A 72,089-nucleotide genomic window follows, 5' to 3' on the forward strand; every position below is an offset into this window, starting at 1 on the left:
GGGTCTGTGACTTGTGGTGCATTTATCCAAAGGGTGTCTGCAGCAGGGGACTAGTGAGGCCTTTCTGGAACTGGGCGGTGCAAGCAGCCCATCACCTTGAAGGAGGTTCCATGCCACCAACACCAACAAACCTCAAAAACCTTTCCAGTCCCTGTGCATCAGGGGGGCTCAGGGATGGGCAACCTCATGTCTGCTGCAGTGATCCTTCCCATCCACAGTCACAGCCCTGGTCATCCCTCCCAGTCTGAGTGGGGCAACCTGGGTAATGATACAGGTGACTTTGGAGGCACCAGGACTTACTTGTGGCTCTCTTGGACCACTTGCTGCGGGGCCCTAACTGCCATGTTTTAAGGACACTCGAGTTGTCCCATGGTGGGGTGGAGAGACCCCCATGATGAACTGTCACCTCTGGCCACAACAGCATTAACTAGCCAAGCAGTGAGTGGGCCCACCAGCCCCAGCCAACCCCCTTGAGCAGATCTTACGCAGCCTTAGGAAGGGCTAAGCTGCAGCCATTCAGCAAAGCTGCCCCTTAACCCTCAGAAACATGGTGAGATCATAAATATTTACTGTTTTTACTGCTGCTGCTGCTAAGTCACTTCAGTCGTGTCCAACTCTGTGCGACCCCATAGAAGGCAGCCCACTAGGCTCCCCCCTCCCTGGGATTCTCCAGGCAAGAATACTGGAGTAGGTTGCCATTTCCTTCTCCAATGCATGAAAGTGAAAAGTGAAAGTGAAGTCGCTCAGTCATGCCGGACTCTTAGCCACCCCATGGACTGCAGCCTACCAGGCTGCTCCGTCCATGGGATTTTCCAGGCAAGAGTACTGGAGTGGGTTGCCATTGCCTTCTCCGTTTACTGTTTTTAGTATCTGGATTTTGGAGTAATTTGTTATGTAAACTATAGGTAATTGAGGAACCTTTTCAAGTGCAGATTCTCTAACAATCCTCTCCTGAAGGCCTGGGATTCACGGCACTTTAACAAGATCCAGGTGATGTTAGCGTCCTGCTAGTGGTCCACGTGGTCCATGATGAGGAGGTGGATTTGGCCCCGCCCCCCGCTACAGTGAGCCAATGAGCTCAGTCACACAAAACAGTGCTGAGGTCAGCAGTCTCCGTGACAAAGGCGGGATCCGAGCAGGCAGGCTGTTGGTCCACCACAGTGCGGTGAGCAACCACCAGCGCCAAGCTTGACGTCAGAAGGATGCATGGTGGACTCCAGAAGGTTCTGTGAGCTCAGAGCCTCCCGGTGAGTTCTGGTTCCATTTAATTATGAATTTGCTCTGTGGACTCTTGAAGGTTCTGTTTGTTCTGGTTCTGTTTAATTTGGAGTTTGTTCCATGAACTCTGGAAGGTGCTGTTTGTTCTGGTTCAGTTTAATTCTAAGTTTGCCCTGTGGACTCCAGAAGGTTCTGTTTTGTTCTGGTTCTGTTTAATTCAGAGTTTGTTCCACAGGCTCTGGAAAGTTCTGTGTGTTCTGGTTCCACTTAATTCTGAGCTTGCTCAGTGGGCTCTGGAATGTTCTGTGAGTTCTGGTTCCACTTAACCCAGCATTTGCATTTTAATAACTGAAACAGCCCAACACAGGTGTCCATAGTTGGATGGGTGTCCCAGGTAGTTTTCTTCTACACTGAGGCTCAGGAACCCTCGCTGCCTCTAATATAAAGGCTTCACCATCCTCAAGGACCTGGAGTTTACCATGCCTCTCTATTGGGCCACTACACCTTTCATTGACCCATGTTCCCTTGGCTAGAATTCAGTTAAATTGCTCCACCTAACTGTTTATTATTTACTTTTATTCAAGCTTTTAAAAATTCAATTTTATTTTTAAAAATATATCTATTGAAAAATTTAAAAAGATGTATATATATATATCTGAGTTTGTATCTGAATAGATATCTCATATATATATATATTCTAAAGAATCACAGGAAGTTGTATACTTATTGTTGACAATGAACTGAATATAATTTTGACTCTTAGTCAGCCTTTAAATTGTTAGTGTGAGCTGAGGGGAAGGAAGAACTCGAAAAACTCCAAACTGGTTCCAAGAATGGCTTTCCTTTTTAGCCAGTGTTACATTTTTCACAGGATGGGGGAAGAAGCTTTAGTGGTTGCATGCTGTTTTCAAGTAATACTTTTTAGTAATGCAAGAGCTTAGTTGGCTGGGTAACTTGATTACTCTGAAGGGCACGCTATTAGCAGAATGGGAAGGAATCAAAAGAAAAAAATAATTTACATTAAGGCCACAGACATACTATACAATACAGTTACTTCAGGTTTTATATCCAAAAAGCTATTATACTTTTCCCCCATTCTTTTAGCACTGTGGTATTCTGGTAAGGGGCTTTATAAGAGGCAATAAATGGATGCTAGCCCAGAAAAAGCCCAAGAGATTGTTTTGTGAATGAAAAAGTCCTGATGCTGGGAATAAGTCCACATGGATTTTCCTTTTTAGCTCTTTCCAATGAATTGTGGTTATCCATGGCTAATCAATTCATTTCTTTTTATCATAGTTTTCATGTGGAAATGATCTTTGCAGTTTTTATCACAGGAGTGTTATATACATAAAGGAGATAATCCATATGAAGTGCTTTATACGTGAGACAAAAGTGCAGTGTCCTTCCAAATCATTACCTGGAATCTCACTCAGTGTCATTCACTTGTTATTAATAGTAGAAATTGTTATGAGGAAAGAGCATCTTGGAGTAGATTTTAGTCAGAATAAGTTAGGCTATGCTATCATAATGAATTAGTCCCTATTTATTAATGGTTTATTAGTTAAGTGATACTAAGTTATTTAAATATTTAAATTAAATAAATTTAAAAATGGATTTAATTTTCAGTTGTTCAGTATATTCTACCAACATGGATGTCCCGCTGCATCTACAGTGGGAGGTTTTCCTCCAAAAACTCTCACTCAGATGTGGGTTGAAGGAGCCTCACCATTTTGTGTTTCTGCCTTTTCAAAAAAATGTGATTTTCAGGATCTTCCTGAGAGAGGAGAAGAGAAGGCACGAAGCACTCACACCTGCTCTTGAGAGCCTTGACCAGAAGTGGCATAAGTCATTCTCAGGCACTAGCCTGTCATGTGACCCCATTAACCTGCAGGAGGCCTGCAAGTGCAGTCCCAGGTGCCTGGAAGAAGCAGACAACCACAGATGGGTAAACAATACACTCTTAACCATAATTCAGTGGAACTCAGTAATTGAAAGATGCAAAAGAGCTCATCAAAAGGAAGCCATTTATAAATCAGGTAAACCTTTATTACTTATCTCAGGTACTTCATCAGAGTAGAGTTTTAGTATTATTTCATTCTTGTTTTGGTGGAGGGCCAACCAGAAATTCCCAGGTTTTAAGATGAAGCATCTGCATAGATACAAGGTCTTGCCTCATATATCCACTCTGAGCTTCTCTCCGAGAATATATCAAACTGTGATCCTCTGCTTCCATCAGGAGATTCTTAAATAGTCCATTTCTCCTTCTAGAAAACTACTATTGTGTTCTGGCTACAGAGATTAGGACCAAGCCCAAGTAAGATCTTGATTTTCAAAATAAAGACTGTGGTCTGAGTTTACTGAATTGAATTGAATCCTCCATTAAATTAGGCACACATGATGCAGAAACTTGATTTTTTTTTTTTTAGGCAAATTAAAGATCTACTTTCTTGTAAAAACACCTGGCACAGTTCTTGGCATGTCTATAGTCGATGCTCAATAAATGAACCTGTACTTCCTTAGCAAAGGAAGCAAAAGTCATACAGTTTTAATCTTTATGTGTGAATATATTTAGTGAGATTATCAGGTAACGATACCCTTCCTATTCTCATACATCTGAACAGCTTTACGGTTATGAAGCTACTAGAACTTCTCTTCAAAGGTAGGACTTTATTATAAGCCATGAGATGGAGATACAGTAGTGAAAGAAACAGCCAAACTTCCCTTTTGTGCTCTTGCATTTGTTGAAGGGGTGGGGCAGCCATGGAGACAGAGAGCAAGCAAATCAACCAACTACGAAAATGTCAAGGAGATGTGCTAAGGAGAGAATTAGGTGATGACACAGAGAATAACTGGGGACTATTTCAGATAAGTGGCATGCTACTTGGTTTCCTAGCAGAAAGACAAGTACTGCAGAAATAAGGAATTAAGTGAATGTGGGGGCAGCTGGAGAGTTAGGGTCTGGAAGTCTTCAGATTATGAATCAGAAAAGCAGCTGCTAAAGCTAGAAAGAGCTTCTTGTGTTTTGTAGAAACAGCAAGGAGGCCAGTGAGTGAGGAGAAGAGTGGAAGAAGGGGTTAGGGAGGAAAGTATGGATGAAATCATGGGGTGGGGTGGGGTGTAGTCCTCTGGGCTACAGCAGCCTCTTAGGTGCCTGTCTGGCTTGTGCCTGCATCCTGTGGATACAGTGTCTGTGAGTGGAAACTGAAGGAGCTGCTTAGAAAGTGTAATTTGATGTAACCTGGGGACCCAGGCTTTTCTGTTTTGGAGTCAGGCAGTGGAGGGAGATGCTGGGCAGAGAGAGGGCCATCCACCATAAAGTGGCCTGAGCACAGCAGGGTTCTGTGACACAGAGGTGGGGGATGCAGAACTGCACTGGAGCCTGAAGAAGAGGTCATGTGGAGACACCCAGAGAGAGGCTTGGGAGAGGCATCGACATTTTTACAGTGGAAAAGGGCCAGGGGGTCAAAGGAGAGGTGCTCTGCATCAGTTTTGAGTTGACAGCTAACTTGGTCAGAAAAAAATGTGAGAGCTCCCATCCAGAAATAATGGGGTGAAAAATAGAACAAAACTTTAAAAAGAGAGACAAAGGTCCAGTGAAATATAGGTCATTAAACATGAGGGTGATCTCATGGTCCTCACAGCCTAGGTAAAAGCCATGGGGAACTTCAAGTTACACTGATGAGGCCTTGCTAGAATGTGTTTAGAAAATTCAGGAATATTAATTTCCCTTTGGGGACTCATTCAGTGATTTCTTTCCCATTGGAAGAACGTGTTTTGTTCAAACAATTGGGTTGCTTGGAATTTTTATTAGTCACACTTTCAAACACAAAAGCTATAATTTTCAATATTTCAGTTCTTTAAAAGAACGCAAAAACTGGACAGAGTTAATCAAAGACAGGTCGGACTACACCCTGTAGTGACATTTCTGGGATAACAAGATGACTCCAGTGTCCAGTAAATATCTTCTCTTTCCCGTCATCTGAAATGCCATATGCAGAGGCATTGAGCTGATGTCACCATCGAACCACGGTTGCCCGCAGTGACAACTGCTCAGGAATGCGCCCTCTATCAGCTTTCTTCCTTTTTCCGTCCCACGTTTGCAGTTCTCGACTAGTACTTCTTGAGATCATCTCCCAAATACACCACTAGCATGCAACTCCTGGTCTCACTGTCACTTTTGGGGAAACCTCAAGTAAAGATAGCAGTCACAGCTAACTGTCCTGAGGGTAGTAAGGGTGCACTTCAGTCGCTCAGTTGTGTCCGACTCTTTGCGACCCCATGAATCGCAGCACGCCAGGCCTCCCTGTCCATTACCATCTCCCGGAATTCACTCAAACTCACGTCGATTGAGTCAGTGATGTCATCCAGCCATCTCATCCTCTGTCGTCCCCTCTTCCTCCTGCCCCCAGTCCCTCCCAGCATCAGAGTCTTTTCCAATGAGTCAACTCTTCACATGAGGTGGCCAAAGTATTGGAGTTTCAGCTTTAGCATCATTCCTTCCAAAGAACACCCAGGACTGATCTCCTTTAGAATGGACTGGAGATTAGAATGGACTGGACTTTAGATCTCCTTGCAGTCCAAGGGACTCTCAAGAGTGCACTAGGCACCAGCTACTATACAAACTTTATCTGACTGCTGAAACAACCCTATGAGGTAAGTCATGTATTATTATCCCTGTTTTAATGCATGAGGAAAACAAGGCAGAGCAGTAACATAACTGGCTTATGGTCACTGAGCTAGTAAATGGCAGAGCCTGGAACCATCACTTCACTGCCATTCGTCTTTCATCAACTGCTTGTCAATTTTACTCCTTTTGGCATCCCATAAGGAAAATATTTAATCTCTGTCATCCTGATTTCTAAAATTTGCCTCCCCCACACACTTCCTTCCTCATTATAATATATAATAATATGATGCTCTTTTTACAAAATACCCCTAATTTGAGGACTTCTATAGAAGCATACATTACTACTGATGATAATAACAGGCCACAGGCTTCACTAACATCTTAATTTTCCTCACATTTACCAAGGAATGGCTTGATTGATGTATTTCCCCCCTCCAAAGCCATGGAGATTAGTCTGCCTCTGCGTGAGAAGCTGAGGCTTTAAGCCCAAGGCTTTCTCTTTGGAGAGCGATGACCGTGAGGAGGGGAATGTGTGTGATGCATTTAGATTGCAACACCCGTGGGTCTTTATTGCGGTTCTGATTTTTGCATTTTGGGTGCAATCCCAAAATAGCTTACTTTCCTTCACCAGCCAATTTGATTTCTTTTCTCACAGCCCCTAGGACAATATTGATATGTCTGTCTGTCATGGCAAAGTGATATCAGGCTGTCCAGCATGAAAATGTCTGTCTTAGACCATATGATTGCAATAGAAACACTGTTGAGACTTCCCTGGTGGTCCAGTGGTAAGACCCCACACTTCAAATACAGGGGCTGTGGATTCAATCCCTGCTTGGGGAACAAAGATCCTGCATGCTGCTCAGTGTGGTCAAAAATTAAAAAAAAAAAAAAAGAGCACTCTTAAAGAAGTTTAAAATGTATTTATTGTATTGATTCAGGTCATAGAGGTGGCCTCTGTGATTTCTCTCTCCTCTCCTGACATATACTGTTCACTTCTGCTTGTGTTTTGATCACCTCTCTTTCTGTCTGCTGCCTTTTCTGGTCCTTCCTCTGTTTGTCCATGATAGTGATCTCAGTGCCCATATCAGCTTCCAGTAACAAAATGGATTGGTTCTCTTTCCTGGGGAGAGAATATGATATGCCCAGCTGGAGCCAGAAGTACATCCCTGCTACAAGCAATTGGTGGGTATGGTACTGTTTACTCAGCCAGAGGTGCCAATCTCATAAGGTTCTCTCAGAAGCAGCAAAACAGAATTTCCATTTTGGCTGAAATGTTTTAATTTTACATACATGTATAATGATTATATATATGTAAACACACATACATATATATATGGGCTTCCCTGGTGGCTCAATGATAAAGAATCCACCTGCCAGTGCAGGAGATAAACAGGAGACCCAGGTTCAATCCCTGGGTTGGAAAGACCCCCTTGAGGAGGAAATGGCAACCCACACCAGTATTCTTGCCTGGAGCATCCCATGGACAGAGGAACCTGGTGGACTACAGTCCATGGGGTCACAAAATAAACACAACTTAGTGACTAAACAACAATGACATTGTGTTGTCACAAAAGATTGACTCAAAAGATTGACTCTTTTCTTATTTAATCCTTACAGTGACCCTGAGATGTAGTTGTAATTATCTCCATTTTATAGGTGGGTGGCCTGAGAGTCTACAGCTTTCCAAAGGTAAGAGGGCTTTATAAAGGAGCTCAACTCTGTCTCCAAACCTAGGCCCTTTTTCTCTGAGCAAAGGGGAGTAGAAGTACTAGTTAGGAAACCATTTTAAATGCAAGAAGCATATTTGGCAGATGTCGCCACTCTCCCGTGAAGGAAGGAGTGGAGTGCAGGGAGCACATTTTAATTTTGTCACTAGGATCGTCAGTTCAGCCCAGGGAAAGGGAAGCCTGCCTGCTGATACATAGCGGTGTTTCAAGATGATGAGCAAGAAAGCCCTGTCCATTCTGGGGCACAGTTCCCTGGGGACAAGGCTCAAAGAGCAATGAAAGGAGAGTAAGTGAATCACGAAGGCTTTGGAGAGAAGATGAGCAGTAGAGCTAGGCGGAACAGTGAAGGGCAGCAGAGTGGGCCGGAAAGAACTCAGGGAGCGTTAGAAATATGATTACACGGGCCTTCAGTGAGGCTCTGAGGGGCAGGAGCAGCCCTCCCACAAGGATTTGTGGGCATTCTCCCCATTTGAGGGACCCAGCCTGTAGAGTGTGTTCATTCACTCATAGATACGGGTTGCCTCTGTGACTGGGGACTGTTCCCGAGGTCCTAGACAAACTGCTTAAATGTGTGATGTTTCTTTTTTTCTCTCAGTTGCATTGAGCATTGAATGTGTACCGTTTCCTTTTGCACTTTTACTTTTGTATGCATTGTCCCCTCCCTGCTGACCTTCCCTCCTCCATCCTGCCTGTACTCAAATGCCACCCTAGAGTTAGGTTTTGTTATTCCTTTCTGCAATAGAATTAGGGTGCTTTGCATTCTCACAGCATACTTTGTCCCATTTCCAGCACAGTAGGGTAGAGGCGTTAGGGGAAGTGTTAGTGTAGGGAAAATACATTTAATTCATATACAGTGTTCATGGCTGACAATGGCTTTATTTGTTGACTAGCCAGGGGTTTTGGAAATTCTTCAGTTTCCTCATGACCCAGTGTCTTAACCCAAATGAATGATGTTAATACTTTTGTGGAGGATAGTCATGGTTGTCGTTGCCAGAACCTATGCACTCCCAGTTTCCACAGGAGTTAGGTTGAATTGTGGCTTCAGTGACTTCAGGCTTAATAACCAAATGATCAGAGAGAAAAGTCTCTGAAAAGCATACCAAGCACCTTGCAGGAAAATGTAAATGGAGCCAGAATGGGAGCAAGAGGCTAATTTATTGAGTATCCACCATGAGCCAAGCACCCTAGAGATCACTTCTCTGTACACAATTCCCCTCCTTTTTATTTTGTATTTTGGTCATTTCTTTATTAAAGATATGTGCACAGGGAAGACTATGACTCTCAGGAATCTTGCAACACGTCTGGGTTTTCTGGGAGGTAGAAGACTTAAACATTTCTCTCTTGGGATGAAAAGTAAAGGCTGAGGGAGATAGGTAACACAGCTACCTTATAATATTTGCAACTGTATATTTTCTGTCAGACAGAACCCTTGCATTAAGATTAATAACAATGACAACACATAGCTAATATACATATGACTGGTACTATTCTGAGCCACAGTCAGCTCCTGGTCTTGTTTTTGTTGACTGTATAGAGCTTCTCCATCTTTGGCTGCAAATGATATAATCAATCTGATTTCAGTGTTGACCGTCTGGTGATGTCCATGTGTGGAGTCTTCTGTTGTGTTGTTGGAAGAGGGTGTTTGCTATGACTAGTGCATTTTCTTGGCAAAACTCTATTGGTCTTTGCCCTGCTTCATTCCATATTCCAAGGCCAAATTTGCCTGTTACTACAGGTGTTTCTTGACTTCCTACTTTTGCATTCCAGTCCCCTATAATGAAAAGGACATCAAGAAAGCTGAGCGCTGAAGAATTGATGCTTTTGAACTGTGGTGTTTGAGAAGACTCTTGAGAGTCCCTTGGACTGCAAGGAGATCCAACCAGTCCATTCTGAAGGAGATCAGCCCTGGGATTTCTTTGGAAGGAATGATGCTAAAGCTGAAACTCCAGTACTTTGGCCACCTCATGCGAAGAGTTGACTCATTGGAAAAGACTCTGATGCTGGGAGGGATTGGGGGCAGGAGGAGAAGGGGATGACAGAGGATGAGATGGCTGGATGGCATCACTGACTCGATGGACGTGAGTCTCAGTGAACTCCGGGCGTTGGAGATGGACAGGGAGGCCTGGTGTGCTGCGATTCATGGGGTCGCAAAGAGTCGGACACGACTGAGTGACTGAACTGAACTGAACTGAGCACTATTCTAGGCCCTTGACTTGTAAGTTCATTTATTTCACAGCACTCCTGTGAAATACGTATTATCATTTTACAAATGAGGGCATTAAAATAGGTTAAGTGACCATCCTGGTGCGCAGCTAGTCAGTGGTGAAACTAGGATTTATACATAGTTAAGCCCCCAGAATCCATATTCTTAACCACTCTACTCTTATAACTCATCTGAAGTGAGTTATATAGAGAGAGTGGAAACATACGAGGAGGCTATCACATCATTAGATTTCAGGTATAGTCCAAGCTTTGTGAATCGGTGGCTATATGACCTGGGACAATTTCTCCTCTAAGCCTCAACCTCCTCGTTTGCCAAATGAATTAAAAAGTGTTAGTAATTTCCCATATGCATGGTATTTTATATTCATTATTTCTAGTCTCAATTCTTCTTACACCTTGGAAGTATGTTGGGGATTCTGAATAGTATACCCTATAGTATAGGATAAAATTTGGACAAAATTGAAAGTGTGGTTTATTATCAAATAGAATAAAATATGTTTTATAGGCATCATATTAACATGCCTTTATTACTGGATTAATTAGAGAATAATTGTGCACACACACAGATTAAAACAAAAGACAATGAGAAGTTGGGAGCTGCATCAGAAAGCCATATGCAGTAAGGACATATTTTGGCTCATGTAATTGTGAGTCAAAGGAAAGAGGGGCTTTACTTCCCACTTTAGATGGTACAGTGGCTCAACCATATCATCAAGGGTGTAGCCTCTTTCTGCTCTAATGGCCAAACCATCGGCTTCATCCTAAGGATATTTTTCCTTTGTGATCGTAGGATGATTATCAGAAGCAATTAGGTCATAACACTGCTAATTCTTATCTACAGGTAGACAAAGAGACACTCTCTCCTGGAAGAAAGAGGAGGAATTCTATCACCTCTCCGGCCTGCAGTTGTGGACTATCCCATTCCCCATCTGTCACCAGCAAGGGGTATGGGAGGTCTCTGTTGGGCTACGTTGTTGGTTCTCAGCCCCCATGGCTCATTAATATCAGAGGGGTGCTCTTTCAAAGTTACTGTACTAATTTTTTTTCTTTAAATTTTATTGAAGTATAGTTGATTTACAAGGTTGTATTAATTTCTGCTGTACAACAAAGTGTCTCAGTTACACATACATTCTTTTTCATATTCTTCTTCATTATGGTTTATGGTAGGATATCTATGCTAATTATTGGGCCTCTCCCAGGCTGAGAAAGAATCTCTGGGCATGGGATCTGGATATCCAAATGTTTGAAGTGCTCTTGGTGATTTTAATGCAAAGTTAATTTGAGAAGCATGGGCCTACATTTATTAGAATTTATCCACAGGGCTTCCCTGGTGGCTCAGACAGTAAGGAAATCTATCTGCCTGTAATGCAGGAGACCTGGGTTCAATCCCTGGTTTGGGAAGATCCCCTGGAGAAGGGAATGGCAACCCACTCCAATTTTCTTGCCTGGAGAATTCCATGGACAGAGCAGCCTGGTGGGCTACTGTCCATGGGGTTGCAAAGAGTTGGACATGACTAAGCAATTAATGCTTTCAGTTTCTTTCATCCATTAAGCTGAAGACTGGGGGAAGTTTCTGCTGAGTCAAAAGTCTTGAGTGTAAAATGATCATAGATTCAAAATAAAATTAGGGCTTTGTTAGGAAGATAAAGATAGATACTTGGTGGGCATTAAATATTATTCACTCCAAAATAAATTTGGTAGTTTTTAAACTTTGTAGGTGCATGCTTAGTTAGTCCTCATAACAACCTGATGAGCAAGCTGTGATAGTCACCAGTGTGTAATTGTTGTTGTAGTATCTTATTTGCTGCCAGTATCTTTTCAGTTTGGTTATTGCTTAAACTGTACCAGTTGATAAATATTTTTAATGTTACTTCTGCTGTTGAGTAGAATAGGCTCATAGTTAGTTGTCCAAAGTGAAACATTTTAGAGAAGGAACAGGAGTGTTCTGTTTTTAAGAATATGACTCCAGGACATTAAGAGTAAACTGGGACCATTCTGGGCCAAGCAGCATATATCATCATGCTACCTATGAAGTGTTATGTATAGTACAGGATTTGGCTTTGTTTAAAGAGAGGTCTGGCCTGTGTCTTGCCTGTTAAGCATGTCTTTGCTTAGGCCAGGTTCTGACCACACTGAATCTTAAGATGTAGATGCCCACACTTGAGAGTTTTAGGGTGGGGCTGCCCGCACCAGAAAGACCAACTATATATTTCAGGTGGAGACTTTGGTTAACTGGGCATCAATAGACCTAGAGACTGAGTTCAGCCATGTGGGCAGTCAGTCAGTCATGCCTGTGTAATGAAGTAACAATAAAAACTGAACAGTGATGCTCAGACATATTTTCTTGATTGGTAGAACTCCTTGCATATTGCTAGGCATCAGTACTGAGGGGGTACAGTGTTCTGAGGACAACAGCAGCTTCATGTTCAGAACCCTCTCAGAATGTTCTATGCATCTCATCCTTTGGGTGATGTGGATCTGTATCCTTTCTCTGTAATAAACAACCAAGAGTGCAATAGCTTTAATTACACTCCTTGAATTCTGGGAGTCCTTCTAGTGAATTGGAAAGCAGAGGGCAGATTTGGAAACCCCCTAAACTTTCAGTTGGTGTCAGAAGGGAAGGCTAGAAACTTTGCCCTCAAACCTCACAGTTTGGATACTCTGGGTATATTATCAGACCATTTTAGGAGGCTAAGTAACATGCCCAGTGTCTCAAAACTAATGATGGATGGAGCTGGTTTACACTCCCCAGATATTATTTCTATGATATTCCAGTGCTGCTTTTACACTTTTTTCCCCCTGCTTTTAATTTCTCATGTTAAATTCTTTCTGTTAAAATAACTGGTGTTTTGTTGTTGTTTGTTTTCTGTTTTGCTGACTGAAACTACATCGATACAACAGTATTGATATTCAAATACTTTTTTTTTTTTATTAAAAAATACCTCAAATTTAGAGGAGACTCCCAACTATAAATACAGGAAAAAAAAAAAGTCAACAGTAAAAAAAAGTCTAGACTCTTAGAGTGATGAAGTGGTGAAAGTTGCAACAAAATAACTCTTAGAGCTTATGGATCAGTGTTTGACTTAGTTGAGTGCATGGTCTTTCCTGAGGCTGTCAGAGGCTTAAAGGAATCAATTGCTCCAAGTCCTAGTTTTGCAGAGCATCTTTCCATTCCTGGGCATTGTGTAACACTCAGGCTGAAGCCATTGAGACTCAAGGCACAAAGAGTGTGAAAAGAAAGCACATGCACAGCTTTCTCATCTGGTTTCTGAGATTACTGATTTGATTCAGTAAAGGGTCACACTTATGGTTTTGGGTTTTGGTCCTATAAATTTTTCCTTTAATTTACTATTCCCTGGATAAGGGATAGTCACAGAATGATTCACTGATGAAATGGTTTCCCAGTCATTTTGAAGAATTGATGATGATTTAGTGCCTTTTAACTCTAGTGCCTCTGATAGTTACAGTTACCGAGGTAAAATTAGGAAAATGAAGCCATATACAGTATTTGGTTCATTGATATTCCATAGATCTAACTGTGAATGTGAACTGCAAAGAGAAAACACTTCACTTCCAAATAAATGCCCTAAACATGATAGAGCTAGCAGGTGGGGATCATATACTATTTCTAGTTTATAAAAATGTAACTGTGAGAGCTTAATGTAGGCAAATGGTTGCTCCTTCTGCCTCACCTCCTATTTTAAAATATGTTGCATTAGTAGAAAATTTGAGGTATAGTAAAGTAATCAGAAAATGGCACTGAAAAATTAGTTTATTACTCAGAGTTCCCAAGAGGAGATAGCTTGCCCCACCACAGGGAATCATATCAGTCAGGGTTTTCCAGATAAGCAGAGCAACAACAAGTAATATATCTGTATATACACCTACGTCTACATCTATACCTGTACCTTCATCTGTATATAAAAGAGATTTATTGTATGGAATTGCTCAGATGATTATGGAGGCTGAGAAATCCCAAGATATGTGTAGTTGGCAAGCTGGAGACCCAGGCAAGGTGATGTACTTCCTGTCCAAATGCCAGCTGACTTGAGATCCAAGAAGAATTATGTTTCTTAAGTTTATGTTTCTTAAGTTCAAGTCCAAAGACAGGAAAATATACCAGCTCAGTAGATCGGGCAAGAGGAACTCCCCCTACCTGGTCTTCAGCCAGTGCTCCATATTACAGAGGGATATTGACTTTATTCAGTTGACTGATTCAAATGCTAATCTTATCCAGAAACCTCCATCACAGACTCACCTATCACTTTTGACCAAATATCTGAGCTCCCTGTGGCTGAGTCAGATTGACACATAAAAGTCATCATCATTGGTGGCCACATGGGAAATTACTGGGGTTGGTCACAAGGAAGAAAGGAAAAGACTGTGGATAGGATCCTTTATTGTGGTTTCCTGAGGAACCAAATGAGGCAGGGGAAGCAGCCTTGCTTGGAGTTGGGTAGTTTGAATAATTTCAGCAGGCTCTGGGCCATGGGGCTGTCCCTGATTGTCTGGAACTTGTCCCTAGAGTGATTTGGGCAGGTAGATAGTGGCCCAGAATGTGAGAGTCAGATAAGGAAGGGGGGGGGTGGCAGTGTAGACTTTGGATTGATTGGTTTGTATTTGAAGAGCATATCCCAAGGAGAGGACTCCTCCTAAGGAGGGAAAATGGGGAGCAAGGCAGGAGGCTAGGGCAAGGTGGTTTAGGCATATTTGGGTTGTCCAGAACAAGGCTTATCTAGCATGTAGACCTACTGCTACTGCTAAGTTGCTTCAGTCGTGTCCGACTCTGTGCAACCCCAGAGACGGCAGCCCACCAGGCTCCCCCATCCCTGGGATTCTCCAGGCAAGAACACCGGAGTGGGTTGCCATTTCCTTCTCCAAAGCATGAAAGTGAAAAGTGAAAGTGAAGTTGCTCAGTCATGTCCGACTCTTAGTGACCCCATGGACCGCAGCCTACCAGGCTCCTCTGTCCATGGGATTTTCCAGGCAAGAGTACTGGAGTGGGGTGCCATTGTTAAAGCATCAAGTTTACAGAAGCTGGAAATATGGCTGATTCAGCCCCATGGTAACAGCCTGTCTAATTCTTACTTTAGGAGTTGGCACCTAGTGAATGGATTCTCTTTCTAACCAAAGCTGGATCACAAGCATCCCCATTAGCAGAATAGATTTGTGGGTGCAAGAGCAGGTAGAAGAGGAGAGTAGAAAATACTTGGGCTTTGCAAACAAGTGCTTTTGTGTGAATACTGGCCCTATTGCTTATTAGCAGAGCACACTTAGACAGTTATTTTATCTCCCTAGCATTGTTTTTTTTCCTAAAGTCTCTGCAAAGTAGACAACAGAATGTACATCGGGGTTTTGGTGAAGGTTTGAGATAATGAATACAATGTATCTAGCAAATAGTAAGCGCTTATTTTGATTGGTGTAGGTTTGTCATTTTTATTATTCTAGGATACAGAGAGTTGAGGGTCCTGAAATGAGGTCAGGTTCATGCTCTGTGTTGTGCTAAGTCACTTCAGTTGTGTCCGACTCTGTGTGACCCCATGGACTGCAGCCTGCCAAGCTCCTCTGTCCATGGGATTCTCCAGGCAAAACTACTGGAGTGGACTGCCATGCCCACCTCCAGGAGATCTTCCCGACTCAGGGATCAAATCTGCAGCTTCTGCGCCTCCCGCACTGCAGGTGGATTCTTTACCACTGAGCCACCAAGGAAGCCCCAGGGTTCATGAGACCTTAGTATTTAGAAAAACTAAAAATATCTGAAACTATTACTAGATTTATTCTGGTGAAATTCTGAGTCAAATAGGCTTATTTTAATTCATCTTTACTATACCTCAAATTTTCTACTAATGCAACATATTTTAAAATAGGAGGTGAGGCAGAAGGAGCATCCAGCTAGAATATGTCTTTGAGTAATGCTTTCATTAACCATACACAGTGGTATATTGTCAGATCTCTTGCATATTTTTGTCCTTCCCTTTTGTTTTCTTTAGAAAGGAGTTGAAGTCACTGTCTCTCAAATTTTAGCAGTCTTTGCTTTTCTGTCTTTTTAATTTTTTTTAAATTTTATTTTATTTTTAAACTTTACATAATTGTATTAGTTTTGCCAAATATCAAAATGAATCCACCACAGGTATACATGTGTTCCCCATCCTGAACCCTCCTCCCTCCCCATTCCATCCCTCTGGGTCGTCCCAGTGCAGAAAGCAAATGCCTATCTGATTTTCGCTCCCTTGTATGTGTACATCTGTTTGTGCATGGTAGCTATTCCTATGTATCAGTGTTCACATAGGCTGAATGTTTGATGGCTGGTTTAAGTGGGAAAAAATTTGCTGTGTGTCTAGGTGTTGGTATATCTCTAGGTATTGGTATCTTTTCATTAAATTCTTTTTTTTTTTTTGGCAAAATATTTCAATCTTAAAAATCATTTTTTTTCAGGCAAAATAGTTTTCCTCTATTATTCCTGTAATTGTTAACTCCATTAAACTTCAGTTCTATCTCAATATTTTACTCTTCTTTGATGCCCTTTGCAGCTTAATTGACTCCCTGTATTTGACTTCCATGTGTCTTAGATTTCTTTAACCACTTAAATCTTTTTTTATACTTTCCCTGAGTTTGTGAAGAATCTAGAGTTTGCTTATTTCTTTACAAATTTGAAATCTGGGGGAAAAAAGCTAACAGCCTCCATTAATTTTATTGTGTATTATTTTTGCTTTTTATCTTCATATCTGATATAATTTAATAGAAACAGGTCCTTTTGACTCCTATTGTAAACATACATAGAAGTTCTAAAGCATTTTCTTGTTCCTTGCAATACATTTATTATTTTATAGGAAGATATTTGCTTTGAATTCTCATGGTGATCTTTTTCTTTTGAACAGCTATATCTTTTTTTATATGCTTTGTACTTTTTTGGGTTAGTTGTTCCCTTTTGCAAAGGAATACTTTAGTTTGTCAGGGATTGAGAATTGAGGAGGGTTCTATCAAACATAGGCATGAAGCACTTTTGGAATTTTTATGCCCTGATGAAGGGTAAAGGACAGTATTTGGTTTCATTTTGCCATTTCAAAGATCCTTCAGCCTGTGGGGAATTGCGAGAGAGCAGAAGCCAGAGCCAGAGTTAGGGAAGAAAGTCAGAGCCCGTTATGCGTGGGAAGTTCGCCCAGAGTTTCTGTTTTGTGTTTGGCATGCAGTCAGGATTTTGCTAGGGCAGGGCCCCTGCTACCATCTGGCAGAGCTGATGGTCTCATCACCTCTACTCTTCGCTGATGTGGTTGTCAGGACCAGTGTTAAGTGGCAGTGCCACTGCAGGGTCCTGGCAAAGCCTGGCCTCCCGTATGAGAAGACTTTTTGGTGACATGAGTGGGATGTAGATTTCTGCTTCCTGATCCGCAACCGCAACCCCCCGCCACTACCTTCCCCAACTCCACTACTCCTTATTATCCCACCTCCTCCTTTGTTTCCGGCCCCCACATCCTCCAAGTTAGGCTACAAGTCAGTATCATGTTATCGAAAACCAGAAAGGATAAGACTGCTGACAGGAGCAGCTGGGCCCAGAGTTCAGGTCCGTGAGAAGCTCACTTGGGTGTTTGTTGGTTTCACTTTTAGGACATTTTCCTGAACCTCCCCTTGGGCATTCAATATTAGAATTTCTGGGCGAGGAGGTAAGAATCTGTATTTTAAGAAAGGTTTCTCAAGTAATTGGAATGCAGCTAGCCCTTGGATCTCTGACAGTTACCTACAAATCATGAGACTGAGAAAAAGGCCTGAAAAAAAAATGGGCCGGTATGTCTTTCTAAAATTTCCTGAGCACCTACTTTATGTAAATTTCTCCTCTCTCACTGTGTCACTGCATAGGACAGAACAAAGCACAAGGGGACGGATGTACAATCTAATTAGGCAGAAATAGTTCACATTTACCTAGTGCTTACCACACACCAGATGCTTCATTTAGCACTTTACACACATTAGTTGGAATGATCCTCACAGTCACCCTAGGATTTGGAGAATATTATTTTCCCTGTTCTACCAGTAGGGAAACAGAGGCTTCCAAAATGTTAAGGAGCTTGTCAGCATCACATAGGTAGCAAGTGGCAGGGCAGAATCTGAACATGTGAAGTTCATCTCCAGGCTGCATTTTACATAAACTCTGTTGCCTCTTGCAGAAGGAGATATCAGGCAACATGGTTAGTCTGTGTCTAGACTAAGTGGGAGTTCAGACTCTAAATGTTGTGTGTTCTGAACACACCCCAACTCTGGGCCTGGAAGTTGAGGTCTGCAGCCAGGAGGGAGGTGCAGGATATTCTCCACAGAGGAGCTCCCAGGTAGATGCCCTGTGCCCTGCCGCGCATGCGCCTTGAGCCTCCCCTGCCCTCCTCCTCCTCCCCAGTTTCCCATCTGCAGCCATCCTTGATGGAGGCTCGACTCACCTGTGTGTGCAAGAAGGCTGAATGCTCCCTTGCCTGTTTTTAAGCCGTTTGCCTATGACAGAATATGAATAGCAAGATTGGAAACATCTCTGTTATAACTTTAGAGGTCCCATGTGCCAGTTCAGCATCACCTTGTTGCTTTCCTTTTCAGAACAGTAAAAATTGGCTACTGGCTCTGATTTTTTTCAAAGAACCATGGAAGTTATTTACTAGCTTTTGGGGTAATTTATCCAAGTGGATTTTCAAATATTTTGTACAAACCCAGTGTAAACATCTTGTTAAAAAAAAATTGTAAATGCAGCAGTCACATTCAAGACAACTTCAGAGGGAAGAGATGTTTTCAGGGTTGGTTTCTTTTGATGTCATTAGATTTGGGTCCTATATTATGTCATTGTTGTTATTAGAAATTTAGTAGGTGATTAACTGCACAAGTTGTTTCATTTGGCTTTACACAGAGAAAAGTAGAGAAACTGTCTCTGCCCCTAAGGGATATGGTATTTAAGATGATTTTAAGACAGATACCACTGATACAGTATTAAAACTAAAAAAAGGATGGAATCTTTGTGAGAAAGGCAACACAAGACAGCATTTTGTATATAGTTTATAGTATGCTATAACATAGCCTCGAAGAACACAAATTCTGAAGCCGGACTGCCTGATTTCAGAGCCCTGCTCTCTGTGCAGCTGTGCAACCTTAGATAAATCACCTCAGTTTTCTCGTCTGTAACATGGGGCTGATAATCATATGTATCTCCTAAGATTGTGCCTATTAAATAAGTGTACATAGAACACATACTATTGTAAACTATGTATTTATATATAATCTATATGTTTTATACATACAGGTTTTCCTGCTGGTGGCCAGGTGTGACTTTGGGTGAAGCATTAGGAAACATGCTGCAAGCTCACATGTGAGCTGTGGTCTTCAATCTGCTTGAAAAGCTGCCAGTTTGGTCTGAATCTGACTTCCTAATTGGTCCCAAATTCAGGTTGTAAGGAAAATGGTGGTTAGAGCTCTAGAAATCATAGCAGAGCTATTGGGAACTTAACTAAAGTGGTTGTGGTGAATAAATGAATAAGTACAAGGCACTTAACCTGGCACCTGGTTACATGGCAGATCTCCAATATTAGTTCTTATTTTAAAATTTTTGTGATTTATTGGTTTTCTTTATACACAAATTAAATTCTTCTTAAAACTGAGCACCCTTTTAGTTTTGTTTAGCTCACAGACTCTTGCCAAAAGAGGAACAAAGTCTAGGGGATTAAAGATCTTCCAAGATCTTCACAGCAGTGTGAGAGTGAGAAACTTCATTACTTCATTTAGGAAGTAATAGCTTGAATAAATTCATAGTTTATCCTTACAGTGGAATTTGCTTGACTTTCATCTCAGAATAAAACTTCCTATTTCTCATCACTTCTCTGAGGAAATATTCTCGGGATTATTTTTCTGTCTTTATTTCCCTCTTATTTTTCTGTCTTTATTTCCCTCTTATTTCCTTTCCTTTTCTTTCTTCTTCTTTATCTATCTTGTTCCTGCTGTTAATCATTCCCCTCGTGGCTCTCTCACCTTTCTTTCCTTCCCTCCCTTTTAAGTTTTTTTTGCTAGTTGGAAGGAAAGTAGCATCAGATTATCTTACTGTGGTTCACAAAAACTTGGGGCAGGTAGTTAATTACTTTTTAATTCTGAAGCAGTCTCCTAAATTAAAGGAAGGGGGTTGATGCATGATTTGCAGGAGACCTTCCTGAGTGTGGAGCTCACTGCTTGCTTCTCATGGGTAAGCAGCATCCATCAGTGATGTGAAAAGGAGCATCTAGTGAGACCTTGCACTGGTGAGACCATAGGAGTCTAGGGTTCCAGGCCAGAGGATGCAGATAGCCAAACACATAGGGTAAGATTCAAATAATACCTATCCTCCTCTCCTCGCTCCATTTCATTATTTCTGGAGAATGAAGCCAGTGTGGCATGAGGTCAAGAGACCTAAAATGCATGTCACTGATCAGTAAACACCTTCTTCCCCTGCCTTGGAGCATGGATACGCCTCTGACTGCCTTGCCACATCTTTTTGAAATAACAAGGGATTTTTAAGGTGTTTATCTCATCTACAGCTTTTTTTTTTTAAAGCAGCAAGTTCATTTAAATAATTACCTAGTCATTTAGTTAATGCATTCTTTTTTAAACTTGACTAACTACAGCGTATGTGGTTTTTATGGAAAAAGAGCCCCCTTTATGTAATAGCACTGTTTTTTCCCCCGCAAAATAAATGCAACACAATTATTTTACTGCAGAGAAATTAGCTCATTTGCAAATGCCACCTCGGAACACAAGAAGAATGGCATTTATTGAAGCACTAATAAAGGCACCATGTTAGAATAATTTTATGCTGACGGGCCCACAATCGCTCAATATTTTAAGAGCTGTCATCACACCAGCATGAGCTGCATGCAGAAGTACACATTTATGCTGTGACATCATGACACTAAGAGTATAATTGGAATAAAATTACCCAGCTTCTCCCTGGCATTTGCCGGTGTTTCAGAGCCCCTCACTGCCCTCCCAGAGTGGATTCTTGGTTTCGGACCAGCAGCCACACATTCTTTGAATGTAGGGTGTCCCAGGCTCGTGCTGGTGAGTCCTTCAGGTTTTTCTGGAGGACACTTCTCAGTGGGTACTCAATGACCTGTGCTTGTCGTTGAACAGAGGGCTGCACAGGCTACAAAGCTGAAAGAATCACAAATCAGCACAAGTCACTCCTTAGATATGGACAATTAAGCAAACAGCCACCATACAATGGCTGAAGACCTCAGAGCATCAGTTTTAGCAAGTTAATAAATTCCAGTCATGGCCTGCAGTTAAATGCTAAGCTTGAACAAATGAGAACATGGGCATGAAATTGGGACTTGCCAATTCAACCCTATGACTTCTCACCATGTTTCTATCCTTACTGGAGCTGGGACTTGGGGGTGAAAATATCTGACAAGAGATGGTAGTGAGTGTGGAGGAGGGCACAGACTTGCCTGTCCTGTTGTGGCAGGACACCCCCTCGATACCTCGACTTTCCTTACTGGCTCTTGGGCTAAGTCAGACCTGTTGTACCCTATAGGAGGTAAGAAGGCGCCTTTGCAAATCTGGGTTGAATGCCATGAGCTGGTAAGTTTGTTTGGGCTGTCAACTACAAACTGGCACTTGCCTGTTGCTGCTAAGTCGCTTCAGTCGTGTCTGACTCTGTGCGACCCTAGAGATGGCAGCCCACCAGACTCCCCTGTCCCTGGGATTCTCCAGGCGAGAACACTGGACGGGGTTGCCATTTCCTTCTCCAATGCATGAAAGTGAAAAGTGAAAGTGAAGTCGCTCAGTCGTGTCCGACTCTTGGTGAACCCATGGACTACAGCCCACCAGGCTCCTCCATCCATGGGATTTTCCAGGCAAGAGTACTGGAGGGGGGTGCCATCGCCTTCTCCATGGCACTTGCCTATCAACTGCAAATTGGCCCCTGCTGAGACCATTTGCCAGCAACTGTACAGCAACAACTAGGGCATTTGCCAAGTGCCTCTACCGAGGTTGAACCCTGTGCTGCTGCTGCTGCTGCTGCTGCTGACCTTTAACATCCCTTGAGGGCGTTCAGGGTGGACTGAGATAAGAAAGCCTTCTTCAGGGATCAATGCAAAGAAATAGAGGAAAACAACAGAATGGGAAAGACTAGGGATCTCTTCAAGAAAATCAGAGATACCAAAGGAACATTTCATGCAAAGATGGGCTCGATAAAGGACAGAAATGGTATGGACCTAACAGAAGCAGAAGATATTAAGAAGAGATGGCAAGAATACACAGAAGAACTGTACAAAAAAGATCTTCACGACCCAGATATTCACGATGGTGTGATCACTGACCTAGAGCCAGACATCCTGGAATGTGAAGTCAAGTGGGCCTTAGAAAGCATCACTACGAACAAAGCTAGTGGAGGTGATGGAATTCCAGTTGAGCTATTCCAAATCCTGAAAGATGATGCTGTGAAAGTGCTGCACTCAATATGCCAGCAAATTTGGAAAACTCAGCACTGGCCACAAGACTGGAAAAGGTCAGTTTTCATTCCAATCCCAAAGAAAGGCAATGCCAAAGAATGCTCAAACTACCACACAGTTGCACTCATCTCACACGCTAGTAAAGTAATGCTCAAAATTCTCCAAGCCAGGCTTCAGCAATATGTGAACTGTGAACTTCCAGACATTCAAGCTGGTTTTAGAAAAGGCAGAAGAACCAGAGATCAAATTGCCAACATCCACTGGATCATGGAAAAAGCAAGAGAGTTCCAGAAAAACATCTACTTCTGCTTTATTGACTATGCCAAAGCCTTTGACTGTGTGGATCACAATAAACTGTGGAAAATTCTGAAAGAGATGGGAATACCAGACCACCTGACCTGCCTCTTGAGAAATTTGTTTGCAGGTCAGGAAGCAACAGTTAGAACTGGACATGGAACAACAGACTGGTTCCAAATAGGAAAAGGAGTATGTCAAGGCTGTATATTGTCACCCTGCTTATTTAACTTATATGCAGAGTACATCATGAGAAGTGCTGGGCTGGAAGAAGCACAAGCTGGAATCAAGATTGTTGGGAGAAATATCAATAACCTCAGATATGCAGATGACACCACCCTTATGGCAGAAAGTGAAGAGGAACTAAAAAGCCTCTTGATGAAAGTGAAAGAGGAGAGTGAAAAAGTTGGCTTAAAGCCCAACATTCAGAAGACGAAGATCATGGCATCTGGTCCCATCACTTCATGGGAAATAGATGGGGAAACAGTGGAAACAGTGTCAGACTTTATTTTTCTGGGCTCCAAAATCACTGCAGATGGTGACTGCAGCCATGAAATTAAAAGACGCTTACTCCTTGGAAGGAAAGTTATGACCAACCTAGATAACATATTCAAAAGCAGAGATATTACTTTGCCAACAAAGGTTCGTCTAGTCAAGGCTGTGGTTTTTCCTGTGGTCATGTATGGATGTGAGAGTTGGACTGTGAAGAAGGCTGAGCGCCGAAGAATTGATGCTTTTAAACTGTGGTGTTGGAGAAGACTCTTGAGAGTCCCTTGGACTGCAAGGAGATCCACCCAGTCCATTCTGAAGGAGATCAGCCCTGGGATTTCTTTGGAAGGAATGATGCTAAAGCTGGAACTCCAGTACTTTGGCCACCTCATGTGAAGAGTTGACTCATTGGAAAAGACTCTGATGCTGGGAGGGATTGGGGGCAGGAGGAGAAGGGGACGACAGGATGAGATGGCTGGATGGCATCACTGACTCGATGGACGTGAGTCTGGGTGAACTCCGGGAGTTGGTGATGGACAGGGAGGCCTGGAGTGCTGCGATTCATAGGGTCGCAAAGAGTCAGACATGACTGAGAAACTGATCTGATCTAATCTGATCTGAGGCATTCTGTGCTCCAGGGAAACTGGTCAAACAGGTCTTTAGGTAGTTAAGAATGGATTTCATGATCCCAATCCTTGCATCTCTTCTTATCTAAAAAAATCCCTAAATCCCTTCATGGTGACATCAACTCCTCATGACAAGCAGAAAACCTTTTATAAAGTAAGCACTTGACTGCATTGAACTCTCCCTTAACCAAAATCTTCTATATTGACCTTCCCCTGCTGTCTCTTTAGAGCAGTCTCTCAGAGCTTTCTGAGGTGCTGTCTCCTGGGCTGCAGTCCTCATTTTGCCCCAAATAAAACTTAATTCATAACTCTCACATTGTGCTTCTTTTTTAGTTGACAGGGCCCACAGGTGTGCTAGTCTGTCAAGGGAACTGAGAGGGAGGGGCGGTGAGAATCCGGCTCTGCTCAGCACAATGCACTGTTCTCTGCTGTGGTGCTGAAAGGGTGGAGCTGGGCGAGTTTGCCTGCAGCCTCCTGGACACCAAGAGCAAGGCTTTAATGAGCTTGATGAGCTATTAGAATTTGGATGTAAGAGAGGAAATATTGTAATTAATGGCCTGATAATTGGTAAACACATTCATGTGAGGGGATGATAGAATAACAGTGGCTGTTTCACTGGAGAATATTGATGATGTGTGTACTTATGCAATATGTGTATAATAGTCTTTGTGGTAGGCAGAATCCACCCACCTCCCCTCAGCACCCATATCTGGACCATAATCCCCAGAACCTCTGAATATGTTACCTTATATGGCAAAAAGGACTTGGCATGTGATTAAGAGTCTTGACCTGGGAGACTACTTGGATTATCTATATGGGACTAATGTTATCATAAGGGTATTTATAAATGAAAGAGGGAGGCAGGAGGGTCAGAGGAGAAGATATGGTGATAAAGTGAAAGTGAAGTCGCTCAGTCATGTCCGACTCTTTGCAACCCCATGAGCTGTAGCCCACCAGGCTCCTCCATCCATGGGATTCTCCAGGCAAGAGTACTGGAGTGGGTTGCCATTTCCTTCTCCAGGGGATCTTCCCAACCCAGGGATCGAACCCAGGTCTCCCGCATTTTAGGCAGTTAGTTGCTTTACCATCTGAGCCACCAGGGAAGTCCTATGTGGTCCTGAACCACCAGGTAAACAGCAGCTACCCTGATGCTTCCATGCTGTGAAGAAATCCAAACCTTACAGACCGGCTACCTGTAGGCACCCCAGTTGACAGTCCCATCTGTACCCTGCCATTTCAGGCACCAGACCTGTAAGTGAAGAAGCTTCTGTAGGATTCCAGCCCCAGCTGTTGCAGTTACCTGGATCCACTTGAGTCTTGCTAGATGAGGCCCTGGGAGAAAAACCATCCCTCTGTGCCCTACCCAGTTCCTTACACACAGAACCCATGATAAATGAGTATTGATCTGTGTCACCAAGTTTGGGATGATTTACAAGATAATCATGATGGTGTGATCACTCACCTAGAGCCAGACATCCTGGAATGTGAAGTCCAGTGGGCCTTAGAAAGCATCACTACAAACAAAGCTAGTGGAGGTGATGGAATTCCAGTTGAGCTCTTTCAAATCCTGAAAGATGATGCTGTGAAAGTGCTGCACTCAATATGCCAGCAAATTTGGAAAACTCAGCACTGGCCACAGGACTGGAAAAGGTCAGTTTTCATTCCAATCCCAAAGAAAGGCAATGCCAAAGAATGCTCAAACTTTACCGCACAATTGCACTCTTCCCACACGCTGGTAAATTAATGCTCAAAATTCTCCAGGCCAGGCTTCAGCAGTACATGAACTGTGAACTTCCAGATGTTCAAACAAAGGCAGAAGAACCAGAAATCAAATTGCCAACATCCGCTGGAACATTGAAAAAGCAAGAGTGTTCCAGAAAAACATCTACTTCTGCTTTATTGACTATGCCAAAGCCTTTGACTGTGTGGATCACAATAAACTGTGGAAAATTCTGAAAGAGATGGGAATACCAGAGCACCTGACCTGCTTCTTGAGAAACCTGTATGCAGGTCAGGAAGCAACAGTTAGAACTGGACATGGAACAACAGACTGGTTCCAAATAGGAAAAGGAGTATGTCAAGGCTGTATATTGTCACCCTGCTTATTTAACTTATATGCAGAGTACATCATGAGAAGTGCTGGGCTGGAAGAAGCACAAGCTGGAATCAAGATTGTTGGGAGAAATATCAATAACCTCAGATATGCAGATGACACCACCCTTATGGCAGAAAGTGAAGAGGAACTAAAAAGCCTCTTGATGAAAGTCAAAGAGGAGAGTGAAAAAGTTGGCTTAAAGCTCAACATTCAGAAGACGAAGATCGTGGCTTCTGGTCCCATCACCTCATGGGAAATAGATGGGGAAACCGTGGAAACAGTGTAAGACTTTATTTTTCTGGGCTCCAAAATCACTGCAGATGGTGACTGCAGCCATGAAATTAAAAGATGCTTACTCCTTGAAGGAAAGTTATGACCAACCTAGATAGCATATTCAAAAGCAGAGACATTACTTTGCCAACAAAGGTCCGTCTAGTCAAGGCTATGGTTTTTCCTGTGGTCATGTATGGATGTGAGAGTTGGACAAAGCTGAGTGAAGTGAAGAAAGCTGAGTGCTGAAGAATTGATGCTTTTGAACTGTGGTGTTGGAGAAGACTCTTGAGAGTCCCTTGGACTGCAAGGAGATCCACCCAGTCCATTCTGAAGGAGATCAGCCCTGGGATTTCTTTGGAAGGAATGATGCTAAAGCTGAAACTCCAATACTTTGGCCACCTCATGTGAAGAGTTGACTCATTGGGAAAGACTCTGATGCTGGGAGGGATTGGGGGCAGGAGGAGTGGGGACGACAGAGGATGAGATGGCTGGATGGCATCACTGACTCGATGGATGTGAGTCTGGGTGAACTCCGGGAGTTGGTGATGGACAGGGAGGCCTGGGGTGCTGCGATTCTTTGGGTCGCAAAAAGTCGGACACGACTGAGCGACTGAACTGAACTGACAATGCTGCAATAGAATACTAGAACAGTAGATTTTAATCATTGTTAGTGAAAAATATGAGACAGAAAAGTGCTGATAGCCCACATGGCAATAGCCCACTGCTGATCAGTAAGCTGGAAATAAAACACAGACACATGTATTTCTAGTTTTTCAACTTGCATTCTCTTTGTAAAAAGTAAAGGACTATGCTTTAATTTATATTCCTTCCAATTACAATGTAGTTAAAAACAGTCTCTTCCTCATCATTCTTCTACATTAAGAAAGGAGCCATGTCTTAAAATCATCAGAGAAGATACCTTCTGGATCTTCTGTGTATATCCCTGTCTACCAACAGACACTTGTTTGAAAATACAGTTTCAGCTTTAGCATCATTCCTTCCAAAGAAATCCCAGGGCTGATCTCCTTCAGAATGGACTGGTTGGATCTCCTTGCAGTCCAAAGGACTCTCAAGAGTCTTCTCCAACACCACAATTCAAAAGCATCAATTCTTCAGCACTCAGCTTTCTTCACTTCACTCAGCTTTGTCCAACTCTCACATCCATACATCTGAATACATCTGAATGGGAAAACTAGCTCCAGTGTAAGGAGACAATGTGTTGTTTGTCTAAATGATTAATTAACAAATCTTGTGTTTCCGACCCCTCTTTGTAATCGCTTCTTTATGTATGTGTTAATGTTATCTCGCTCCTCTTTCAGATCTGAAATACAGTATTAATCATATGCTAGACATACAAACAAAGGGACTGCAGCTAGATCATGTTGATAGGATCACAGTATTTGTGGTTTACACTGGTTATAGGTTTTCACTGAACCTAATCTCATCCTTCCATTTTTGGATGACTTGGCATTGTCTCACAAATCAGCTACTTGCAGGATTTCCAGCGGGCACAGAATTGGGAAGCTCGCCCAGACTTCCAAGTTTGGCGAACATAACGAGATAGACCTTACAATGGCTGCTAATGTATGTATTTTCATGGGCTCCCCCCACCCCCACATCTCATTCTAATTTAAACACATATGTTCATTATTTTTGACGTTTTATACATATGGTTGTATATTTATTTGGAAATAAACAAAATCATTTTCATCACAATTATTTTTTTTTAAGCTAAGGATAAAGTAACACAAAGAAATCAGTATTGTCGGATACACACACACGATAAATGACTAACTGAAAGTTTTGACAAGTTTACAGTATTTTCAGAAACAAACGGTTGCCTTTAATGTGTGTTGGGAATAATGAAGCAAAGGAGGAAAATGAGTTAAACTTTTCAGTGTGTCTGTTAGGGCTTCAAGAACATCATGTTATTTTTCCTTCTCTGTGATTCACTTGTGAAATAAATTGTAAAATGCTGTTGACTATCAGCAGTATCATGATCTGAGTGTAATGAAAAAGTGAATTGTAAATAAAGATGTATATTTCTTAGGAATATTGGATATTTTCAGGAACTAGCATGACAAAGCTTAAGCTGTTCAAAGCATAGTCAGGTTGCCCACAAGAGGTGTAGGTGTTATCTTCCTTTAAACTGGTTTTGCAACACAAAAGGGATTTATATTTAACAATAAAATGTCTCATTTTCTCTTGGTGGCCACTAAGGTGCCCACTACTTCTTCCAGTCAGATCCTCAAACCACCCAGTGGCTTTCACTGATGTTCCTCTTAGTACCAACAAAAAGCTGAAGGCTTCTGAGTCATGTTTCTTTTGCTGTCCAGTGAGTTTTCTTTGTTGGATGCTGATAAAGTTTTAAAGTCATTACTCCTTGGCAACAAAACTTTCTGTTCATATAAGTAATTTTTAAGACCCAAATTTCTGGATCAGATTATGTTTGGAAAGTGTGATCTGGGTAATTCCTGATCTGAAGCTTATATGATTTGTTAGAGTCTCTTTAAGAAAAATAATATAAAATTCCAGTTAAAAGTAGATAAGAAAATGAATATTTATTTAAACTGAGAGAAGAAATCACAACAAATTATTGGTGTCTCAGAGAGTCAGATGCTTTACTTGTAATTGTTTACTTTTAAACAATTGACCAGAAATGACTTCATAGAAATGCTTCCTCTTAGAGCCTGGCTTTCCCTGCCACCTAGAATATTCCATAAGTCCTAGCGACTCTTGATACTCTCAGGTTTGAGTGTAAGAGATGCCCTGAAACTTAAATTAATTGACCTCCAGGTAGATTTGCCTCTGGTCCAGTGAATGAATGAATTTTGCCGACAGGAAACAATAACTGGCACTGTTGTGTGCCAGCTTGCATGGAGCAGTGTGGAAACCAGCTCACATGGCACCTGCTCACCCCTCAGTGGACATCGTGCTTGTCTGGAGCCGTTAGCCACACAGTTGGGAAACAAAGATTTTCCGGTGTGTAAGTACATAATTTCATTTACATAATATGTAAAATATAAAGGTAATACACAAACAGGACTACTTATATATAACTATAATACACAAATAGAATTATAGCGCATAATCATAAACAAGGAAAAACTCCACAAGTTCTTAAAGGCAAATTTGTGGCAATGCTTTAGTCTTCATTAAAATAGAAAAATGTTAATATTCCAAAGAATGACAAGCTTATCAAGTAATAAATTCTGGTTCACAATTAAGTATGCGATTGAAAACTATTTTCTTTTTTTTTTAAGAATTCACAGTCAATTCTTTAAAAAAAGGGTTTCTTGTTTGTGGTTTTTGCTCTTGTGGGGTCATTTATTACAAGATCAAGAATATCAGAAAAGGAAAACATTTTTAAGGATACTTAGTTTTTTCCTAAAGGGTCAATTTCATATTTTCCTCCCACATATGATCAGAGATTTTAAAGTGTTTAATATATCAGTTAAATCTGGCATAAATAGTATTCAAATTGATAGACATTTGTTAGTTTAACATGTGTTAAACTTCCTAAAATAACTTTATTCCCCCGTTTTTGAAAGAGTATATTAAAGAGTAAGTATAGGTTTAGCATGGCCAGATTTCAGCCCACAGTAAATGTTAAAAATTAGAATCATAATGAAAGCACAGTTGGAAGTAAGGAGAGGCCCCCAAGTGTGGAAGGTCACTTTGAAATGGAACGAGTAGTGGAAGGGTTCATAAACTACTCTGAGGAGTATCAGTGGGTACTTTGCTTAGTACTTTCTCTGTATGCTTAACTTACCATGGTGTTATTTATGTTAACCATACCCTTTAAGTTTTTAAAAAGCAATTTATCTTATATGATGTCAGTCAGGGTCCTAGCAGGAAACACAATTCCCTCCGATGGTTTCAACAAGGAAGCTTGAAAGGGGAGACTACCTACAGAGGTAAGAGAAGCACCTGGAGGGCACACTGAATGATGGACATGGAGGCATCCAGAAAGGAGCAGCTGGAAGCCAGAGTTTTTATCCCTAATGCCTGAGGTGGAATGTGAATGGTGGAGAGTATTACCAACTCCCTGTAACGCCCGGAGTGCTGACCTTCCACGTGGGCAGTCACCGTGAGTGACACTGCTGGTAGAGCATAGCTCAGAAGCAGGAAGAGCAGGGAAGGAAGCCCTAGCCGCTCCCCTCTGGTTTCCAGGTTTTCATCACTGCCTTCTGTTGGCCTAAAACAACTGGAAGGCAGCTGGCAAAGAGAAGCACCAGGATGCAGAGCCCTGGGGCACAGAGTACAGAGGAGAGTACAGGGAAGGTGGGACAGGGAAAATGGAGAAAAACAGAAACTATGACTCAGTCTGGATCATTGGTTTGAAATGGCAAGTTATTGGGACCAGTATTACCATTTTCATTTTATCAAGGAAGAAGTAGCTTATATAATGTACAACATGTCAAGAGTGGCAAGTAGGACCTCACCGTGATTTTTAAATACTGTCAAATTGCCTGAGCCTAGTAGGATGCTTGCACATAGTAGGCACTTCATAAATGTCAGTTGCTTATTTGTGTTGACTACTGTAGTCTGTATAGGCATCACAGTTCGAATTTTACACTCTTGGATGATTTATCCTTAAGCTAGATTAGTTCACATAACCAGTTTAGCCAGCCGCGACTTTAAAAATTCAGCAACAAATAAAAAAAGTTTCAAACTAGACAACTTAATTTTTTCCCCACATAAAGCCTTAAATTAATAGAAATTTATAGTATTCAACCAGTTATTTCTGTATCAATTAAGCATAGACTCCTAAGTGTGCCTTACTACATAATAAATGGTATTGATAAATTGGGACAGAATCAATGTATGTAAGTTAAATCAAGGTTTACGTGCACTAATAGGAACCATATGGCTGAAGAATAACATTTTGTATCATCTTGTAAAGTAAATAATCTCTGCAGACTATTATGTTTATAAACCCGAATGCTCATCTGTTGGTTGCTTAAAAATAGTTAAGTCCATGGCTTGGGGATGGATCCAAGGTTTGAGGGGCCTGAGGTTTATAAATGGGGGATTCACTTAAAAAAAAAACATTACAGAATTAGCACTCAAAATTGCTAGGTCTTGTCTCAGAGCATTCGTAGTAGTCCATGCAAATGAGTGAGTTAGTCTGAAGATTGTTTCATTCACTTTAGGGCAAATATGTTTGTACTCTTGATGCAAACTTACTGTCTGCTGGCTGCATGGTAGGTAGGCTCTTGAGAACTGACTTAAGACAGTTTGGTCATGTAAAATTTCATGATTCTTCTGATGAGAGAGAGTAGATAAGATTAGATAAATTTGCAGTACACAGGCTTAGCTACTCCCCCACAACTCTACTACCTGGTACAATGAAAGCAAGTCTCACATCTCATTCTGTTTATGTAGATAGAAAAGTTACTGAACAGACATTCACTGGCAAAAAAAGAGCCAAAAAGCAGAGAAAGACTAATGTGGGGTGAGCACGGTTCTTGCCTAGGGTACAGAATTTAAGAGAATGCCCCCAAACTCAGTAATCAAGATTAATAATATTTGAATGTATTACTTTTCAAAATAAAAATCACTGTAATACATCCACAATGAAGAAAGTAAAAATTTTAAATAAATATGGGCTCATTATTACTTTTTTTTTTCCTTTTAACTCTGGCTCCAGGATGATTCTGCCTAGCACCACAGAAGGTTGTCTATACTCTTCCTTAAGCTCAAAGAAATCCCAACTCTCTGTTCTTGTATTGGCCCCAGCATGAAAGGCCCTCTCTGGGCCAACCCAGTGTTCCAGTGGCAGGAGTCTTATCTTCTAGTTGGTGTTTTCTCAGAGAAATAAAAATTCTCTGGGTACTAGGCTGAGGGGGCTCAAGCTTGGGTACTGTTCTCCTGGGTGCAGGTAAGTGCACTCACTAGATTCTTGCATTCTGCTTATGCACTGGGTTAGGCAGTGTTTGGGCTTCCCTGGTAGCTCAGCTGGTAAAGAATCCACCTGCAATGCAGAAGACCCTGGTTCAATTCCTGGGTTGAAAAGTTCTCCTGGAGAAGGGATAGGCTACCGACTCCAGTATTCTTGGGTTTCCCTGGTGGCTCAGACAGTAAACAATCTATCTGCAGTGCGAGAGACCTGGGTTCAATTCCTGGTTGGGAAGATCCCCTGGAGGAGGGCATGGCAACTCTCTCCAGTTTTCTTGCCTGGAGAATCCCCATGGACAGAGGAGCCTGGTGGGCTACAGTCCATGGGGTCGCAAAGAGTCAGATACAACTGAGAGACTAAACACAAAGAACAGCACAGAGAATGTTTAGCATGTATTTTTAGCTTATCTACATGTCTTGGATACCTCGATAACTTATTTCTCATATTCACTATGTTAGCTTCAGAATTAAAACTCATTCCTGTGCTTCATTCTGAATGAATAGCAAAGCCCTGGTTGATGATGGTGCTAGGTTATAGCTGGGCTTGTGGTAGCCTGGGGAGGGGCTCTTCGTCTTCATAGAAATCAGGTGCGATCTAATTTTTTCATCTGTGTATTTTTGACTGCCCACCCTTTGGGCTGTGTATTCTTGGTTGGCACCTAGGCTTTGGCTAACCCTAGTGACACGTACATCATGTCACACTTAATAGCTTAAAGTAATTTAGAAGCAGTGGTACCCTAGAAAAATGTGGGTTACACACCCAAGCCCCTGCCCTCACAGAACTTTCAGTGGGAAAGAGAATCAATAAGCAAACATAAATGCATGTTATTATATGTACTCTCAGGCATTGATAAATGCTATAAAGAAAAATGAGGCAGGATGGAAAGAGAGAGCCTGATGAAAGGCATTATTTTATTCTGGGGGCTCAGAGCAGTCTTCTAAGACAAATGACATTTGAGCAGGGGCCTGAGTGACGTAAAACAGGAACTGTGCAAACAGGTTGGGTGGGAGAGCTTTCCCGCAAAGGAAACAGCAAGTTCACACATGCTAGGAGAATCACCACATTCATGTCGCAGAGGAAGGAGTGAGAAAATAGAAGGCACAGAAAAGAAGAGCCCCCTATCCTCCCATTCCTCAGGGATATCCACTCATAACAGTGCATTATGTTTCCTTTCAGAAGTTTCACTGTACATTGAAACCCTGTATGACCAACCTAGACACCATATTAAAAGGCAGAGACATTACTTCGCAACAAAGGTCCATCTAGTCAAGGCTATGGTTTTTCCAGTAATCATGTATGGATGTGAGAGTTGGACTATAAAGAAAGCTGAGCACCAAAGAATTGATGCTTTTGAACTGTGGTGTTGGAGAAGACTCTTGAGAGTCCCTTGGACTGCAAGGAGATCCAACCACTCCATCCTAAAGGAAATCAGTCTTGAATATTTATTGGAGGGACTGATGCTGAAGCTGAAACTCCTGTACTTTGGCCACCTGAATGTGAAGAACTGACTCATTGGAAAAGACCCTGATGCTGGCAGGAGGAGAAGGGGACAACAGAGGATGAGATGGTTGGATGGACATGAGTTTGAGTAAGCTCTGGGAGTTGATAATGGACAGGGAAGCCTGGCGTGTTGTGGTCCATGGGGTCTCAAAGAGTTGGATATGACTGAGTGACTGAACTGAACTGATCCTCATTTACTTTCTCCTTCCCTCCCAACCTTTCTACCTTCTTTCTCTCATTTCCTCCACTCATCTCTTTCTCCTTTAAGATGACCAAATCATACACACTTCTTTGCAATGTTTTAAACACTTAGTATTTCTTTCATTTCAGCATGTTTTCAGAGTAACCTCCTCCTTTGTGTTCTGCTATGGTATGTGTTCTATGGTATGGATATACCAGAATTGATTCAACAAGTTTTTGGTAAATGAGCTTTGTGAGTTTCTTTTCTTTCTTTTTTTATTTAACTATTAAAATAATGTTATTGTGAACATTCTTATATATATTTTATATATTTGTATGTAAGTATACCAGTGCAAGTATTTCTTGCTAATCCTCAAATCAGAATTATAGGTCAAATGGCATGCACTTTTCTGATTATAATATACATTGCTCAAGTGCCTTACAAAAAGGTTATTCTAATTTATATTCCTGCTGCATGTTATGAGAGTTCCTGTGTTCTAATTCTCTCACCAGCATTAAGATATTAAAAGTCATTTACATATTTGTCAGTTGATAAATGGAAATTACATGTCCTCATTATTATAATTTGCATTACTCCTCTTTTTTGTGAGGTTGGATATTTATTTCTACAACTGTTGGCCATTGACTGAGGCAAGGGTGCTGTGATTGAGAATAGAAATCTTCACCTATTACCTGTCTAATGCCAAAGGTTGCCATCAAGCATATACATCTTGAATGGATGAGAGAAAGGAAAAGTTACCCTTTCTTTGTGACACTTTACTGCCATCTACTAGGAAATTGGCATTATAAATAAACACATAAATCCATGGTGACTACTCTGTGAATGGTTAGTGATGCCTCTTGAGTTGTACAGTGCTCAACCTACACATCTGTATGGAACAGCCCTGCTGATAGTCACACTTAGTTTCTGAGTCTCAGCCAAGAAAACTGCTATCATCTTGACCTGTCTGGATTTTGTTTTTTAACTCTCTGATGGAATCTAGGACACGACCCTAGTTTTTTTCTTTCTAAATCTCTTGGCTTGTCTTGGTCCTCCTTTTCTGGCTCACTTAATCTGTCTGCAAACTTGACTCTTTCTGTGATCTGGCTGGTGCTCTTTGTCACCTTTTTGACAGAAAGAAGTAATTCCCATTTTCCTATAAACGCCCGTGATTCAAGGTCACAGGCCCACCAGCTTATCTAAATTTTTAGCAGACTTTCTGTGATCATGCAGCCCATTTCTCTTTTTTAAAACACCTATCATTTGTTCCATTTTAGAATACAGGTGCCCCTCCAGGCTTGTGACACAGTACCTACAATAGATAACGTTGATTGAGTGCTAAATAGAGACAGCTCTTTACAGGTGTGAATTATCATTTTAACCACTTAGTTAGATGTTACTTACTAGTAGTATCATTGTTATTTTCTTTCTTCTACTACTGTTGCTAGTATTTTCAGAGGTATGTGGATAAGGAAAATGAAGTAGAGATGAAGGAAGTGAAAGCTAGCAAAGGCACACTTAGGATTTAGGGCAAACAGCCCATCCCCACCTTTTTAATAAGGGAGGGCACTGAGTTTACCTACTCAGAAATATCATAGAGGGGCTTAATGCCATTGGGCAAACTCTGCAACAACTCGGCCCGCAAGAGGCTTGAGATAATTCAAGCCCTTCAGCTGTAGAATAAACTGATGAGGCTCACAGAAGGCCACATCCTCGGGAAGTAGGTCCCTGTTGACCTCCCTATAAAAGCGTACAAAGTTCATGGTTCCCCATGATCCACTGAGCAAATGTCACATGCCTCTGATGCAACTCAAAGTCCAACAGAAAATCAAGCAGGGGACTCTGTTTGAAAATACTCAGATCAAAGTGTATGTATCTGTGTGGTGGGGCCTGGAGAAGAGTTATGAGAAGCACAGGTATATCCCAGTAAGATGTCCTGGAATTTGGGATTAAAAGCAGCCTTGGAAATCATAACTGAAGACTCCAGTTTTCAAGACCTGAAACCAAAACACTGGGGGGCAGGGGGAGGTCAGTGACGTAGCCAAAGTCACCCAGCTTCGAGTGGCCCGCCACAAGGTCCAGAATGATGCCCTTTCCTGGAACATACTGCTCCATTAAATTTAGAGACAAGGGGCTTCAGTTTTAATATCAGGCCTGTTGGTGATTTATTGGGAAGCACTGGGAAAAATAACTTTATCCAGTTGCATAGGGATTGGATTTCTGAAGTTTTCTTTGCTCCTTACCATTCAGTGACCCAGCTGTAAGTTTCCTTTCTAAACCTGCCCCCACTTTTATTTTCCAGTCCCCACATCCATTGACAGCCCTAAAAGGACTTAAGAATGGCCTTCTTTTGTGAGATGTCTCAGCCTGTGTAGGCAACAGTCCTGGGGCCCACCCAAGAAGATTTATAGTGTGGGGCTTTCTCTTAGCAGTGCTTTGACAAGGAAAATGGCAGGCAGCCAGCATCCAAAACCAAACAATTGTCAGATGGCTGGGGAAAGAAAAATAAATGTTAAGCAGAGAACTCAATAGCTATTTCAGGACAGAAGAAGGCTTCCTTTATGGCCATTTCAACTGGAGCATCAGAGCATGCCTGAACCAGAGGATCTGCCCCTTTCTGACCCCCGAATGCCTGGGCTCCAGAGGCCTAGGAGCGTCTAGTCAAATATCTGCCCTTACTCCTGTGTGGCATAGGCCCCAGGGACCACCACTGCTGAGGAGAGGAGTGCAGGCGCTACTGAGGAAACTCTGAGGCCTTCTCAGCACACCAGGGATGTGCCCTGAAACTCTTGCTGTCCACACTGTCAGTGTATGGAGCCGTGCTTGTATTTATCTTGGTGGGCAGAAATGTGTTTCTCAAGCTCATAGTGTCTTTTTGATGACATATGTCTGTTTCCTTGACCAATTACTCTCTGCATCCATTCACTGCACTGTGGGTTTGACATCTTTTTATTTTTCCTAGATTGAAAATCTGAGATAAATGACTTATTTTCACTCTGTTCCTCAATCTGAGAGACAGAATTGTTTTCCACCCCCTCTCTCTTTATTTATACCCATACTTGCATTATTTTTATGTTTTATAGGAATCCTGTGATACAAATATTGTGTATTTGGGGCTATCCAAGCTCCATATGTGTAGAGATTCTGTCTTGGCAAATAACAGTCTAGCCAATTTAGATTTCCCAGGTCCTGAATTTATGTTTCAGAGTTTTTTATCCTTTCTTTTATTTTGCATTCCCTCCCCACTTTTTTCCCCATTCCTTGCTCCCTTTGTTCTTTCTTCCATTGAAATGATTTCCTTTGTATCATACTTGGTGAAGGTAGAACACAGTAAATATATCAGTAGAAATCAATTTCACAAATGCCTATTTCTTGGCTTCTATCTTAGAATTAATAATAACTCTAATATCTTAGAGTTAATAAACTCTTTCATGAAGAAGATGTTGTGAATTTTTAAAATCTGTGGCAGACGGGAAGAAATGTTATCCCTAGAAAAATTTTAAAATAACCTGAGGATGAAACAGGAAATACCCATTTTGAGGTGCTCTCAAACACAAATGCCTTCGAGATCTATTAAGATGTATGTATGTATTCAATGTGAGGCAGTTAGGAATAGCAGAGTCTGGTTGAACTAGAATGTTGTTGTTGTCCATTTGCTAAGTGATGCCTGACTCTTTGAGACCTCATGGGCTGCAGCACGCCAGACTGTCCCTCACTATGTTCTGGAGTTTGCTCATACTTATGTCCATTGACATGAATTAGAATGTCATGCCTACAATTATTAAAATTTAGGTTAATTTTGAAAATCACATTGGCCACTCAAAATAAGTTTGTGGATCTAACCGGATGCCAAGGCAGTAAGTTTGCAACTGTTTCTTTTGGTAATCATGACTATGTTATTTTATTTCTCTGGTGAAACGGATACTTGTCTTAGAATAATTTAAGATTATTGTATCCCTCACCACAGTGCTAGACTGTCACTTCTCTTCTTCTCCTTACTGCCTTTAGAATAAACAGAACATTCTTATAGCATTTAATATTCTCTTTGATCCGACCCCAACCTGTTTTTATGCCCCTATCTTTATCTCTCTCCCTGAAGTTGCTGCTAGCCTCACCTACTCATATTTTCTTGAACATACTCTGTTCTTTTTATTCTTTCACGTTCATTTGCTTTTTTTGGTATCAAGTCTTTCCCCTGTATTTGTAGATAATCCACTTGGTCAAAACCTTGATGAAAACTGTTTTACTGAGTTCCAGACTCTCTATATTTAAAGCCTCTAAGGCTCTCACGTTATGTAAATCTGTATTTAAACTAGGGTGCCATATGTCTTGGTTTGCCCTGGAAAGTCTCTGTTCTTCTGGTTCTTTCTTTCTTCTTTTCTTCTGTCCTTTCTCTTTCTTTTTATTGGAGTTTAATTGCTTGAAATGTTATGTTACTTTCTGCTGTACAGTGAAGTGAATCAGCGATATGTAGACATATATCCCATCCCTCATGGACCTACCTCCCACCCCCCACCCCATCCCACCCATCTAGGTCATCACACAGCACCGAACTGAGCTCCCTGTGCTTTACAGCAGGTTCCCATCAACTATCTGTTTTATGCATGGTAGTATATAATGGTCATATTAATTGCAGCACTTACTTAAAACAGTTTTGCTGTATGTTGGGATTAGATGTGTTTGTATCCTCATTGGACCAAGGATTATCCTTGAACCATCCAGTGACTGGGCTATTTTATTTCTGTTACAGACTACCAGTTAAGGAAATTGCTGAAATTTCCACATGAATAGAAAGGATTGAAGAAATAGTGTGTTTTATAAGTAGCCCAGATACTAAGTGACTCATCTCTAGGAGTTTGCTGTTCTTTTCTCTTTTTTGGAGAAATTTGACTTTGGTTGTTGATTGCACTTAGATAGTGGTAATGAAGAACAGATCATGAAACTATGTATCTTAGAACAAGGAAGACCTTGCTGGTGATCAGGCCAAATCCTCTGCCTTTGCTCATGTGAATAATCTTATGGTAAATGTCGACTCCCTTTTGGTCTCTGCGTCATTTCTTCCTTTTCTTTGGATAGTGGCACACTGATTTTCCTTTGCGGAACCTAACCCCGCCCTCACCTCTGACCAAACTTTCAGTAGCAGAACCACTGAGACCAAGGTGGAGCAAGTGAGGCACCTGGGGTGCAGTCCTGTCTGCACATGAATAAGGTTGGGAATAGAAGACAGTGCCTTCTTAAATAACATACCCTAGGTGCTTGCTTGCATCAGGAAACTAGTCCTGGTCCATTTCAAATACGCTGAGACTGAGCTAATCCCTGTCTTCAGGGATGGACGTTTTACCCAAGCTTGGTCAAAGAGCTTTCCCTGAACCAAGAGGCAGTTACATGATATAGTCAAAGCCAATGGGATTCTGCTCTGGAACTTGTCCTGGGACTCTTGGGAAAGTAATCTGTCTTTGGTGCAATTAGAAGAGTGTGGAGGGACAGCCCTCTGGGGCAGCCTGCAGGAGAACGGATCCACAGCTGAAAGAGACAGATTCAGGAGTGGAGAAGAGCTGCATGCTAATGAATTGTTTAAGCACCTGGATCTGTCTATCCTGTTCATGCTAGAGTTTTCAGATACATGATCAATAAATCACTCTTCACACACAGACACACACACACACACACACACACACACACACTTTTTTCCTACATGTTGGGGTGTGAGTCAAGTCCTGTTTATTTGCAACTGAAAAAGTTCTGTCAGTCAGAAAGAAGTGGGGAAGGCCCATGGGATTTGCTGCTTGCTCTTGGTCACACTGTTTTAGTCAAGTGTGGAGAGTCAAGCTGGATCTACACTTCTCGGCACAGTGTTTTCTTCACTCCTCTCTGCTGTCTCTGATATTCACCAGCAACCACATAATAGTTAAGGCACCAAACCACTCATATAAGTGCATTTGACAGAAATCACAAGTTATCTAGGAGCCAGGAGCCTATGCTTGACTTTAAAGTGAATTGTTATTTTCAGATTCTTGTACTGCTCAGCTTGCTTTGGTAAATAAGTAAAAGTGCTGAAGCTGAAAGAGATAAGGTACAATGAATATTGTACCTTAAAAATATCTCTGGATATTTTTTGTTCAGTGATTTTTCAGTCTACTTCACCACCTCTCATAATAAGCAACTCCTCATTTTCATCTTCTAGCTAGATTTTGATCTGCTGTTGGGCTGCGGGGATCAGTTTGGTGTCTAGATTATAGTTTAGTAGAATGCCTACTCAGCTTCCAATCAAACAGTTGTGATTGATTTTTTTTCTCGCATTGAGGCACACAACTTGGTTTGCTAATGGTGACAAATGACATTAAGAGACAAATCAGTTTAAATTAATGACCCTACACTTTCAAACTACCTCAGGGAGGGAAAATTCACTCTGATATTAGAAGAGAGAGTGGTATTCTTGCCACCTGTGATCAGTGAAGTTAATGAAAAAATTCAAAGGCCATCACAACTTCACACACTCTTGCATGCATGTGCTCAGATCATCTGGAAGGCTTTCTACCACACAGATTTCTGGGCCCTTTCTCTAGAGTTCTGGAGTCAGGAGGTCTGGGGTGGGGCCTGAGACTTTTCATTTCTAACAGCTTCCATGGTGATGCCGTACTGAAAGTCTAGTGACCACACTTTGAGAACTGCTGCACCATATTATGGATGGAATTTGAAACAGGGAATTAGTGAGCTGTACTAACAGAGCTGAATAGTTGAGATGAATGCGCCTGTCCCATTTTCCCTTTTGAACCATTCAAACACAGACCTGCTAGTAGAGTTATTTTAAATAGTTGAAAGCCTGTGTATGGCAGTGAGATATGTCATTGATGGGTAAGAAAACAAAGAGATGTCTAATCTCAATGCATTTCATTGTAACTCTTAGTTTTCCAGGCCCAGAAACTTTGTAGTTTCACCGATTGGAGATCAGTCTTTCCAAGATGGTGTGAATCCTTAGAAGACTATTAAGTAAATCTGGATGAAAATTTATTATTGTTCATGAAAAATCACACAGATAAAGAGAACTGTCACTCTGATTGTCTGTAGGTAACAGTTTCTTTTGCAGTAGACAAGCTGCTATGAAAACCAAAAGAACGTCACATTACATCAAAAGCTTGCTCAGGCAGTGTGACCTGAGCAAGCAGAGTTCATCTAATTTGAGGAATGCTGCTCATAGGCTGTGACTCACCTCCATTGGAAGAGAGGCTTCCTTAAGGGAAGCATGTATGTGTCTGCCCCTTTACCAGGGTCATCTTTGCTCACTAAGTAATGCTAGATACACACTGCTAAAATGTGTTTGCCTAGTATGTTTTTCTACACACCAAACTAGCCAAATGGTTTCTAGAATATGATTAGATATTTAGACAAGTTGAAAGCAGGGTCTGCTCTGGACACCAGGTCATTCTATGCTGTTGTGCTGATCTTTTCAACATATCACAGACATGCCTACTGAACTTAAAAGTAGGGGAAGTGAACTTCTTTGGATATGAGTTATGTGGGAAGTTCAATATTTTTAATTTGTTGTTTTATTCTTCACAAATAATGCTGCTGCTAAGTCACTTCAGTCATGTTCGACTCTGTGTGACCCCACAGACGGCAGCCCACCAGGCTCCCCCGTCCCTGGGATTCTCCAGGCAAGAACACTGGAGTGGGTCGCCATTTCCTTCTCCAATGAATGAAAGTGAAAAGTGAAAGTGAAGTTGCTCAGTCATGTCCGACTCTTAGCGACCCCATGGACTGCAGCCCACCAGGCTCCTCCATCCATGGGATTTGCCAGGAAGGAGTACTGGAGTGGGGTGCCATTGCTATCCAACTATAAATTTTTGTTGCATTGTCTATTGAGATTGCTATAAAATTGAGTTCCTTTTCTTGGGCCACACAGAAGTCTAAGACCTCCTCCAGAATTATATGATTCTTGGAGGTTTATGTTATTCTATTCAAATAATTATTCTGACTTCTTTATTCTGAAGAGTTTCTCCTTTTCTTAGGGGTTCTCTCTACTCCTTTCTAACCTGTATGTGGAGCAAAGACACTTTTCTTAGTTTCCATCAATATTTCTTACCTGAAACATTTCTTGTACCTAGTGTTTGCTGAAACTTTAGGATGATGATAGGATAGGTATATAGCTAAGCATTCAGAATGGAATATTAGACAGTTGTGTCCCTGAATGCTTCATGGTCCTGTCATGAATTGAATTCCTTAGAGGAGCTTTTCCCCATGGGCTCCAAACTGCCATTTCATGCTACTCCCTGCAGTCTTCCTGATGGCTCATTTCTGAGTCTATAGAACATTGTGAATTTTAGAACAGTTTTGATTCTCCTCTTTGCTCCCCCTCCACTGTCCCCCTCCCCCCATCTGCTCCATATCATTTCCTCAAGACCCTACTATCAAAATTGGAGTGGTCTAGTATGGTATTTTCTTAAAGACTGCTCTCCATAGCCCACTAACAAGGATGCTTTGAAATAACCAGTAAAACTCATATTTCAGGAAAGCTATATATCACATTTTCCTGCACAGCCTCCAGTAAGTTCCTGTGATCTCTAGTTTGGTAAAAATGGTATTGGCAGTCAATCGTGTAGTTTAAGTCTCAGAGAGCAGACACTTTTCCACAACCAGGGACTTGTGGTACCTCCCCTAGTCAGGATCCACCCAAAGGTACGTCTGCTGTGTATTATCATGGTGTGGCTAGAATAGGATGAGAAGAACCCAATTGACAGAGTTATGAGTAAAAATATTTGCAGTGTCTAGTCTGTTTACATGAATAGGTCTTATATTTCTGAAGAAAATTGAATGTTCTTGATTGACATTGACACCTCAACATTCTAATCAAGGTTTTTCCAAAATAGTTTTTTGGAATAGTGTGCATTTTGATGCTATGTTATTGTTGAACTTTTGATTGAAAAACAACTGAACCATGTTTATCTGTTTTTTTATTGTATTATATTTTATTGTACTTATTAATCCTAAGATTTATAGAGTACATTTTACTGGGCTTTCTGAATAAATAGATATTTTTTTCTTTATTAATGATGATTAAGAATACTCCTTTCCAATAGCCATCTCTTCTTTTTGTCTGCTTCTTGTATTATTGAATTGTCTGTCCAAGTTATCATGTTGAAAAGTATTGTTTTATTTTTCATTTTGTAAGGTTTTTTTAAAACATTTTTAAAAATAAGAAATGGATAGTGAATACTGTTGAGTGCCTTTGAAACATCTGAATGATTAAATTAAATGATTTATCTTTTTTTCTTAATAGGCCAATTTTTAAAATAACTATATTAATAGATTTCCCAATACTATGCTTGAATTCTTGGGATAAACCCTACTTAGTCATGGTGGCTAATTCTTTTGTACTAATGAATTAAGTTTTAAGTATATATATTAATAAGGAAGATTTGTATGTGTGCACACACACTCATATACGCATATGCACTTTTCATGTCTAGTTTGACCTTAGGGTTTGTTAGCTTATACAAAAATTGAGTAGTTTTTGTAGCCCAAGAAGGATCTTTTTTTGAAAATCTGTATAATTTTTTTATGGACTTCTGAACCCTGGTGGCTCAGATCGTAAAGAATCTGCCTGCAATGCAGGAGACCTGGGTTCTATCCCTGGCTTGGGAAGATCTCCTGGAGGAGGGCATGGCAACCCACTCTAGGCATGGCAACCGACTCTAGTATTCTTGCCCAGAGAATCCCCATGGACAGAGGAGCCTGAAGGGCTACAGTCCATGTGGTCACAAAGAGTCAGACATGAACCGAGCGACTAAGTACAGGACAGCACAGCATGTAATTTTTAGATAAAATTCTATTGTTGCTATTTAAAAATTTTTTTTGACTGCATAGCTTCTAGGATCTTAGTTCCTTGACCACGGATTGAACCTGGGCCTCCAGCAGTGGACATGCAGAGTCCTAACCACTGGATTGCCAGGAATGCCCTGGCAATAACCTTTTAAATAATTTTCCTGTGATAATCTTTTCATAATTTTTAGTTGAATTATTTAAAAATAGACTATTTTCCCCTAAAACCAAGTATTCTATCAAGATGTTCTTATTTTGGGAATTCTCCAGTGGTCCAGGGGTTAGGACTTGGTGCTTTTACTGCTAGGGCCCAGGTTTGATCCCTGGATTGGGGAACTGAGATCCCACAAGCTGAGTGGTGTGCTCCCCAAAAATACTGGGAAAAAAGATGTTTTTACTTTTAGAAATGTATTTTTAATTTTCTCAATCTCTATTTTAATGTTTATTAGACAAATATATACTTTATTGTATTATTGCATTTCATTTAAAACCACTTTTGTGTTTTTTTCCTGCATAGAAACAATGCTTGGATTTTATTTAGCTCTTTTACAGTATTATAATTCTTTTTTGCCTTAAAAAGATTCTTTTTATCCTGATTTTCAGAGTAAAATATTTAAAATTATTTGATATCTTAAATTCAATTCTATTTCAAGTATATTCCTACCAAAATAAAAATATTAATGGTCATGAATTTAATTCTGTCTATAACTTGGGTAGAATTTTTGAGAGAATTGTCTGTAAATTCAAATACAACTCTCCAGTTTTTACTCTTAATAGTCTGTAATTGTCCTCTTGATTTTTTATGACCATGAGTTTCTTTTATTTTGTAATTTAATTAATGTTCTAATTTTATAAATAATCTCATGGACTTTTAGTGGGTATTTCTTCAGAAAATCTAAGTTTTTATATATATACATTTATGTGTTGCATATACAGATATCTATATATAAACAGATACATATATAACATATTTTATTATATATCTATCTGTTGCTTTTTAAAACTATATTATTCAAATAATATCTTTATGTTTTAAAAACATATTTTAGACTAAAAAACGGGTACATAAAAATTTCCCACAATAATTGTTTTCATATCCCTTTCCTGGAGTGTCTATCAGGTTTAACTGTAGTGTTTTGATGCTTTGCTACTTAGTTAGATCTTTGGAGCTAACGGCCTAATTTTCTCTGGATGTTTGTAGTTTACTTTCAAATAAATCATTAAAATCCTCTAATTAAATCTTTTAAAAATTTTCCTGAACATAGGCAGATGTGGATTTCTTTTCAGCAATTTTTTCAGGAACAATCAACTCCTTCATTTGACTTTCCTATTATTTTCAAAAACTTTCTATTAAGTAATTTTAGATTCATAGAAGAGCTTCAGAGATAGTACAGAGAGTTCCCTTATAATCTTCACCCAGATGTACCTAATTTTAACATTTTATATAATCATGGTATATTTATCAAATTAATTGTTGTTCAGTTGCTAAATTGCATCCGACTCTTTGTGACCCCATGCACTACAGCATGCCAGTCTCCTCTGTCCGCCACTGTCTTCCGAAGTTTCCTCAAATTTATGTTCATTGAATTGGTGATTCTGTCTAACCATCTCATTCTCTGCCACCCGCTTTTCCTTTTGCCTTCAGTCTTTCCCAGCATCAGGGTCTTTTCTAGTGAGTCAGCTCTTTACATTAGGTGGCCAAAGTATTGGAGCTTCAGCTTTGGCATCAGTCCTTCCAGAGAATATCTAGGGTTGATTTCCTTTAGGATTGACTAGTTTGATCTCTTTGCTGTCCAAGGGACTCTCAAGACTTTTTTTCAACACTGCAATTTGAAATCATCAATTATTCAGTGCTCAGCCTTCTTTATGGTCCAACTCTTTCATCTATACATGACTACTGGAAAAACCATAGCTTTGACAATATGGACTTTTGATGGCAAAGTGATGTCTCTGCTCTTTAATATGGTGTCTAGGTTTGTTGTAGTTTTCCTTCCAAGGAGCAAGAGTCTTTTGATTTCATGGCTGTAGTCATCATCTTCAGTGATTTTGGAGCCCAGCAAAACAAAATCTGTTACTCCTTCCCCTTTTCTCCCTTCAGTTTGCCATGAAGTGATGGGACTGGATGCCATGATCTTAGTTTTTTTAATGTTTCAAGCCAACTTTTTCATTCTTCTCTTTCACCCTCATGAAGAGGCTCTTTAGTTCCTCTTTGCTTTCTAATATTAGAATGGTATCATCTGAATATCTGAAATTGTTGATATTTCTCCTGGAAATTTTGATTCCAGTTTGGGATTCATCCAGCCTGGCATATTGCATGATGTATTCCGCAAACAAGTTAAATAAGCAGGGTGACAATATACAGCCTTGATGTACCCCTTTTCCAGTTTGGAACCAGTCAGTTGTTCCATGTCCAATTCTAACTGTTGCTTCTTCACCTGCATACAGGTTTCTCAGGACAGGTAAGGTGGTCTTGTGTTTCCATCTCTTTAAGAATTTTCTAGTTTGTTTTGATCCACACAGTCAAAGGCTTTAGCGTACTCAATGAAGCAGAAGTAAATGTTTTCCTGGAATTCTTTCTCTTGCTTTCTCCATGATCTGGGATTCCTCTACCTTTTCTAAATCCAGTTTGTATATCTGGAAGTTCTTGGTTCACATACTTCTAAGCCTAGCTTGAAGGATTTTGAGCATCAGCTTACTAGTATGTGAAGTGAGCCCAATTGTACGATAGTTTGAACATTCTTTGGCATTGCCTTTCTTTAAGATTGGATTGAAAACCGACTTTTTCCAGTCCTATCTATGGCCACTGCTGAGTTTTCCAAATTTGCTGACATATTGAGTGCAGCAGTTTTACAGCATCATTTTTTAGTATTTGAAATAGCTCAGCTGAAATTCTGTCACCTCTGCTCTCTTTGTAGTAATGCATCCTAAAGCCTAATTGACTTCACATTCCTGGTCATTTGGCTCTAGGTGAGTGACCACACCATCATGGCTATCTGTGTCATTAAGACCTTTCTTGTATAGTTCTTATGTGTATTCTTCATCTCTTCTTAATCTCTTCTGCCTCTGTTAGGTCCTTACCGTTTCTGTCCTTTATCATGCCCATCCTTGCATGAAATGTTCCCTTGATATCTCCAATTTTCTAGAAGAGACCTCTAGTCTTTCTAATTCTGTTGTTTTCTTCTATTTCTTTGCATTGCTTATCTAAGGCCTTCTTAAGTCTCCTTGCTATTCTCTGGAACTCTTCATTCAGTTGGGTATATCTTTCCCTTTCTCCCCTGCCTTTCCCATCTCTTCTTTACTCAGCTATTTGTAAAGCTTCCTCAGACAACCACTTGGCCACCTTGTGTTTCTTGTTCTTTGAGATGGTTTTAGCCATTGCCTCCCGTGCAGTGTTTTGGTCTTCAGCCCATACTTCTTCAGGCACTCTGTCTACCAGATCTCCACTGGATTATCATAATGAGTTTAATTTAGCTCATCCCTGAGTGGCCTGGTGGTTTTCCCTACTTTCTTCAATTTAAGTTGTCTGAATTGTGCAATAAGGAGCCGATGATCTGAGCCACAGTCAGCTCCAGGTCTTTTTTTTTTTTTTTTTTTGCTGACTGTATAGAGCTTCTCCATCTTCAGCTGCAAAGAACATAATCAGTCTGATTTTAGTATTGACCATCTGGTGATGTCCATGTGTAGAGTTATCCTTTGGGTTGGTAGAAAAGGTTTGGTATGACCAGCATGTTCTCTTGACAAAATTCGGTTTGCCATTGCCCTGCTTCATTTTGTACTCCAAGGCTAAACTTGCCTATTATTCTGGGTATCTCTTGACTTTCTACTTTTGCATTCAAATTACCTATGATGAAAAGGATATCTTTATTTTTTTTTTTTTGGTGTTAGTTCTAGAAGGTCTTATAGATCTTCATAGAACTGGTCAACTTCAGCTTATTTGGCATCAGTGGTTGTGGCATAGACTTGGATTACTGTGATGTTGAATGGTTTGCCTTGGAAATGAATCAAGATCATTCTGCCATTTTTGAGATTTCACCCAAGTACTGCATTTCGGACTCTTTCACTGACAATGCAGACTACTCTGTTTCTTCTAAGGGATTCTTGCCTACAGTAGTAGATACAATGATCGTCTGAATTAAATTTGTTTATTCCGGTCCATTTTAGTTCACTGATTCCTAAGATCTTGATGTTCACTCTTGCCACCTCCTGCTTGCCCACCTCCTGTTTGACCTGTTTTAGACCAAAGTCCAAAAACTTTGATTCATGGACCTAAAATTCCAGATTCCTATGTAGTACTGTTTTTTATAGCATCAGACTTTACTTTCATCACTAGACACATCCAGAGCTGAGCTTCAGTTCCACTTTGGTCCAGCTGCTTCATTCTTTCTGGAGCTATTAGTAATTGCTCTTTGCTCTTCCCCAGTAGCATATTGGACACCTTCTGACCTGGGGGCTCATATTCTGGTGTCATATCACTTTGGCTTTTCATACTGTTCATGGGGTTCTCGCAGCAAGTAGATTGTAGTGTGTTGCCATTTCCTCCTCCAGTGGACCACGTTTTGTCAGAACTCTTCACTATGACCTGTCTGTCTTGGGTGACCCTGCATGGTATGGATCGTAGATAGCTTCATTGAGTTATGCAAGCCCCTTTGCTACCCCAAAGCTGTGTTCCAGGAAGGGGATCAAATTAATACATTATCATTGATACAATATGTTAACCAACCTACAGACTTTATTTAGATTTCAGCAGTTTCTTCCACCATTGTTCTTTTTCTCTTCCAGGGTTTAATACACTTAGTTGTCATGCCTCTTTGGAATTCTCCAATGTATGACAGTGTTTCGTGACCTTGATACTTTCAATAAGTACATTCAGTCATTTTTTAAAGCTAACAATGGCCTGCATTCTTCATCTGTGATTTCTACCTTTATTCCAGTTATTAACATCTTCCCTCTGGGGAACATATAATTAAGAGATTTGCTCTCCATTGTCTTAGTTCCTTATCTATCATTTCTTTGAAAGATTGTCTTCTCTCTGCATTCATAAATTTGGACAGTGTTTTTCATATTTGTCTTTCACCTTGATTATTATATTATCCACAATATCAATCTCTCCTTTATCACCATTATAATTAAAAACTTTGCCAGTCCAAATTTGACTTAGGTGTAGCACTTTCATATCTAACATTTTATTTTAGCTTGAAATCTATGCCTTACATCTACTGTAATTACTTAGTATATTAATTATAAATAAATAGTTTATTATCTTCTCATTATATGCTCATGTTTCACAGAAAGTCATGAGACTAAAAGAAAATGCAGTGGTCATACAGAATGATCTAGATCATGATCTGATCCAGGATCCCATGTGCCTTCTATTAATATTTGTTACATCTCTTTGGTTTCGTTTAATCTGCAACAGTTTTTTAGTGTTTCCGTCTTTCTTGATTTTAGCACAATTAAAGAGTACTGGCCAGTGTGCAGACTGGATTTTTCTGATATTGCCTCATGATTAAATTCAAATTGTGAATTTTGGCCAAACATGTCACCAAAGTGATGTTGTGTTCTTCTTAGTACATCATTGTCCAGGGGAAAGTGCTGTTGATGTCTCATCATTGGTGATAATTTTGGCAACTTGGTTCAAATGGTGTGTTCCAGGTTTCTTCACTGTAAAGTGACTGTTTTTCTCTTTGTAATTAATTAATGTATTGAGGGAAATACTTTTCAGACTATGTCAATATCCTTAGTGGCGTCCTTTGTCCACTAATATAGCATTCATCGATGATGATACTGACACCAGTTTTAATGCCTATTGATTAATTTTTCCCAAAGCAATTATTACTGTGATGTTTGCTGAATTGGTGATTTTTTAATTTCCAACATTCAATCTAAACCCATTCATTGGAATTCTATTGTGGCAAAAACTTTCCCTTCATTTATTTACTTATACAACTCTTTATTTATATAGTATGCACTCACAGATGTTCATTACAGTGTCTATTTTGTGACTCAGATCAAAGTGACCCAGATTTGACCATTGGCAGATCCTTGCAGATGTGTCCTGTGTTGGATATTATTTTAAATTGGAAGTCTCTTTTAAATTCAAGCCTCTAAATTTTGTTATTAAAATGTTCAAACACACAAAAAGTTAGTTACAGATTGGATAAATGGCTTTGTCAGAAATTTTCCTGTGAGCAAGATTTTAATGGTGATAAAGAGGAGGGAATATCCAAATATTGGGAACTTTGGGGCTTCTGTGTGAGTAAGGGAAAAAAGTGTTAGTCTCTCGGTCATGTTTGACTCTTTGCGACCCCATGGTCTGTCTATGGAATTCTCCAGGCAAGAATACTGGAGTGGGTTGCCATTTCCTTCTCCAGGGGATCTTCCTTACTCAGGGATTGAAACTGGCTCTCCTGCATTACAAGCAGATTCTTTACCATGTGAGCTACCAGGGAAGCCCATGTGAGTAAAGGGTGACTTCTCCAAAGGTAAAGAAAACCGTAGCTCTGGAATGAGAAATTCAACAAAACCAGCAATTGTTCATACAACACCAAATAATGTAGGGCCTCATTTTTGGATGTGAACTTAACCTACTTCACCCTTTTGCTTAGGATCGAGGCAGAGGAATGTGTGAGTAAAGGTAGGGAACCAGGAATTTGTCCCTCTCTTCCTTCTGGAAAGGCTTTATCTAACTTCCTCCATGGTGGAAACTTAGCCAGAGACAGCACTCAAATAAAGTGGGTTGCATGTGTTTCCATCATCCCAGTTCACATTGGAAATGTGTCTATTTTCTGAGAAACCATTGAGCTCAATCTACATTTCTCATTACCATTTAGTGGAAGAGAGACTGCAACAGATAAAGGGCAATTGCTTATTTTTCAATCAATTCTTATTGATTTGGGAGACACAGGGTCCTTAATTGTATGTGTGTTTCATCTTCCCATTGGAAATTTCTACTTCAACTGATAAATAGATTCTAGTTTAAATTACAATGCAATATCCTTATGTGTACTGTAGAAAGAAGCTCTAAGTCTTTCAAATCCTTCAGAGGAGACTTTACAGAATGAGCAAAGCTTTCTCTTGCTGATATTAACTATCTTGTCTGGCAGTATAGGTTCTGAAACCACACTGCTTGGGGTTTGAATTGCATCTCAGTCACTTTCTTGATGTCTCAGTTTCTTCATCTGTGAAATGGGTGTTAAAAGTAGCACTGTCTACTTCATGGGGCTGTGGTGAAGATTATATAAGGATAATTCATATAAACCATCTAGGTTTGATCCTGGGTTATTTTGCTCCCCCCTGCCCCCGAAATCAAAGTGCAAATTACCAGTACTTCATGGCTAAGCTAGCTAGTCTCATCTGATTTTCCTTGAATTCTTAAAAAAAAATTTTTTTGTTGAAATACATTTTTATATGCTTGCTTTTGCTTTTCAACATTTCTAATCATACTATCGATAAAAATTGTACACTGTTTTTATTCACATATCACTTATTTTTCTTTTTATTTTGACATACTTGCAGATGATTGTAGATTGATTCTATATCTGTGCTATATACATTTCTTATAAATATGTATGTTCCTATATATATACACACACATATAATGTTTGTTTGCAATTGATTCACAAAAATGGAAACACTGAGATCAAAGGCATGAATTATTTTTAGGATTATGATACAGCTTTTAGTAGTTTTGTAGATGTTTATACAAGTAATTTTCTTTAATTCCTTCTTCTAAAAAACAGATTTTATTTTGGTATATCATGTGAAAACAACATTTAAGATTTTTTTTGCCAAATATGTATTTAACTATTTCATCCATGAATGCCTCATTATTTATCACTGAAAAAGATTTTTTAGTATAACCAAAGTAGCATAATCACATCTAAAATTTTTAAATAATTTTAAATTAGAGATAATTATAAATTCATATGCAATTGTACAAAAAACTCTGTGTATCATTTACCCACTTTTCCCCAACAGTAACATCTTGCATAATCATGGTACAGTATCACAATCAGGAAATTTGCATTGACAAAATCTATTGCACATTTAAAATATTTTGACACTAATTCTTTAATATCATCAAATACAAAGGTAGTGTTCATATTTCTGTATTGTCTCATAATATTTTCACAGTTGCTTTATTATAATCAGAAGTATCCTCACATTCTCAAGTGTGAAACAAACAAACCTCTTACTGTCTGCTACCTTCTGCAGTCTAGCATGGATATATATACTGCAAACCCTCTCTACACCAGATGTGAGAATGGAAAAGGACAGAGGGTTAAAGAGAACCCTACCTAGTCACACTTATTATCCTTGATCTGAAGGTAACAAAACTGAGGTGCATGAGAGATAAGTACTTGTGCAAGACCCACAGAAGGCCAGTGCCACAGCTGAAATTCTAATCCAGGGCTTTTTCGTGTTGAGAAGGCAATGGCACCCCACTCCAGTACTCTTGCTTGGAAAATCCCATGGGTGGAGGAGCCTGGTAGGCTGCAGTCCATGGGGTCGCTAAGAGTCAGACACGACTGAGCGACTTCACTTTCACTTTTCACTTTCATGCATTGGCGAAGGAAATGGCAACCCACTCCAGTGTTCTTGCCTGGAGAATCCCAGGGATGGGGGAGCCTGGTGGGCTGCCATCTGTGGGGTCGCACAGAGTCGGACACGACTGAAGTGACTTAGCAGCAGTGACAGCATGAGAGATCCGTGGGAGCTCTGGGGAAAATTTCTTGTAAAAATTCTGGACAGTTTACAACCTGCAGAACTTGTGGGACTCGCATTTGCTGAGGCAGCTTCATGTGTTCTGGTACACTGACCTCAGGAGGTGGTTGGGCTGTAGATGAAAGGACATGGGACTTGGCTCTAAGGACACAGGTTCTACCCTGATCCCATCATTTATTTGTGGTGAACTTTGGGCAGGTCATTTAATCTTTTTGAAATTCTATATTTCATCTACACAGCAGGAATATGAGAGCCTATTTTATAGTTTTATTGGGTGGTGACACAAGATAATATTTGTGAAGCCACCTAGCACATCATGGAAATGCTGCTTCTACCAAGGTGCATGGCAAAGAGCAGAAAACAAATGCTTCAGAAAACGTTATTCAATGTTAGCATTGAGGCTGAAAATTCTTTAAAAAAAAAACAAACCTAAAACTCCCCATGGTAGTTTAATTTTTCTCAAGGAAAAAGCAAGGACTGACACAGGGTCCCACTTTTGTAGGAGGATCATGACGGATGGGGTGGGGGTGGGGGGCTGGCATTCATCCCCCTCTTTCTTTGGCCCAATGTCCTTTACAGATTGGTGCTAGTACACACTCAGGAAACCAAGGCTGATCATCTGCTTCTAACAAGCTGCTTGTGATTTTAGCTAGATCCAGTTGAACATCAGTCGCCCCTTTGTGGACCATTTTGTTTTTCATAGGAGCAAATGCCAGCCTGGTCAAGATCTAGAAACTTGCTGTTCCCTTGTAATAGGATATGCATTTCATTGAGAGCTACGCAAATTGAAGGCTACTCCAATTAGCATCGGATTCAGCAAGCTAGTGGGAAAATCTCCCAAGTCTTCTGGAATCTCTGAACCTTAAGGCCATAAGGGCTGGCAGCTCAGTGGCCTAAGAAGAGTGCACTTTTAAGGTAGATATGTTGTTTTTGCTCCACCACTGGCAGTAAAACATTGCCAATAAATCCTATTATTTATTCTCTTCCTTTCTAACATGTTACTTCTGCACTTATGATTTTAGAAAGAGGTTATTTCAAAACTTTGGGTATAAAGTGAAAATTTCTTTCATGACCCCTGCCATGATGCGTTTTTATTTCCTCATAAAGGAAGAGTTCCTTTAACGTGGAATTCAGAACTTAAAGACATCAGTTGTTTCATTGTGTAATACAGTTCCTAAATGCATTTTCTTTTCTTTTTAGCCTCAAAATTCAGGATTTACAAAATGAGTAAAAGAACACAATATTGGGTTAGGCTTTGGGAACTGCATTGAGGATTTGGGGAAAGTTTTAGGATGCTTTTATATAAGATGTTAAAATCCTCTGGTAATGTGAGGAGTCTCTAAAGCTATTTCTAATTTAACTAGTTCAATAAGTGCTAAAACATTTTCTGTGGAAAGAGCACAAAAATTCTTTAAACAAAGGCCCATTTCACATTTTAATGCAAATTAGTATAATTTGGAGAGTCTTCCCATATTTCTAAATATAATGCTGTGTAAGATTTGTGGTGTATTTTTTTTAATATATTTATATATATGTTTATATATAAATATTTATTTATATGTTTTTTCTTCCAAGCTCCCTTAGAAAACTGGAGTAGCCATCATAGTAAACAAAAGAGTCCAAAATGCAGTACTTCATGCAATTTCAAAAACGACAAAATGATCTCTGTTCATTTCCAAGGCAAACCCTTCAATATTATAGTAATCCAAGACTAAGCCACCGCTAATAATGCTGAGAAGCTGAAGTTGGATGCTTCTATGAAGACATACAAGACCTTCTAGAACTAACACCCAAAAAAGATATCCTTTTTGTTATAGGGGACTGGAATGCAAAAGTAGGACGGTAACAAATACTAGGACTAACGGGCAAATTTGGCCTTGGAGTACAGAATGAATCAGGGCAAAGGCTAATCGAGTTTTGCCAAGAATGGACTGGTCATAGCAAACACCCTCTTCCAACAACACAAAAGAAGACTCTACACATGGACATCAGCAGGTGGTCAATAATGAAATCAGATTGATTATCTTCTTTGCAGCCAAAGATGGAGAAGCTCTATACAGTCAGCAAAAACAAGACCAAGAGCTGACTGTGGCTCAGATCATGAACTCCTTATTGCCAAATTCAGACTGAAATTGAAGAAAGTAGGGAAAACCACTAGATCATTCAGGTATGACCTAAATCAAATCCCTTATGATTATACAGTGGAAGTGAGAAATAGATTCAAGGGATTAGATTTGATATAGTGCCTGAAGAAGTATAGATGGAGGTTTGTGACATTGTACAAGAGGCAATGATCATGACCGTCCCGAAGAAAAAGAAATGCAATAAGACAGAATGGTTGTCTGAGGAGGCCTTACAAAGAGCTGTGAAAAGAAGAGAAGCGAAAGGCAAAGGAGAAAAGGAAAGATATCCCCATTTGAATGCAGAGTTCCAAAGAATAGCAAGGAGAGATAAGAAAGCCTTCCTCAGTGATCAGTGCAAAGAAATAGAGGAAAACAATAGAATGGGAAAGACTAGAGATCTCTTCAAGAAAATTTGAGATACCAAGGGAACAATTTATCCAAAGATGGGCATAGTAAAGGACAGAAATGGTATGGACCTAACAGAAGCAGAAGATATTAAGAAGAGGTGGCAAAAATATACAGAAGAACTATACACAAAATAGATCTTCACAACCCAGATGGTGTGACACACACGATGGTGTGATCACTCACCTAGAGCCAGACACCTTGAAATGGGAAGTCAAGTGGGCCTTAGGAAGCATCGCTCCGAACAAAGCTAGTGGAGGTGATGGAATTCCAGTTGAGCTATTTCAAATCCTAAAAGATGATGCCGTTAAAGTGCTGCACTCAATCTGTGGTCACTCAGATTGTGGCCACAGAACTGGAAAAGGTCAGTTTTCATTCCAATCCCAAAGAAAGGCAATGCCAAAGAATGCTCAAACTACTGCACAATTGCACTCATCTCACATGCTATCAAAATAATGCTCAAAATTCTCCAAGCCAGGCTTCAACATTATGTGAACCATGAGCTTCCAGATGTTCAAGCTGGATTTAGAAAAGGCAGAGGAATCAGAGATCAAATTGCCAGCATCCGTTGGATCATCGAGAAAGCAAGAGAATTCCAGAAAAATATCTACTTCTTCTTTATTGACTATGCCAAAGCCTTTGACTGTGTGAATCACAACAAATTGTGGAAAATTCTTCAAGTGATGGGAATACCAGACCACCTGACCTGCCTTCTGAGAAATCTGTATGCAGGTCAAGAAGCAATAGTTAGAACTGGACATGGAACAACAGACTGGTTCCAAATTGGGAAAGGAGTATGTCAAGGCTGTATATTGTCACCCTGCTTATTTAACTTATATGCAGAGTACATCATGAGAAATGCTGGACTGGATGAAGCATAAGCTGGAATCAAGATTGCTAGGAGAAATATCAATAAGCTCAGGTATGCAGCTGACACCACCCTTATAAGGGGCAGAAAGTGAAGAAGAACTAGAGAACCTTTTGATGAAAGTGAAAGAGGAGAGAGAAAAAGTTGGCTTAAAACTCAACATTCAGAAAACTAAGATCATGGCATCTGGTCCCATTACTTCATGGCAAACAGATGGGGAAACAATGGAAGCAGTTACAAACTTTATTTTTTTGGGCTCCAAAATCACTGCAGATGGTGAGTGCAGCCATGAAATTAAAAGATAATTTGCTCCTTGGAAGAAAAGTTATCACCAACCTAGAAAGCATATTAAAAAGCACAGACATTGCTTTGCCAACAGAGGTCCATCTAGTCAAAGCTATGGTTTTTCCAATAGTCATGTATGGATGTGAGAGTTGAACTATAAAGAAAGCTGAGAGCTGAAGAATTGATGCTTTTGAACTGTGGTGTTGGAGAAGACTCTTGAGAGTCCCTTGGACAGCAAGGAGATCCAACCAGTCCATCCTAAAGGAAATCAGTCCTGAATATTCATTGGAAGGATTGATATAAAGCTAAAACTCCAATTACTTTGGCCACCTGATGTGAAGAACTGACTCATTTGAAAAGACCCTGATGCTGGGAAAGATTGAAGGCGGGAGGAGAAGGGGACAACAGAGGATGAGACTGTTGGATGGCATCACTGGCTCAATGGACATGAGTTTGAATAAACTCTGAGAGTTGGTGATAGACAGGGAAGCCTGGCGTGCTGCAGTCCATGGGGTTGCAAAGAGTCAGACATGACTGAGCGACTGAACTGAACTTTACTTTTTATATTATCCATTCACTTACACTGATCTCACTTCTGAAAAGCCCTATAGGATAGGTTGCTTGTAGAAAGTAGGTTCACAAACTTTCAAATATTTAAAGAAACAATGAGACTCTAAAGGCATGGAAGATAGAGGATATAGAATTCTCAGGAAAACAGTCTTCAAGCTCTAAAGAAGCTCTAGCATCCATATCAATAGAATTAGAAGAATAAGACCTCTATGTAATTACCACCTCCTTTAGTTCACCAGAATTATGCTACCAGGTGGGTGTGTCCTGGCCATGTAAGGGGAGTGCAGTGGAGGCCGATTCGTTTATGGACCTGCTGGTAATTGTCTCATTTACAATAAAATGTTCCATGGCATATCACTTCCTTGTTTCATGCATGTATTTGTACCTGATTTATGATTGCCTCGTCCTCAATGAGTGGAATGTATTAGCTTTTTGTTATTTCCCTACTTGTGCAGCTGGTCAGCCCTAAAATACTCACTGCACTGCTTGCTTCCCCCTTTTGTTTTCTTCCTGTACTTGAGGTGGAGATCAAAGGGAGAGAGGAGGAGGGGAGTTGGGCTTTTTCTTCCAAGACACAGTCAGCTTAGTATTTCTAGTCTAGAAATTCTGCATATGAATGACAATACAGATCTGAAACCCCTTATGTCCAGGAGAGAATCAGAAAACAACTCTCTTCTCAGCCCGGATGGAAGGTGCCGCACCACTGAATTAGTGAACAAACAATCCGCATTTAAGAGCCTGGCAAGATCTTGACTGGAATACTAAATCTCTGATTAAAAACTGGCATTTTCTGGCCACCTCAGGAACATAAGAGTCAGTTTTGAAAATGAAGATTGATTTGGAAGGGAAAAGGCTCTGCTGTTTTTGATGTTGCAAAATAGATATCTGAAAGAAGAGAGACAGGAGATGGGGTTTTAAGAAGACCTGCCAGACTCTTAACAGCAGCCAGTGCAGGAGAGTGACTAGAAAGCTAAACATCCAGGTGGAGGATCCCATGTCCCTGGGATGTAGCATTTCCTTTGCCAAGTGCTTGAGGAAGGCAGGCCAGCAAAATTAAAGCAGCAGCAAAAACTAAGGCTGGTTCTGGAAGGCTGCAAAGCACCCTGGTGAACCCCAGAGAAAATGAATTTCTGGGAGCTTGAATGCCCTGAGTGGTAGCAAGCAATATACTTCTATATTGCTCTGGTTATGGAGGGGCCTTGGGTTGTATAAGAGATTGTTCAAAAGTCTGGAGTGTGCATTTCCACAGCATAAAAGTCCAAGTAAGTTTGAGCCTGGGAATGATAATGGGTTCAGTTACACCTCGTACATCACTGGCCTCTGTGCTCTAGAAAGTTTTAATATAATTCAGTCTTCATAAACTGTAAAGAATCTTTTTTGCAGGTTTTACATACCATACAGCATCCAACATTAGTGTTATCTCCACATCCAAAGTGAAATACAGATTATTTTATAAATGACAGGATTTTTGTAAATTGACTTTCAGAGTTATTTCATATCAAGTAACTACTTTATGATCGATTGTGATTCTTTTGGAAATTATTGTGCATTCAAAATTCTAAGTGAGAAAATATATGCTCCTGGTTGTTTTTCAAGTTGGAGTGAAATTGTGCAAATATTAAATTTAATGATTGGTAAAGAGGAGTATAAGATTTTTATAGGCATTTGGTTAAACATTTATCAGCTTTGAATTTCGGTCTTCCTTTTGTATTTTAGAGACTCAAACTCATTGTTAGGTCTCTGACATTTTCATGGGTCTCTGAATAGTTCACAGCCTCTTGTCACTTGTGTCTGTAGTGCCAGTTGGATAAGGCAGCTGTTCTCAGCTGAGCCCATCACAAAGAAGACAGTTGCTGAACCAGTTTATTTAGACATTTGGGTGCAATTTGGAAGGAAAGTTGTTGGAAGATGTGAACAAGTGATCTTCAGTGTTACAATGATATGTTGATTCTGTAATTTACTTAATTGTATTCCCAATAGAATGGAAAAGAAAGGTGAGCATGTTCTGATAAGCGGATAGATATCTACTCCACAAGGCACTTGGAACTTATGGGCACTGACTTGTCAAGGCAAGAAAGGTGTTTATATATTTGAACTCAGCCTTATTCCACAAAGACTTGAGGTTGTGTATAATAGGTATACCTGTGATGCTCTGGGGGAAGTGTTACTGTCTTATACCTCCTTAGAGATGGGGAAGGTCTTTGGGAAGGTCTTTGAAAAGCCATTGGGGAATGAAGTGGGGACTCAAGGATCTGAGTGTCTGCTGATGCCCAGGTCTCAGCAGTGGTGAGGGGTGGGTGGGGTGATCATGTGCTCCTTTACCCAACAGAAGGATGAAAAATTAGAGATTTCTATAGGAACATCCGAATATGAGGGAACAGTTTCCAAGAGAGCTGGATTTGGCAAGGGCAACTTAGCATGGTGGAGAGTTTGGAGAGCAGATGGATTTAAATAGAACTGCCAAGTGGTTTGTGGTGGGTTCTTTCTGGTGAGCATGAAGAGAAGGACAAAGACAATTTAAAATCTAAGTTACCCACATATGACAGGGATAATAAATCAGAACAGGCTTTCCCAGAATGGGATATGTAGAATGCTGAGGAATCTATCAAAAATTAAGCTGGAAACAGCCCTGGCATAAGCTTTATAAGATTCCAAATGATTATTGTAAATTCTTTATGAAGATGAGTCATGTGAGTTGCATTGCTTCAGTCAGTTCAGTCTCTCAGTCCTGTCTGACTCTTTGTAGACATGGACTGTAGCACACCAGGCTTCCCTGTCCATCACCAACTCCCAGAGCTTGCTCAAACTCGTGTCCATCGAGTCAGTGATGCCATCCAACCATCTCATCCTCTGTTGTCCCCTTCTCCTCCTGCCTCCAGTCTTTCCCAGCATCAGGGTCTTTTACAATGAGTCAGTTCTTTGCATCAGTTGGCCAAAGTACTGGAGTTTCAGCTTTAGCATCGGTCCTTCCAGTGAATATTCAGGACTGATTTCCTTTAGGATGGACTGGTTGGATCTCCTTGGCGTCCAGGGGACTCTCCAAGAGTCTGTTCCAACACCACAGTTCAAAAGCATCAATTCTTCAGCAGTCAGCTTTCTTTATAGTTCAACTCTCACATCCGTACATGACTACTGGAAAAACAGCAGCTTTGACTAGATAAACCTTTGTCGGCAAAATAATGTCTCTGCTTTTTAATATGCTGTCTAGGTTGGTCATAACTTTTCTTCCAAGGAGCAAGCGTCTTTTCATTTCATGGCTGCAGTCACCATCTGCAGTGATTTTGGAGGCCAAGAAAATAAAGCTTAGCTTTTTATTGAATAGCTTAGTATCAGACATACTGTGAGACCCAGGAGGTTAGTATCCTTTTCTCCCCTCCTTTGGGGCACCTGTCTTCCTCATTCTAATGGACTGATGTACTGTTCTTTGAGGTCCTATTCTAAGCTCTCTTCTTTCCCTTTAAATTTCACTCTCTTTTACCATAGTCTGTTCAATTTTCCTTTCTCTTAATGGTTAATTAAATTTTATCAATGATTGTATTAAGCCAGTTTCAATTTTTCATTCTTTTTCCTCATATCCAGTCAGTTGATAAATACTATTAATACTACCTGGGAAATGTGTCTGACACCATATTAATTTCTTATAATTGTTATAGCAAATTACTGCAAACATTGTGGTTTAAAATGCAATTTTATTATCTTATGGTTCTAGAGGTGAGAAGTCCAAACTGGGTCTCATTGGGCTAAATCAAGGTGTCAACAAGATCACATTCCTCCTGGAGGCTCTAGAGAAGAATCTGCTTGCCTGCCTTTCTAGCTTCTAGAGGATGCACGGATGCTTGACCCATGGCCCCTTACTCCATCTTCAAAGACCACAGGGCCACATCTTCCCTCCTCTCTGATCTCTGCTTCCATCCTTGCATTTTCTCTTTAATGCTGATCCTCCTGCCTCACTTGTATAAGGACTCTTATTTCTAAATGGATAATTCAAAGTTATCTACCCATCTCAAGATCTGTAGTCATATTTGCAGAGTCCCGTTTGCCATGGAAGGTGACACATACACAGGTTCTGGGGATATGGACATAGTCATCTCTGTAACGCCGTTATTTAGCCTACCACACACACCCTTGATCATTTCACTCTGTCTTGTTACCATAAGGTTTGCTTTACCTCGTACATGGAGTATTATTATACTGTCACCATCTGCAGACTCACCCCTCCAATCTAGTCTGCCCCTCTCCCCAACTATCATCCTACAACTGGGATCTGGCTACTCTTTTCTCTTTCCCAAAGCCATTCAGTGGTTCTTCCTTGAATACAGAAAACAATCTCCCACTTCTTAGATGTTGAAGTTGGGCTTCCCTGTTACATTTCCCATTTTTTGCTCCTCACTGGGTTCAAGCAAGCATTCTATATACCAGTTCTCCTCACTATTCTTTTAGCGTGTCCTGAACTTCCTCAAATATTTCCTTCTGCTTTAACTGCTCCTTCCAGGTTCAATTTTCTTCCATTTCCCTACCTTGTAAGCTGAAGCTCAAATAATTAGTCAGTCAGTCAGGGTTCATATCCGATCTCCCATCTTCCATGACACCTAGATCTTGCCTTTTCTTTTTCTTTTTCATTTTACCACCTCTTTTCCCTCCAAAGACCTCTGTACACATGATTATAATGACATGGCTGTCTGTCTCCCCAGACTATGAGGCTCTAAAGGGCAACTCAGTGACTTTTTTGGTGATTTTTCGAGACCTCATAGCACTAAAAGTGTTTGCTCCTCAGAAAATCTGAGCAGATAACCTGTTCTTTGAATGTTGGAGAGTTTTCTTTAAGGAGTAGCCAAGGAAGTTACAGCAGTACCCTTAAAAATCATTTTTAGAGGAGAATTATGATTCAAACACAAAAGTTTTGCATGTTCATTTTGCTAAGTTTTCTGGCTGGAGGAAATTTTCTCTGTTTTCTGAACTTCCCCCTCTTGGGGAGGTTTAAGCATGCTGGGAAAGGTCCCTAGGGTCTTTCCAATTCCGTTTGCCCCCAGTAGCATTTCACATCTGCTTTGTCATTTGTGAGCCTCAGATATGGTGCCAAGGGGCCCTGTTCTCCAACAGATACTTCTGTTAACTCTGTCTGCAGTGAATGATTCCTCTCAGTTCCTTATCCAGTATTTAATTCCCTGTTTCTGAGCTGTATTGAAGGTGAGGAAGGCGTATCTGATCTCCCAAGAGGCTCAGTGCCAGCAGAGTAATTAGCTAGGCTTCCTGCCAATTCAGAGCTTTGATCTGGAAACCCATAACCTTCAGCTTCAATATGGTGGCAGAAGAAGGTGCCAGGCTAAAGAAGAATGCTCACGGCTCTTCTTTCAAAACGTACAAACGTTACCCAAGACAGGTTGGGAATTGGACTACACAAAGCGTTGGTTGAAAAAAGAGAAGAGATTTATTGGTTCATTTTACTACTCAAACTCTGACAGTGTGTTAGTGGCTTCACAGAAAATTTAAGGAAGCCTGTACTGAGAGGCAATAAGGCAGATACATTTATCAAATCACGAATGGCATTTCTCTGGGCACCAGAGAGCTCAATGTGAATAGATATACTTCTGTTAGGATGTTTGTGACCACAACGAAAGTAGCAGCAGGGAAAGCCAATTGCATTCTTTCCATCCTTAAAATACAGGGAGGAGAAGAAATGTGGTATGACACGTAAAAGGCATGTTTGACCAGAAGACACATTCTGGTTTTGTGGCCACTAGCTTAAATACAAAAGATTGCTGTTGGAGTGAAGTTTGAAAGGCTGACAAGAAATAAAGCAGCCTTAGAGAGCTGTCTGCCCATGTGAAGTACTTTGCTGGCACCAACATGGAATGTGGCAGCTGCATTTGGTGTCCAACTGGGAGCTATTGATTTTTTACTAATACTCTTGGAGAAAGAGATTGGCAAATACCCTGTGAGAGGTAACGTGCAGAAGACTGGCTTGGCTGCCAGAGAAGCACGTGGAACCCCAAAGGATGTCACCGCACTTCCTTAATGCTGTTCCTTCATGTGGTTTGACTATAGCTTTTAAACTTGAGAGTGAATCATAATGGAATTGCAAAATGGTCTCATTATCTTAGATGGATTGAAGCGACTGATAATGTATGACAGTGGGGGTGTGGGGGAGGGGATGTTCGTGGTGGCTGGCAGCAGACTTGGCCTGTGTTCTGTTAATGAAGGCAGCGGTCTCTCTGGGTGACTGACAGCAATTCTGTCTTAAAAATACCTACCCTGCTGGCCTGTCATGATGCTTTTATCTCAGCCTTTAAATACCCACTGGCTAAGGCTTAGAGGTCTTTAACAACCAATAAAATGCCAAGGCTGCTGGAATGCATCGTACATTCAAACTGTCTTAGCCCCTAAGAGAATTCCTTTCAAATCTGTTTGTCTCCTCTGTTCCTTGTCTGTTCCTGCCATGACCACCATCCGTGATCGCTCTCATTTCCTCACGGCACACATCTAGTTAGGAAGGAATCTTGTCACTTCTAGCTCTGGGCTGCTGTCTCGGTCATGTGTCTCTTTATCAGTGCAGTGGGCATGGGGCTTTTACCAGGGCCACTGCATGAGCATCCACTTGCCTTTCTAAAACATGGTCCGATCTTGTCACCATTCCTCTTAAATCCTCTCCATTACACTTTAGTGATCACAGGTTTGTCCGAAACTTGTATCTTGACAGCAGAGACCCTTCATTGGTACATTTTCCACCTCTCTGTTCCCTGGCTTCCCACCATGTAAGAAACACTCAACTTTCCCCTGATTGAAGAGCATCATCTTTTAAAACATTATTGTATGTGTTCTTGCCACTCTACCTAGAATGAAATTTCCCTTCATTTTTTTATCTTTTCAAAACCCAGAAAGTATGCAACTTTTCTAGGCCAGATTTGGCTGGTGTCCTTTCTGCTCAAAATAACTGTACACAACTTCACCAAAGCATTTTGCATATTGTTGGTAACTTTCTCCCTACTTCTCAAAGATATGAATAATGCAGCATTCATCTCTAGATCTTCAATGTCTGACAATACCTAGAACAATAAATCTGCATTAAAAACTTCACTACAGTAAATGGGCCATTCTTGAGAACTTGTTAGTATGATCAGTTGCCCATGTAAAGAGCTATATTGGTCTAGTTCTATGGCAAACTACAAAGCAGGGAAGAAGAATCTTCATCTGTACAACTTTTTCTCCTTTTTTTTTTTTTATACCATTCCCCTCATTTTCTCTCAGGAAAGGCTTATGTGATGTGTTAACTCAGTCATTAATAACAAAACAAATATTAATGGAGTACCTGCTTTACTGCAGACACCTTGGGGGATGCATGTGTCAGGAAATAAGATGAGCAAGGTCCCTGCTTTCATGGGACCTGTAATCTAGGTTGGACAAGATAGACATTAAATTCACAAATATGAAAATAAGATCATTTCAAGTAGTGATGAGTGCTGTTCAGAGAATTAAAACAGGGCAACATCGGAGCAACTAACTGGAAGGCTCCTTTGGATCATTGTTATCACATGTCTCAGAGAAGCTGTCATTTAAGCAGAAAGTGAATGACAGGAAGGAAAGAAGATTCTAACCCTGTGAAGACATGATGTGGGTGAGGATGGGTGGGGTGGGGAGCAGTGAGCAAAGACAGCCGCAGCTAGTGCAGAAATCCCGAGAGAGAGCACACAAGATGGTTACATTTAGAAAGAAAAGAAAGCCCCAGTGGCTAAAGAAAGACATATACTGGGCAAAGGTGGTATAAGTTTTGAGAGGTGGGCCAGGACAGATGGTGTGGAGCAGGCGAGATGGTTTTCTGATCACCATGGCAGCCTTTGGGGGCTCTCAGAGGAGAGTGGCTCAGTCGTGAGGCTAGAGATTCAGGCCCTGTGTAACGGGTGTTCAGCTCGACTCCCAAAGGTTTCCTGATGGGATCTAGAAAGTGAATGTGCATCCCTCCCCACCCCCCCTGCCGGCTCCACCTCTATTTCTGTCTTGATTTCTCTTCCGTTACCATTTGTCTCTCTCTCATTGCTCTTGACTCTGGAACATAGTTCAAAGCACCAGGCACACAATGTCTTTTTTCTCTTGTTATATCTAAAATTTTATGTTCTACACTCTACTCTATCCCTGTTTATCATCTGGTGGACTTTATATTCCAGGAAAATGCAGTAGATTTTTCCTGTGGTTTTGTACACACATTCTAATTTGAGAAACCTTAGGCTATAACACATATTTACTTACTTGGAATGAGATGGGTTAGGTCCAACATGGAGTAGGCATGTGGACTGGGGGCTTCCACCGAGGACCAGGTAGGGAATCCAGGTGTGGAGAAAGTTATTCTGGTGGGCAGACTGAAAGAAGCAACACAGGAGAAAAGAGTTGTTGAAATGGGAAAGTGAGAAGGTTCCGGTGGCAAACTGTACTTACTCCCTTCACTTATTTAATAATAAATTCAGAGGGCACCTGTGTGCTCCTATCAGAAGGTAAGTACCTCAAGCAGGAACCTTGCATGGTCTGTTGATCTGTTCACTGTTATAACCGCAGTGCCTAGAGCTCTGTTCCTTACAGAATGAATGAATGAAGATAAAATAATTGATCGAGCATAGAAACTTGCAAGACCTGCAGCCATTGCTCTGATCTGGAGACTCCTGCAAAATAAGACCAGGAAAAATATCCCACCAATGAAGAGGCCACTTTTTTGGTCTCTTCAGATGTCAGTGATTTTGTTGACATTTGGAGACGGGGTTTGAGAAGGAGGGAGGTGGCCAACAGAAAAGGGGGAAAATCCACAGAAGCAAAACTGCATAGACAAAAAGAGAGAAGAAGAGGGAAAGAAAATTAGAAAAAGGAGAAACAATAGGTACAGTTTTAAAATAAGTATAAAATTGAACAGGGATTATAACATATTTAATCAGACTATAAAAGTCTTTCATAATTACTAAGATGACAAAGAAACCCCTTGAAAGGAAGTTTATGAAGTACCGCTCCAATCAGGTTTAGCTCCTTTTGGGACTGCTTGAGTGACAACTGTGTGGGTGTTACTCCCTGTAGATTATCATTTTCTTTCTGAATTCATTTCCTACAGCAGAAATGAGAGCCTGCGTCACTCACAGGGCATTCTCCTATGATGTATGCGTTTTTCAACGTGAGAGCTCACAGACTCACAGGGCTAGTAGTTAACAGGTGGCAGGAGACTCACCCAGGCCCTGGGAGGAAGGCTCCATCAGCATCTAGAATGAGAGGTCAGAAGAAGCCCAGGCAGAGAGTTCCCAGAGCACTCTTTAGCTGGTTGTATTCGTGTGTCATGTCCAAATGCTAGGACCTGTTCCTCCCCGTCCTCTAAGTCTCAGGACATGTGCTCCCTTCCCTCTCTGCCTCTCTCAAGACTTCCTTCTCTCTTGTTCCCACTGAGCTTAGCACATATCTACAGAATATTAATTATCTTTAATTATACTATGGATAGCTCAGTTACCAAGCATACATGATGTACTACACAGTTTATTCATATATTCATTTATCCCATCATTTATTCAGGTGTTACTGAACATCTTTCAAACCTAGGTCACTGTGCTAGGTAAATCCTTAGCCATCTTTCACCAAGACAGTGAAACACTGGCAGCTGCTTTTAGGAAATTTAGTGTCGAGTGGGGAGGAAAAAGTTTAAATACCATTTGACGAGTGGCTCCTATATTTTGGTTACCATGCTAGGTATTTTCCCTGCATTGTCTCTAATTTCACAACAGTGCTCTAAGATGAAAACTGGGGAGCAGACACTCAGAGATTAAACTCATTTGATTGCCTCAAGACCATGTGATTAGGAAATGATGGAACTGAGATTACAACTCAGGTCTTTTTGGTTCCCAACTAATTTTTTTTTCCCTAAAAAAGTTACATTCCTGTTATTACATCCCTACTATTCTCTGCTTGTCAGTCTCCCCATAAACAGCAGCTGTAGCTCCTCTGCCTTCCCTTCCTTGTTGTTATACTATGAGATCTACAAGTTAGGGAGCATATCTCTGTTATCACTGGTTTCTGCCAGAGGGTTTCAGTTGAGGATTTGTCAAAAGAATGCTTGCATACATGAATGAAATAGCTCCCCACACTAAGCTTCAGGTCCCATCCTTCAAAGTGATCTGCCCTCATTCAGCTTAGCTATTTTTTCCTAGCTCTGGGCATCTATTACCTATATCAATCACAGTTCAGCCAGTTATTTGAAGCAGGAAATATCTTAACACAGAAATTAGAGACTTGCATATCCAGTGAGAAAGTCTGGGAGCCAGGGTTAGGAGGGAACTGCCAGTGCTCCAGAAATCTGAAAGTGCAAGAAGCCAAGGGAAGCTATGCTGGTCTCAAAGTGAGTCTAGATAGGACTCTGAGACCTCAAGTCACCGGGGCCTCAGCTTCTATCAGAGAGAAGCTTCTCTTTGCTTTCCAAACCCTGCTGCTACTGCTGTTGCTAAGTCGCTTCAGTCGTGTCCGACTCTGTGCGACCCCATAGACGGCAGCCCACCAGGCTCCCCGTCCCTGGGATTCTCCAGGCAAGAACACTGGAGTGGGTTGCAATTTCCCTCTCCAGTGCATGAAAGTGAAAAGTCAAAGTGAAGTCGCTCAGTCGTGTCCACTCTTAGCGACCTCGTGGACTGCAGCCTACAAGGCTCCTCCGTCCATGGGATTTTCCAGGCAAGAATACTGGAATGGGGTGCCATTGCCTTCTCCGAACCCTGAGTGGGAACCAAATCCTGGTTGTAGAGAATTCTGGGAAATGTAGTTTCCAGGGAGAGAGCAGGAGGCGATGAGGAGGATTCTCCATTAACAGTCTGACTCTTGTTAAACTCAAATTCATTTTCTCTTTGCTCCTTGATAAAATTTCTCACTAGGAGCCCCAGCACCCTGGTCTCCCTCATGCAACACTCCCATAGGTCAACTTGTATTTCATAGCTATGCTAACACTGTCAATACCTGAACTTTCACCAGTAGCAAAGAAGATCCATTTCTAAACAGAGCAAGGGAATTCTTTTTTTTTTTTTTTTCCCCTTTTCTAACAGAGACTAAATTATGAGGTCTAAATCTGGGTAGAGCTTTCAAATAGAGCCCTGACCAGTGCTGAATCGACTTGAAGAATGGTGAAGGGCTGGCTTCGGTCTCTCGGCAGCTGTGAGCTTGGTCAGCCCTTTGCAAAGTAAGAGGAAATTTAATGAACCCAAATAAGACGTGATCCTTTGTGGCTATAAAAGTTACACTTTGCAAAAGCTCAGCTGGTCAAGAGCCACTTGAAAATGATGTTACTGCTGGGGAACCCTGTCAAAAGTCCCCTCCTCTGGGTGAGTTTCCTTCTCTTTGAGGGAAAACAAAGAGAGGTTTTACAAGCTAGAGAAGGGTCATTTTGCCATTTGAAAGACCACATTCAAAAATTGAGGCCCAGTGCAATTGGGAGACATCCATAGTCAGTACTTGTTTATTTGTCCAGCTTTACACCATGTAAGCAATGCGAAATCCTTTCCGCCTCTAATAATAACAGCACCGTGGCCCTGAGTTAATGGAAAGCTGGAACAGCCAAATGAGAGCCGGTGCTCAGATTAACCACTGTAGGTCAGACAAGTCCACAGCTGCGGTTGGGGAGGGAGGCAAGGGGATGGAGGGGGAGGAAGAGCAGAGGAAGCCCTTCTTAAAATATTTTTGCCTTGTCAACAGATTCGATGCATGATATATTTTACCACCGAATTTGTTCACTGGAGTATTTTCTAAAGGATTTGAGGAAACAACCACCCGATTCAGATTCTATGGCTTCTAATTGTATAAGCTGCATATTTTAGAAACCTTTTGTGCCAAGGAGTCTTCATTTGTAGAGCACTTCGTTTGCTTATACAGTAGGCAACAGGGTTTAAATGGCATAATTATTATGTGTTTCTAGTTTGCCTCACATTTTGATTCAATCAGAATCCCTGAATCTGACAGCCTATAATCAAACAAAGGGAATGCTCTGGAAGCAAGGGATTAACAGAGGGGAATTAAACTGTCGTTTTGAAACAGCTTAGACCAATATGAAAGCCCATTTAGGAGTCTCTCCATAAATATCCCTTTTGTTTTGTCTAATTGCTGGTTTGAATGTATCAGACTCATCAATGGGATTAGGGTTAATAGATGTTTGGTCACGCAGAACATGCAGAGGAGGAATCTGATACACACACACAAAAATTGCACTTAATGAGCTTAGCAAATGTTTGCCATATTTTTAATGAACCCTGGGGCTGTCATTTAGAAATGCTTAGCAACTGCTTTTCCATCCTTGAAAATAGAGCAACTGAAGGACATTAACACTATGTACACCCGTAAATAAGAGGAGCTATTTAAAGACATCAGCCAGGAGGAGGGAATGATGACATTTTTCTGTCTGAGAGCCAGTGATACTTAACACTCTGGGTGTGGGTTCGGTGTGTGACAACATAGCTGGGAGGTTCGAGTTTCCCCGAAGGGCACTACTGAGTGTGAGGTTTTTGCAAAGACTCATATAACCATTTTCTTTTTATAAGTGAAACCTGTTTAGGATCAAATCTCCCAGGCTCTTCCCCCAGCCCCTGCTTCTGTTTTTCACACCTTCCTGCTGCCCTTTTCAAGTATCTGTGGAAAGGCTTTTGAACTTGGAGGTTATGTGTCACTGCTGCTGCCCCAGGTCCGAGCCGCCTTGTGGCCGGTGCGGGCCGCTCCCCAGCTCAGCCCGGCAGGGCCAGGTCCGCAGGCTCTCGGGATTGATTACTCAGAAGATTGAATGATACATCTTGAGTGCCCATGGGATTTGGCTCTGAAAGCAATGCAGTCGGCATTAATGGGGACTTACTGAAGTAGGCCATGTGGCTTGTGCTCTCTGAGCACAGACCAGGCCTAAAAGAATCAGGTTTTCCTTGGGGAAGGTTTGATTTGATAGACGGAGCACAAAATGCAAGTCCAATGGATTATGGTTAGAGCAAATGAAGGATGACTTAGATCCTTCGTTTTCATAGAGCCAATTGATTTCAAAAACTTCCTGCCATCTCCTCCAGCCTTGCCTCTCCAGGAGGCAAAAATAGACACCACCTCAGTGAAAAACAAAAACAAAAACAAAAAATGACAAAACAACTAAACACAGCCACTTTTCAGCTCTACTTGAAAGTGAACAATCCTCCTGCCATAGCAGCTAGCTTTGGTGTGGAACTATGGGATCATAATTCTTCTTAGGAGAAAACTAAGAAAAAGCCCCTTCTCATGTTGAATAGGAACTCTGTAAAGTGCACAAAATTATTAAGTTTTCTTTGGAGAGAGTAAAGGACATGAGTGTCATGAGGGGAAAGGCTTGTATATTTTGTTCTTGTTTTTCTTGTGGTGGAGGTGGTGAGGATGGTGGTGGCCCTGCATGGGTCTGTGTGTTTATATATTTTGCTAGTCATTTGTCATCAAGTGCTCCTTGCCCTCAAGCAACTATTAGAATGCCTGGTTTGATGAATGAGGCTAGAGATGTTACCAAAGGCTTTATGGCTTCATGGTTTAAAAACATTGTCAGTAATAAGCAATTTTTCTTTTAGAAATGTCTAAATTCTTGGCATCCAAGCCAGTAGATGAGATGAGCTCCAAAAATATCATTTGTTAAATGAGTCCCTTAGGTCATAGGTCCAAAACCAAAACACCTATAGAATCTAGATTGGTATTGTAATTGAATGAATCTAGGTAGATGAATTACTAAGGAGTGATAAGAACTGCAGAAGACTGAAAACCACACATGTCCCATCTGAAGTGAGTAGGGGCTATTTGGCTGAATGGTCTCATCTTTAAACTTATGATCGAGCCGTAACTCATGCCTCTTCTCTGCCTTCTCAGTTTCTGGACTTTTTGCTTGATTTTGACCTTGACAACTGAGATTTACTAACTGTATTTTCTCTTTTGGCTTTAAGATACCAACTTGCATTTTCTCTCCAGTCCTCTGAGTGCCATCCTAGACTGAAGTCTCTCAGGTGAATAAGACAGTAAATGAATTAATGGTCTACATTTGTTTAGCACTAATATGTGTGAGTCTCTTCCTTCTCCTCTCCTTCCTTCCTTCCTGGGTCTGTAGAGATAATCAAGGAATAGATCCTTGGCCTTGTAGACACTACATAATCTAGAGGGAGAAGAGCAAAAATGTGTGCACAGTTGTCACGTGATGAGAAGTGCTCTGTGACACACTCAGACCCCATGGGGACAATAAAGAAGAGATCCTTTTAGTCTTGCTGGGAAGTCAGGGAAAAAACCTCACAGACTGTATGTCTGTGTGTGTGTGTGTATGTTAAATTGTATGTAGGTGTGTTCCAATTGACAATGTTGAAAAGAATACTCCCTGTAAAAGGGCAGCTTGTGCAAAGACATAAGAATGTGTGTGAGAACATGGCTTGCTTGGAAAATAACAAACACAGACATGAATTGGGAGAATTGTAGGTAAAGGCTAGAAAGGTAGACGTGAATCAGAGCCTAAAGCTTGGGCTTGATCTTACAAATACTGGAGGACCACTGAAGGATTTCCAGTACTCATGTTGTATTCAGGAATTACCTAGCTCCTGGTGGCTCAGACGGTAAAGCGTCTGCCTGCAATGTGGGAGACCCGGGTTTGATCGCTGGGTCGGGAAGATCCCTGGAGAAGGAAATGGCAACCCACTCCAGTATTCTTGCCTGGAAAATCCCATGGACGGAGGAGCCTGGTAGGTTATGGTCCATGGGGTCACAAAGAGTCGGACACGACTGAGCGACTTCACTTTCACTTTTTCACTTTCAGAAGTACAGCTTCAGATGATTCAAACTCCATGTTAAAAAAGGGTAAGCTCTTCTCAGAACCTTTGTGTGTATGTGCATTTCTCACTATTAAATGTTTAAAGGCACAGTAGGATGAAAACCCCCACCTGCTGAAAACAGTTTAGTAAATATCCCAGAATCTAGTCCCCAGGGGAATGAACTGGAGTCCCTTCGTTGAATAACTGGACACCTATAGATTTCTTCCAGTTCATACCCCTCTATTCCCTCTACAGAGATGGTCAAGCATCGGACCAAGCAAAACCTTCTGGCCATTTTTCTGGATGTTTCACTTTTCAGGAACAGTGTTTGACTACTCAATGAACTCCCAGTTCATCTAGGACATTGCCTTGAGTTTTGCCACTACCAAAATTACTTTTTAGAAGTGCTCCATTGTCCTTCCAATGCAGATAGATCCAATAAGCCTTTATGAACACCTCTAAGGACATGGTAGCGTGCTCTGGAAGGAGGTATGACAGAAGCTATCATATCTTCTTTTCCTAAAAAGTTAATAATCTCTCAGGAACATTGATGGGACTACTTTTAAGAAAGGCGTGGGAACTTTGAGGAGGAGAAGCCAAACTTTTACAGAAGACAAAAGAAAATGTCTCACTTATTTGTGACTTTTCAGTTTTAAAATCAGATTTTCTTAGTTCAGACACAGAAGGTCCAATGAATATTTTCTCATTAAAAAAAAACAAACAAACAAACCTAAATGATGAAAATGCAAAATTTCAATCGAAAATCCCTCTTTGGGAATGGAGTGAGGAAGGGTTGAGGTTAGTATGTTTAGGCATAGGTTAGCCTCTCCATTGGAGAAGGCAATGGCACCCCAGTCCAAACTCTTGCCTGGAAAATCCCATGGATGGAGGAGCCTGGTAGGCTGCAGTCCATGCGGTTGCTA

At 40.9% G+C, this 72,089-nt stretch overlaps 1 protein-coding gene and 1 long non-coding RNA gene across 19 annotated transcripts in view; both read left to right on the forward strand.

Annotated features, from left to right (window-relative positions):
* The first annotated feature begins 1,063 nt into the window (after positions 1 to 1,063).
* Positions 1,064 to 34,328, forward strand: LOC129650185 (uncharacterized). 18 transcript variants are annotated; one of them, XR_008713655.1, is made up of 6 exons: positions 1,072 to 1,247; positions 2,986 to 3,254; positions 7,463 to 7,534; positions 9,340 to 9,545; positions 10,637 to 10,740; positions 19,067 to 19,421. XR_008713655.1 is itself a non-coding variant. In XM_055578392.1 (5 exons), the coding sequence occupies exons 1-5, from the start codon at positions 1,207 to 1,209 to the stop codon at positions 33,426 to 33,428; spliced, it is 855 nt and encodes a 284-aa protein (XP_055434367.1). In that variant the 5' UTR covers positions 1,064 to 1,206; the 3' UTR covers positions 33,429 to 34,328. The 18 variants fall into 18 exon arrangements, 15 of the variants coding, with proteins under 15 accessions (XP_055434367.1, XP_055434368.1, XP_055434369.1 ...); XR_008713657.1 differs by having other exon boundaries at positions 1,073 to 1,247; positions 7,502 to 7,534; XM_055578392.1 differs by lacking the exons at positions 9,340 to 9,545; positions 10,637 to 10,740; positions 19,067 to 19,421 and adding exons at positions 28,860 to 29,000; positions 33,097 to 34,328 and having other exon boundaries at positions 1,064 to 1,247.
* A 35,993-nt stretch (positions 34,329 to 70,321) lies between these two features.
* Positions 70,322 to 72,089, forward strand: part of LOC129651587 (uncharacterized) — a 16,971-nt gene continuing 15,203 nt past the window's right edge. Inside the window, exons 1-2 of the long non-coding RNA XR_008714220.1 lie at positions 70,322 to 70,377; positions 71,172 to 71,212. This is a non-coding gene — a long non-coding RNA (uncharacterized LOC129651587). The remainder of the gene's footprint in view (positions 70,378 to 71,171; positions 71,213 to 72,089) is intronic.

This window comes from Bubalus kerabau, chromosome 4 (genome assembly GCF_029407905.1).
Source record: "Bubalus kerabau isolate K-KA32 ecotype Philippines breed swamp buffalo chromosome 4, PCC_UOA_SB_1v2, whole genome shotgun sequence".
In the NCBI taxonomy this organism is placed as follows: Eukaryota; Metazoa; Chordata; class Mammalia; order Artiodactyla; family Bovidae; genus Bubalus; species Bubalus kerabau.

Excerpts from the sequence above, each read along its gene's own strand:
- LOC129650185 (XM_055578392.1), top strand. The coding sequence starts at position 1,207 with ATGGTGGACTCCAGAAGGTTCTGTGAGCTCAGAGCCTCCCG. Across the intron at positions 7,535-28,859 it reads GAGTCTACAGCTTTCCAAAG|GAAACAATAACTGGCACTGT; the intron begins GTAAGAGGGCTT and ends TTTTGCCGACAG. Across the intron at positions 29,001-33,096 it reads TGGGAAACAAAGATTTTCCG|AAGTTTCACTGTACATTGAA; the intron begins GTGTGTAAGTAC and ends GTTTCCTTTCAG.